The 72,089-nt window shown below is 26.6% G+C and overlaps 1 long non-coding RNA gene across 1 annotated transcript; it reads left to right on the top strand.

The window, feature by feature from the left end:
* Positions 1-16,987: 16,987 nt before the first annotated feature.
* LOC124419446 lies at positions 16,988-52,632 on the top strand. The gene is made up of 3 exons (XR_006940611.1): positions 16,988-17,017; positions 26,744-26,986; positions 52,092-52,632. It is a non-coding gene; the product is annotated as an uncharacterized LOC124419446 (long non-coding RNA).
* Positions 52,633-72,089: the final 19,457 nt, after the last annotated feature.

Genomic DNA, 72,089 nt, shown 5'->3' with positions numbered 1-72,089 from the left:
AGATAGATAGATAGATAGATAGATAGATAGATAGATAGATAGATAGATAGATAGATAGATAGATAGATAGATAGATAGATAGATAGATAGATAGATAGATAGATAGATAGATAGATAGATAGATAGATAGATAGATAGATAGATAGATAGATAGATAGATAGATAGATAGATAGATAGATAGATAGATAGATATAGATAGATAGAGATAGATAGATAGATAGATAGATAGATAGATAGATAGATAGATAGATAGATAGATAGATAGATAGATAGATAGATAGATAGATAGATAGATAGATAGATAGATAGATAGATAGATAGATAGATAGATAGATAGATAGATAGATAGATAGATAGATAGATAGATAGATAGATAGATAGATAGATAGATAGATAGATAGATAGATAGATAGATAGATAGATAGATAGATAGATAGATAGATAGATAGATAGATAGATAGATAGATAGATAGATAGATAGATAGATAGATAGATAGATAGATAGATAGATAGATAGATAGATAGATAGATAGATAGATAGATAGATAGATAGATAGATAGATAGATAGATAGATAGATAGATAGATAGATAGATAGATAGATAGATAGATAGATAGATAGATATAGATAGATAGATAGATAGATAGATAGATAGATAGATAGATAGATAGATAGATAGATAGATAGATAGATAGATAGATAGATAGATAGATAGATAGATAGATAGATAGATAGATAGATAGATAGATAGATAGATAGATAGATAGATAGATAGATAGATAGATAGATAGATAGATAGATAGATAGATAGATAGATAGATAGATAGATAGATAGATAGATAGATAGATAGATAGATAGATAGATAGATAGATAGATAGATAGATAGATAGATAGATAGATAGATAGATAGATAGATAGATAGATAGATAGATAGATAGATAGATAGATAGATAGATAGATAGATAGATAGATAGATAGATAGATAGATAGATAGATAGATAGATAGATAGATAGATAGATAGATAGATAGATAGATAGATAGATAGATAGATAGATAGATAGATAGATAGATAGATAGATAGATAGATAGATAGATAGATAGATAGATAGATAGATAGATAGATAGATAGATAGATAGATAGATAGATAGATAGATAGATAGATAGATAGATAGATAGATAGATAGATAGATAGATAGATAGATAGATAGATAGATAGATAGATAGATAGATAGATAGATATAGATAGATTATAGATAGATAGATAGATAGATAGATAGATAGATAGATAGATAGATAGATAGATAGATAGATAGATAGATAGATAGATAGATAGATAGATAGATAGATAGATAGATAGATAGATAGATAGATAGATAGATAGATAGATAGATAGATAGATAGATAGATAGATAGATAGATAGATAGATAGATAGATAGATAGATAGATAGATAGATAGATAGATAGATAGATAGATAGATAGATAGATAGATAGATAGATAGATAGATAGATAGATAGATAGATAGATAGATAGATAGATAGATAGATAGATAGATAGATAGATAGATAGATAGATAGATAGATAGATAGATAGATAGATAGATAGATAGATAGATAGATAGATAGATAGATAGATAGATAGATAGATAGATAGATAGATAGATAGATAGATAGATAGATAGATAGATAGATAGATAGATAGATAGATAGATAGATAGATAGATAGATAGATAGATAGATAGATAGATAGATAGATAGATAGATAGATAGATAGATAGATAGATAGATAGATAGATAGATAGATAGATAGATAGATAGATAGATAGATAGATAGATAGATAGATAGATAGATAGATAGAGATAGATAGATAGATAGATAGATAGATAGATAGATAGATAGATAGATAGATAGATAGATAGATAGATAGATAGATAGATAGATAGATAGATAGATAGATAGATAGATAGATAGATAGATAGATAGATAGATAGATAGATAGATAGATAGATAGATAGATAGATAGATAGATAGATAGATAGATAGATAGATAGATAGATAGATAGATAGATAGATAGATAGATAGATAGATAGATAGATAGATAGATAGATAGATAGATAGATAGATAGATAGATAGATAGATAGATAGATAGATAGATAGATAGATAGATAGATAGATAGATAGATAGATAGATATAGATAGATAGATAGATAGATAGATAGATAGATAGATAGATAGATAGATAGATAGATAGATAGATAGATAGATAGATAGATAGATAGATAGATAGATAGATAGATAGATAGATAGATAGATAGATAGATAGATAGATAGATAGATAGATAGATAGATAGATAGATAGATAGATAGATAGATAGATAGATAGATAGATAGATAGATAGATAGTTAGTTAGTTAGTTAGTTAGTTAGTTAGTTAGTTAGTTAGTTAGTTAGTTAGTTAGTTAGTTAGTTAGTTAGTTAGTTAGTTAGTTAGTTAGTTAGTTAGTTAGTTGTTAGTTAGTTAGTTTAGTTAGTTAGTTAGTTAGTTAGTTAGTAGTTAGTTAGTTAGTTAGTTAGTTAGTTAGTTAGTTAGTTAGTTAGTTAGTTAGTTAGTTAGTTAGTTAGTTAGTTAGTTAGTTAGTTAGTTAGTTAGTTAGTTAGTTAGTTAGTTAGTTAGTTAGTTAGTTAGTTAGTTAGTTAGTTAGTTAGTTAGTTAGTTAGTTAGTTAGTTAGTTAGTTGTTAGTTAGTTAGTTAGTTAGTTAGTTAGTTAGTTAGTTAGTTAGTTAGTTAGTTAGTTAGTTAGTTAGTTAGTTAGTTAGTTAGTTAGTTAGTTAGTTAGTTAGTTAGTTAGTTAGTTAGTTAGTTAGTTAGTTAGTTAGTTAGTTAGTTAGTTAGTTACTTAGTTAGTTAGTATGTTAGCTAATTAGTTAGTTAGTTGGTTAGTTAGTTAGTTAGTTAGTGTAGTTGGTTAGTTACTTAGTTAGTTAGTTAGTGTAGTTGGTTACTTAGTTAGTTAGTTAGGTGGTAGATAGATTTAAAAAAGTATGTGTTTATTAAATATATATATATAAATCAAAACCAATGAAGTACACCTAGGCCTTTATCGGTCCTGTTGTGCGATGCTTGCCAAGTACCTTAACTGGGAATCATGGTGTAGGCTATCATATAATCGTTGATGCTCGACTATAAATCCTTACTGGTTGTTTTTCAATTTAAGTGACAAATTTTATCTTTTACGGCTCTAATTAGTAGTTTTTTACTTTTGTTAAGTTTTACTGCGCTTACTTTCTTTTTGTTACTTTTATTTTTGTTTTTTTTATTTCTACGAAAAGGTGTATAATTTTTGCAATGACAATTAAAATGTCATTGGTATCTAATGGGAATTTATATGTATTTTATTTTCTGTATTTATTTTCAATTTAACAAAAGTTTGTTGTACAGAAAATAAAAAAATAATGACTTAGAGCGAGTGTAGTGCATTAAATTTTGGCATTTTTTGGGAAAACCTTTCACATTTTTGTTTTGAAAAGTTTCTTACCTGCTGCGAGGGTTGTGTTTGGTGTTGGTGAAATTAAGTAGGTGTTTGATAATGAAAGTTTTCTAGATCTTTTCGCCCCTGAAAATACTTTCTCAGTTATGATATCTCGAAAGAGGATGAAGGTATCACATCAGAATAAACCAATAATAATCTCCTCACTATAGTTGTAAAGAGATACAGACAGACGGACGGACGTCTGTCTGTGATTTGAATTCGATTGGTATATTTTAGGTTAAGTGCAGAACAAATATATTTAAGAGTTACAAACATCAGCACAAACGCATAATAACTTTCCCACTATAGTTGTATAGAAGACGAAACATTATTTTTGACCCAAATCAACTCGCGAAATTTAGAAAAAAATATTCTAACAGTTTAAATTTACAGAGATAAAAAATACTGTACATACAAGATCTTCAACATCGATTGATTGACGACAATTTTTTTATTTTCGAAATCTTAATCCTGTATCTCTTTTGCACATGTCACATTCATTCGTCACAATGATTAATTGGCATGAAGCCTTAAGAAAACAAAAGAAATTCCTCAAGACAAGGAGGGCTCCTTCGATAAATACACAAAAGAAAAAAATTAGAAATTCTAACAGAAAACATACCTACAGCAATATATTTGTCTGAACACTTATAAAGGTCGATTTTTTATTCTCTTAATATTCATTTGTTATTTGTTTTATACATTTCGGCAAAAGAAAAAAATGTAAATGATCGCTACCCACTCACACTCAAACCAACACCACACATCGATCATTCTTCCATATGAAGAGGATCATGTTAGTTTTTTTCGGAATTCTCTATAATGTTTTCTTTGTTTCATTGATACTTCTCCATACATTGTTTTAGTATATTTTTATTCATTCCATTCTCGTCTTTTGTTATACCCTACACCACTTTAGTGAGTTTGTGCTGAAGATTGTAATGCACAATAATATTGGTCCTATGGCATACTTAAAGTATACCAATCATCTGTCCGTCAGTCTGTCTGTCTGATTGTCTTTCCGTCTGTCCGTCCATAAACTTAAACTTTACAATCAAACTACAGGTCGCAATTTTTAAGATCTTTTATATTATCTTCTATTATCCCAGGAACGAAGCCTATGGAAAATGGTTAAGATCGGTTTATTCTTTCATCTAGCACATATACAACTGAACCCCCTTTTGAACCTTGTAATCGAACTACAGGTCGCAATTTTTAAGATAAATCAATGAATTTGACACATGATCCTCTATTGTCCCAGGGACGAAGCCTATCACTCTTGTTCAACCTTGTAATTACAGGTCGCAATTTTGGGAATAATTCAATGAAAGTTGGTACATGATCTTCTATTGTACCGGAGGCGTAACGCTTCAAATCACCTAGAGCCCATACAACTGAACACGTCGAATAGGACATTTAAGTTCATAATTATGTTTATTTTGACAAAAAGCTACAAAACCAAGTTCTATACAAGCCTTGAGGACCTTCATTAATTTTATAATTTAGGGCCTTATTTGACTCTAGCCCCTATAAAAAGACTCACTTAAAAATTTGACTTAAATGTCTACATTTTTTTTCAAAAATAAATGGTTCAAGTATACCTAAGGCAAAAAATTGCATTTAGTTAAAAGTCGACTTTTCGACTTTTTGCATTTAGTTAAAAGTCGACTCTTCGACTTTTTGCATTTTATGCAATGTCGACTTTTTTCAGTTAGTTAAAAGTCGACGTTTAGAATTTTCGACTTTTTTCGAATATTTTCGACTTATTTCGACATTCCGACTTTTTTCGACTATTTTTGACTTTTTCCGACTTTATAACTATTTTCGACTTTCTTCCGGCTTTTTGACTATTTTCTACTTTTTTCAACTTTTCGACTATTTCAGAATTGTCGACGATTTTCGACTATTTTCGACTGTTTGACTATTTTTGTCTTTTTTCGACTATTTTAGACTTTTCGACTTTTTCCTACTTTTTTCGACTATTTTCGTCTTTTTCCGACTTTTTAACTATTTTTGACTTTTTCCGACTTTTCGACTATTTTCGACTTTTTGCGAATTTTTGACTATTTATGACTATTTTCAACATTATGTGACTTTATCCGACTTTTTTCGACTATTTCCGACTTTTTTCGACTTTTCGACTATTTTCGGCTTTTATTTCCAAAGTAGATTTTGGATTTTTTCACAGACGATAGTCGAGTTATTTTAAACCTTATTCGACAAAAAGTCGATTATTCGAAAGTCGATTTATAGAACCCTAGTGTAGGGTATTATATGGTCGGCCTCGAACGATTATAATTTCTTACTTGTTTTTTTTTTTTGTAAATTATTTTGGGGGGATTTCTGCATTTATAACACCATGATCAACAAATACTCATATCGATTTCAAAGCAAGAATGTGCGCTATTTGATTGAAGAATGAAAACAAAAGGATGAATACCACTGATAATGTGCCACAGACAATATACACAATATTAATGCCAGAGGTTGTTTTTGGGTTTGTTTTCAGTTTCAAACACTGTTTTCTCAATCAAATTTGAAAGGTTGAATGAACAGTAATGAAAGGGAAAGAACAAGAAATAAATATATTTCCAAATTTGTATTTAAAGCGACTAGCTTTAGAAAAATAATTCTTTCTAAACTAAATGATTTTGGGTACCAGTTAGGTACTTTTTAACAAATATCAATTTTCCATATAAACAATCTGATCAATATTTTTCTCTATTATCTTCAGCAATTGAACAACAATGCTTAAGTAAATAAATGACTGTTTAAATATTTTAAAGGACATTGTGTTTTAAACAAAAAAGAAACGAAAAAACATTCTATAGTTAAATTATTTAAACAGATGACCTAAATGGAGGGCACGGATGATATTTCAAATATTTTCATTGTTTTGTTCTTAACAAAATCCAAAAAAAAATGTTAAGGTTGTTTATTGTTAGTGGAAATTTAATATGATATTTAATGATACTACACTACACTTTCATTACAGAACTATAACACAAAACTCACACACAAAATCTTGTTGTAATCTCAACTAAAAACCTTAAATGATAAAATCTTCAAATATTTTCTAATCTTTTTTTTTAGTTTTCGTAATATTAGTTCTAATTTATGTATATAGTTCATTTATCTTAAAATGTGTTTTTTTACATTATTTAGCCCTTAAATAAATTTATTTTGTTGTTTAGTGTTTGCATATTTCTGTAATCTACTTTTGAAGTTTTCATGTAAATATTCAGACAAACTGTGTCAATACAGAATAGAACTATTTAGTTTATTTCATTTTTTTGGGGGTTTTGGTTCATTTGCTATGTATTTTTTCTTTTCTATAGTTTAAAACAATACAGCATGTTAAAGAATTATAAAGAGCAAAGTTATAATACTATTAGTTTTAAGTGTTTATTGTATTGTTTTAAGCATCACTTGTTTTGGTGTTTTCTTATTACAAATATTCTTCAGATAAATATGTTTTTAACACTACATATTTAGTAGGGTAGTGTTTTGTTTTAGGGAAGGTATCCCTTGCCCTAAGCATACATTAGGAAATTTATAATACTAGTAATCTATCTTTAAGGGCAATATATATTTGCATTTAAACCCATCTATTTTGCATAACTAAATTCTATTACAAACATAAGTCCTCACTTTAAACTTTTTGAAGCTTAGTCCCTTTTAAAGCCATTTTCAGAGCATATTTTCCGATCCTATAAATTGTATACATATATTCTAAATACTTATAAATAGTGGAGCCGATTAAACCATGCCCGTAAGCTTTACGTAAACACTTGCTGTGTTGGTCTATTTCACGGTGATCTTTTTCAATCAGCTTCTTTACGACTCTACATCGTCTCATTATGTATCTTACTCGCAGGTGGCAATTTACCTATTTTCGATCCAGTATACGCGCACTTTTCTAAAGTACTCGAGCTATCCAATCTCTCGATATAGTATCCCTGTTGGAGAATTACAGTTGTCATGATTCAAGCCCAATCTAACCCCGACAAAGGAGAAGGCAATCAATGCTTAGATCCCATAGAAGGGGCGGGCCCAATATCAGGTGAAACAACCCGTTAATTCTATGAGGAATGCTTTAACCTAAAAACATTTTAGGTGTTAAGGTGTTGTTGGCAGTCCAATTCTATAAGATTTTACTGATGCTTTCTAGTTCTATTTCACGAATAGCCTGACACATTTCACAATTTTTAACGTACATGAAGATCAATCCTGATAAAACTTGAGTTCATATTGTTTTAGATCTCAGCCATTTGAATTGCGTTATTACAGCTCTGTAAGACTCGAGTTGTTTATATCAATCAGCGACCATTATTTACTTTATAGTTGGTATGCACCGTATAACAGTGGAGATCGTGTCTCTGGATGACTCATTTCAGTCAAAACTTTTTATAATCTACACCACTATAGAACGGAGATTATTATTCGTTTGTGCTGATGTTTGTAATGCACAAAAATAAAAAATAACGATCGACTCAGAAATATTTTCGGAATAATGTCCGTCCATCTGTTACCTTCCGATTTCCGAAATTGTCACAAATAAGTTTGTTATAAGTATAAATGACACCGCAGATTGCTTATATGATCGGCCCTTATTTGACCTTATGCAATGGGTTCCCTATAGTAGCTTAGTGTATTTCTTTGAATCCCCTTATACAAGTCCCCAACTGACTCTACTCCCCATATAAGATCCCTCTCACAAAATATCTAAGAGAAAAAAGTAAGTTTCTTAGGAGCAAAAATCTCTCTACCGAATTTTATAAGAATCGGTACAAGATAAGATTCAGCATATAACCGAATATAACACTTTTACTTGTTTATAAAAGGGTGTAGGTCTTCTCAAAGTCTATTCTTTCGGCTTAAAAATAAAGTCTTAATATCAGACATTTATATTTTTTTTAATTGGACCAACACTCAGAAGATGACCCCTACTTATGCGAAGCATTGTGTTGGAACTAGGAAAATAGGTAGTGGGAAGGAGGATAGAAGTAGTAGTGTTTGTGGACATTTGATTTAAATCCTCTCATATCCTCTGCAGGAAGTTTATTCAGTGCGGCTGAAGAATGAATTCTCCCTGTAATGTGCTGTGCGGTCCACTGGTCAATCTACTACAAATGGTTGTGTTCTTGAAGAAAGACGCAAGAATATATGGGTATCGGGAACAAATTCCCTAATTTCAAAGGAAAATATTCCACTGTAGTATCGATAGAACAGTGAAATGCAACCCACGTTGCGACGGTGCTCCATCAATAGACTTGGATGCCCTAATGCTACCGATAAGTACCTTTATTTATTTTCTTTTTTACTTTTTTGACTTTTTAAAATTTTGTCGGCCTGTGTTATAAACACTTTACTTTAGTAATTTGTTTCAATACTTATACCCTGTTACGGTGACATTCCCCGATGTTCTTAATAGCTTAATGTCAGTTATACACCTCATTGTTAAGATAATTTTTAAATTTTTTTTAGATAATTCTATTCCGCTTTATCTTAACTTATCATTTCTGATATAAACCTATCAAATACATACATACATCTCTAGTTATTATTCCTTATTTTGAGGCTTTCCGATTGTATTTGTGGGCTATGGTTAAGTATTTCTTTAAAAACGTACGTACTATATATTTTTTTAACATCTAAATATTCGTATGCTAAAGTTGGAAGTACATATTTAATTTACTTTTGTTCTTCATTTCTCTTAATAGTTTATTTATTTTAGTTGTTTGATTCTAATGTTAAACTACTAAATATTTGGATATAAGTACAGGTGAAAAAGAATATGAAAAGAAAGAAATAAAAATATATAAAACAAAAAACATACAAACTAAATAAATTCTTAGAATTTCACAAGATATGATAAGTTGTTAGAAATCATATTATGATCACAACTAAAATAACGTTGTTTGCTTTATTTTCGTTGTTGTTGCTTTTGTTCAGATTATAAAAGAATAAATTTATGATGCTGTAGATTGTTACGACGCCCCAAAACTGAAAATAAACAATTTTTAAACACTAAATTTTAATTGTTATTTTAATGACGAGGTTTTGACGACTCAACAAAATAAATATGTTACAATTTTCTTATTCCCTACACCAGTTTAGTAGGGGAAGTATATTGGGTTTGTGCTGATATTTGTGACATATAAAAAATATTCGTCCTATACCTAGCTTAAAGTATACCAGTCGGTGTAGAATCGTTGTCTAAGTCGATTAAGCTATGTCCGTCCTTCCGCCTGGCTGGCTGGCTGTCAGCCAGTCGATTAGTAAACCTTGTGCGCAAGATACAGACACTAATTTTCAAAAAATGGATAACAAGGACCTAGCCTACTGAGAATGGTTAAAATCGGTCCATTATTTTGACTAGCGACAAACGTACACCCCGAATAAGGCCTTTGGGCTTATGTTCTAAGTTAAATGTTCTATTATATCAACAAAAGTATGCAAAATCTAGTTTTATAAAACTTTAAATGACACTACTATACAAACTTCCCCTCATAAAGGTCAAAATTCACAAGTAGTCGTTACTTCCTACAACAAACATTTATAGGGATAGGTCCACTTCTAATCCCCTATGAGACCTCTTGTAAAAAATCTCCTTTTTGTCAAAAATAAGTGAAAACATTCTGGAATAAAGTTAAAAAACAAATCACTTTATTTTTTTTAATAATCTACATTTTTAACTTACTGACTGGTGTAATGTATCATATGGTCGTATATGACCTACTATATATTCATTATTCCGTGCGACGATAACAACAATTTATTTACGATTATCCAAGGAAAAAAGGTGACATTTCCCGGAATGAAAGTAGTTCACATTTTATGAATTTTAATTAAATTGAATTACATAAAAAAGTGCATCAAGAGAAAAACTATTAAAATTAGTAAAAAAAAAAAAAAATAAAACATTAAAACACTTTTATGAATACAGAGCAAAATCAAAGTTGGGATAGGGATGTATAAAACACGTAATCGGTTATTTTGATAATAGTAATAACTTACGTTTTTTATCTCTTGTTATATTTCCTTGAAAACTTTCACTCCTAATTTCAATTGTTCATTTTAGATTTTTAATCCTGATATATAAAATTCTGTATAATAAAGAAACATTCCAAAATATAACATTTTAAGCTAAACTATTAAACTATTATTAAACTCACCAAGTAATAAGTTTATTAATTAAAATTACATTTCTTTAAATAACTTTCAGATAATGTTATATTAAACATGTCAATGTCTACATTACGATTCTTTCATAAATTTCTTTTTTCTTTTTCTGTGATAATATTTTACAATTTCTCTACTTCTACTGCACGCAATATGAAATTGTCAAGAAATGATTAAAATAAATTGTATTAAATAAATATTTTAAAAGTTAAAGAAATGTAAATGTCTAAACTAAGAATAACGTTTTTACAAAGTTTAATTTCTGATAATAAACATCAATCTAGAAGAAAAAAATGCTTCCTGAATCTATAATTTATTAGCTTTTAAAGAAAGCGATTATCTGGAAAAATACTATTCTCATAAAGAACTTTCAGACAGTTAGACATACATACATACTTACAATGTTGTTTTTATATTAACCCTTTGTGAACAGACCTTGATTGTTAGATATTATCTGTTTAATTCATTACTTGTAGAATATAGAGACTGTTCTGGCCCACTCTGACAAGGGATAAGACTAGGACTCTCTTGTCTCTTAGTAAGAACACGATTAGACTTAAAATTGGTAAAATTATTGGACATTGTATGATTAGACTAGGCTAACCAGGTTATAGCTACTGTAGAAGCTCTATGGACGAAGAATAGGTGGAATCGTTACAACACCTTTAATGTGACAGCCCAGACTACTCCATCTTAGTAAAGAGCTTTGCAAACATCTGGACTCTTATAGAGATGCGTCATGATCGGTTTTATTAGAAACTCTGGCGGGTTTTTCCAGAGACCTTAAGGGAGGGAAAATATTCTCTCATGTGAATATAAGGAAGTGGCAATTCTAAGGGTATCACAATGGTCTAAAAGATCTCCGTGTAAACTTGTTAACAAGCGAGGAACCCACGTCATCTAATCAAACCATCACTCTGAGGTACTACTCTTAATGTTACCTTGATGAAAGACCTCATTTTGGTGTGATTGCAGTCCCAGAAAATATATATGCTACCAGTACCTCCAGTCTCGCGTAACAATAAATTGGTGATGAGTAAATGTACTCTCGGTCTTTCTTTGGAATGGTTTGACATAGGCTAGAACTAGATAACCACATAATCTGATACCACGGGAATCGGTTTCGGCCTTGGTCTTTGGAAAGGTCTCGAAAGGTACGAAGCTTACCCTGTGGATAAAAAAAACGTGAAATGAGGCCTACAACGCAGTTGTCGCTCTTCGATATCTCTGTCATCGAAAGGTCTCTGTCAAAATAAGATCCAAAAATCTTGGGTGATTACAGATATTTAATCCCTTAGGAACAGTAATTGAAAAACTAAAAAAAAACAAATTCGTGAAATCTGAGCTTTTGTGCTTTTTGCTGATATTTGTAACACTCAAAAATATTGGTCCTACACCCAACATAAAATATACCAATCGGCTCCGTCGACCGTCCGTCCGTCTATGTGTCCATGTACATTTGTGATAATTTGATGAAATGAGGCACATACTCTTATTTTGTTTCAATGACGAACGCTTTTGAAAATGGTTGAAATCGGTCTTCTAGCCCCCTAAATAGGGCTTTGGGCTCATTATTATGTTATGTGTGGTAATGAATGAGACCTCTACTCCTGAAAAGTTTTCATAAAAACTTTCCATGAACAAAACTATATAAACGATTTACTAATTATGTTGAGTAATCTATTCCTATACATTTTGGTTATCTCAGACCCATAACCATCTTATATGTGAACCTAGTTAGTTACTTTAAAAGGAGCATATATATATATACAATCCGAAGGAACACATCTAAGCCTTTATCGAGCCTGTTCTGAGCTCCTTAACTAGTGCTCAAGGTGGAAATCGAAGGCACCATTTCCGTTGTACCAGATTAGAACACTTCCCTACTTATGTGAACCTAACCTAGCACAAGTAATTTAAGAACATTGCAAACATAATGCGCCACTTTCAAACCTGCCTTAAATTAATTTTATTATATATACATTTTATTTAATTTCAGGTTTCTTTCACAAATTTACATTATTATTTTAATAATTATCTTAAAAAATTGTGAACTGATTTTCATAAATTACATCCGTTTAAGAAACATTAACTGAACAAAAAAATATATAAAATTTACATTAAATTTTAATATTAAGTAGTTAAAACAAGACCAGAAATTGTTTACTCTACTCTTGTTGTTGTTATTTCAGTCAATCAATGTTTTGTGGTTCATTATATTTAGTCTAGTTGTACTAATACACCATCCAACAAAGAAATTCATTCATAATATATTTTTACGTTTCAGTTATACGCTAAAAATGAACAACAACTACACTATGGCAAAGTATGCCTTGAACTAAGTAAAAATTGTACGAACCCTGCAGTGCTTATGGATTGGCACGAAGAGATAATTAAATAAAATATATAATGATGCTTAAAAACATGCTGTACCTTTTATGCTTTAACATTCAAGAAGTTAAAAATTGGTTAGTGATTTCTGAAATGTACACCTATATGTTCGTATTAAAAGAGTTTCATTAAAGCGTCTTTCCCTATCTACTAAGTCAATTAACTTAGGACGCTAAAGCTCCAACATCAAAGTAGTAACTATTTGACTAGGAGTATTAGGAATTACAAGCTGTTCTGAAAATTATTTGAAATAAGAAATAGAAGAGCTTCTTCTGGTCTTAAACCTGGTGCGTATCCACCGGGGGAAGGAAATTTTCGAAAAATTGTCATACAAAATATTAAAAACAATAGCTCCCCGCAAAATAGTCGAGCCGGATCCGCGGCTTTCTTAAACAATATCCTTATGTTTTAAGCGTTCTTAATGCAACGACAGCGGATGAGAACTAAGACAAGTTACTTTTATCTACCATACACTTAAACCCTTATGATCCATTATTACAATATAGACGGACAAAATACTTAGAGAAAATAATACGATGCCGCAAATCATCCCTTTGAGATAAAAATTTAAACAGATTTCGGATTTCCCATCGACATGTCCTCGGCAAATGGCATCGCAGACAATTTTCTGATCAAAGAGTGCACGATTTCAACTGAAATATGTTTAAGAAAGAATAAATCCTCGGCTAATTTGATGGATTCAAATTTCGGTTTACTAAATATGTCTCTAGGTCTCCCTCTGCGCAGTTGTAAATGAAAATTTTTGAATTTCGAATCTTAGGCAACAGGTCAGCAATGGTCAAAGATTAGATAGCTCGAGAACTTGAGCAAAATGCTTGTAGATGGACCGGCAGAACCATGTGAATGAAGAACATCACCGTGGAATAGGGTCGACCGGGTAGGTGTTCACGGAAATTACAATTTTCTCGGTTTGTTTGATAGACCCATGTTTTGGTCTACTAAAACAATGGTAAGAGATAGCATAGCTTGAGTGCTTGAGCAAAGTGCTTATACATTAACCGGCAGAAAAATTGCCACCAACACGTAAGATACATAAAGAACCGGTGTCAGTTCCTCAAAGAATATCAACCTGTGGAATAGGAATGAACGCCGGCAGTGTTCACTTAGAGCACTTCTACATCTTGTCTTGACTTATAATTTATCTGTTGGTAACAATTTTTCGTTGTCATGACATATCAGCCAGATCTTCCAACGTTGTAAGTTCGTATAACTGTGTATAGATAGTTAAAGTCCTTCTTGCAGAAAACTTTAGACAAAGCCCCAAGTTCTTAGAATGATTCTTAGATAATTATTCGGATAGCTAATACTTACAGTTCGAAGTCTTGACGTTGGTCCATACCAACCAATTACAATTCTAGTGACTTAATTTCGATTCTTGACACCAATATTAAGTCTCGAACATTCATCCAGCTGATGAAATAATTGTCAAAAATATAAGGATGGTATGATTCACAAAGCCCTCGGGGACAAGAAGTCGAAGGGCTTTGCGTGAGTACCTAGCGTGTGGTCCTATCTCACGGTGGTACTTTTTAACTGCTTGGTGAGTAAAAACTGAACAACTCACCACTGAATGTTCCGGTCCATGTACAAGCACTTAGCTCAAGTTATATAACCGCGAGCCATCTAACCACGTCCATCCTTTCCTTCTTGCTAGACTAACAGTCTCACACATCGTTACACCAACTCCATCCGTCAAATCCATCAGTTACTCCATTCTCTCTATAGAATGCAAGTAGTCATCAGAAAAACAAAGTCTTGCTCTGTAATTTGTAACGCTCCAGCTTCTAGGAACAATAACAGAAATGTATCTTGAAAATCATATTTACCATGTATCATTCTTTTAACACCCTTAGGCACCCTCCTAACGCGATTTGGTTTTCAACCACAGCCACTATGTGGATCCCCAAAGAACCTCAACCAACAGACCAGCCAGGACATAGTCCTGCGGGCAAATGGCCACCCGTAGTACATGATTATGTGGTGCTCTGGACAATTTATAGTCCCGGAAGACTACAGGTATTGATAGCACCTATCAAACTCCCCGGATTGCAACACACTATGATGTGACACTCATCAAGGAAATATGCCCGGGGCAGCCCTCGAGGACAGTAGTCCATAAACTGATATTGAGCTCAACACGTTACCTCTTCGTCAAGTAGTACTCGATTATCTCTAATACGTAGAGAAACCGGTTGACCTCATAATTCTGAAATAAAGTATAACTAGTTCGAATTGTAATGGATTAGGTAATCAAACACTAGTGAAAGTAATTAAGAACTAAAAACGATACATTGTTCCTATCAAAACTAAAAGGGAAAATACAGAGTTCGTAAATCGGCATGATTGTGTTGGGTTCTTCTTTTCCATCTCTACTAAAGAAGAAACTAAAGAAAACAACAGTAAAGTAATAAAAACAAACAACAACAAACATGCTGTAAGGTAAATTATTAAGAAAAATTAAACCAAGAAAACAACAAAAACAAAACCTACACATAAACACCTCACAAAATATTATCAACAATTTTGTTTTGATTACAATATTCGCAAACAAAAACATGAGAGCAAAGCAACAAGATAATAAAAACTAAAAACAACTAAGAAAAAAAATGTTGCAGCAACATGTTCGTTGTGGGAAAAACACTCAAACATGGTATGAACCAACTAAACGAATCGAAGGTTATTGAGTGGTTTTCTTTGAATTGTTGCTGGAAAAAACAGATGTTCGAAACAACTGATCGGTTTAGTAGGCAACCGTATGCCAATGAGTGAACTTCATAACGACGGGTGAAAAGAAATGTATTTAATGCGCGCGCGCACTCGTAATTGAAAAAAAAATAAAAAAACAACAACAATTAATAATGAGAAAAAACAAATAAGAAATTAAGCGTGTGTGTGTAGTTTTTATTTATGAATATTTTTATATGAAATTGTTGAAACACAACAACAAAATATTTTATTTTTTTAAAAAGAGAGCAAAATAAACGAAATAATCGAGCGACTTATTAAAAGAAAAAATAAAAATACAAAAATTGTATTGTAAATAATTTAAGAAAATATTATTTTTAAATAATAATTACAATATTTCGAATATATTTAAAAAAATAAATAATTCCAAAAATAAAAATATTTAAAAAAAGTTTAAAAAACGTGTGTTGCCAATACAAGTGTTTTTTATTATTATTTACGGTGTTGTTAAACAATAAAACAAAATCTAGAGTGTTTTTTTTTTTTGTTTTGAAGAGAATGAAAGAATTTGAAAATATAAAACGTAACTAATTAATAACAAAATATATAAATATTTTTCAAACAACAAATATTTTTTGATGTATTTTTTTTACAAGTGGCTTAAAAATCATAAGTTTGAAAATAACAACAACAACAAAACAACATAAATTTAGAACAAAAATTATATAGAAAATATAAAATTAAGAATATTCCCTTAAGTGTTGCTATTAGAAAAATACAAGTGGTTTTTGGATTACGAAAAAAAAGCCATAAATTTAAAGAAAATTTTTAAAAGAATTTATTAAACACAAAAATTACATAAAAATTTATTGAAACAAAAAAAATTATTAACGGAAATTTAAAACAAAAGTGTGCTAAAAATACAGGAAAACAAAATTTAAAAAAATTTAATTTATAAAAAATTTTACAACTAAAACTGCAATTTAAAAAAAAAAAATTAAACAACAAAAAATCTTTTACATTTATTTCTTTGCAAGAAAAAAATTATATATTTTTGCTTAAAAAAGCACGTTGTGGTTTTAAAACATTTAATAATTTTACCACAGTTTTCATTCATTCATTTAAAAATTTTAAATTAATTGTGTGTGTGTTGTGATTTAAATAAAAAATATATATATTTTTAAAAAAGAAAAAAAGCGGTGAGTGAAAAAAATTTTTTTTTGCGTTAATTTCTTGAAAATTTTTAATATTTATTTAAATCATTCATTAAGATTTTGCAATTTTTTATTTGTTTTTTTTTTTTCTTTTTTTTTGTGAGTGTGTTTTTCGACAGATAATGAATGAATTTCGGAACACAGAATTTTGTAGGTCATTTCGGTTTAATTGTTGTAAAATAAAAAAAGAAATTGATAACAATTTTTATAAATATTTTTTGGTACTAATTGAGTTTAATAATAAATATTTTATTACCAAAAATTTTGCCATTTGAGTTTTTATTTAAAAAATTTATTAATAATTAAAAAAAAAAAATTATAAATGGTTCCCATTAGCTTTTCAGAGTTTTGCTTTCTTAATAAAATAAGAAATTACAAAAAATTTTGCCCATAATACCTTGTACTCAAATAGACGGACACTACTTAGTTAAAGTGCTTCTTATTGAATTATATTTTCATCATTTTCAAAGTTTAATGAAAAAATAATTTTTAAATACAATTTTATCAAAATAACAACCTTTTTGAAAATTATTAAAATAAATATAACAAAATCTACTTAGCTGAAGTGCTTCTTATTGCATTACATTTTCAACACTTTCAAAGTTGTAGTTCCAGATCCACAATTATGAAAATAATAATTTTTAAATACAATTTTATCAAAATAACAACTTTTTGGAAAATTATCAAAAAAATATAACAAAATCTACTTAGCTGAGGTGCTTCTTATTGAATTACATTTTTCAGCACTTTCAAAGTTGTAGTTACAGAACTACAGTTAAGGAAGTAATAATTTTTAAATACAATTTTTGGAAAATTATTAAAAAAAAATTTAAAAAATCTTTGTTTTTGTTAATTGCTAAGGTCAAGAAATAAGATCAAGAAGAAATTTTTAATAACTTTCTGAATTTTTAACCAATTATTCGTGTTTTATATAAATATAATTGTATAATTGCGTACATATTTGTCCAATTCACAATCGATGTCGTATCGTTGTAGCGTTGTATATTATAAAATAATTTTCAAGTAAAATATTTTAAAACAAAAACAAATCAATTATAAAAAATACGATATACTATGATACAACAGTACAACACAGATTGTGAATTTGACAATTGTTATTACTATTTGATGTTAAAATCTAAAGACTCGTTTTCCACTAGAAGGCCGTAGTGTTTCTATAACTTATAGTATAACCCCCGTATTCATAATGATATTAATTGCTTATTTAATTACATTATTTACATTAAACCATCAATAACTTTATGAATAGGGGAGAAAGTCTTCAGTATGGGCTGCTATTTCCATAATATTTCAGAATTTGACACACAAGTATACAGTCAAAAGGACATGTGTTATGCTATGTTGGCAGTAAAATGTGCAGAAAATGTCCAACAACAGTGTAAACTTACAAAATTTTGTCTTCCAATAATGTCATTTTCTGACAACGTTGCAAAAGAAAAATTTTAAGTACAGACGATTGTTAGACATTTTCTAAACATTTTACTGACAACTTTGTTAGATCTGACAACTGTGTATGACGACTTTTAGACAATTATCCAAATTTTAAAATGTTTATATCTATTAGTTAAAAAAAGTGAAAAATTCAACATTTTTCTTCAACTATTGATCCAATCTTTATAAAATTTTGAGGATCTATAGAAAAAGAGTTTAACTTTAAAATGATGAATTATACTAAATAAGCTATAAGTTTAGTTAGATCAATTAGCTACAGAAATGTAGAAAGTAATTCTTAGCCGATTGGTATACTATGAGGTAGTTGTAGGACCAATATTTTAGGGTTTTAGAAACATCAGCACAAACGAAATTATAGTGCTGCAGGGTCTAAAAACACTGTAACGATAAATAGTACAGTAGGTAAAGCCCATACGAAATTTTCACAATTATCCTTAAAAGTTCCATTATAAAGTTCGTTTAACCATAAAAATCCCCTTATTGGGAATTTCTACGAAATCAATTTGCACTAACATATTAATGTAAAATAAATATAAAATTTTAATTTTTTATTAAAATATGTTTAAAAGATATTATTTGTTCAAAAAAACTCAACGTCAATATTTTTCATTTAAAAATATACAATATAAAAAAACCCAATAATAAGAAATCGATAAAAATAAACCAACAACAAATGCAGCTAGCTATATAAAAACAAAAATAAACACAAAAACAAAAATAAATAAAAGAAAATATTCTATTTTTATTAAATAATATATTCGACAAAAAAACCAAACCAATGTCTGTAAATAAAAGCAAAAATGATTTATGAATCAGAGACCCCAAAACAAAATTTTCAAAAAATAAATGCAAAGAAATTTGAAATCAAAACAAATGCATATCAATAATAAGAGAAAACATCATAAAGCTCTTTCCCTTTACTCCTCTACCATGCTTCCGTTAAAATTACTAAAACTAGAAGAAGCATATTAAAATATGTAAACAAAGTATTTCAAAGAGAAACAACAATAGCAAAAAATCCTTTTAATGAGTAAGAAACTGTATGTAAAATAGATGTGTAGGTAGGTACTCGTTTTTTTAATAACAGAGAAAAAAAACTGCAAGTAACTGTAATTAAAATAAATGAGAGTAAAATCATATAGAGTAATTTTAAAACAAATGATGACAATAATAATAATACATATTTATAGAAATAGATAATATTTAGTTTAGAATATTTTTTTACAGTTATCTACTCTTTTGTTGTTGTTGTTGTTCTTCTTCTTTATTTATTATGTTTGTTTTGTTGTTTTACTACTAAATATTGTGTGTGAGTGAGTGAGCTGCTCTCCAATAGAAAAGAAAAACGCAAAAGGTTTGAAATAGGTTATCGAGAGTTATCAATTTCAAAATTGTATTGAATGAAAGAAATACTGAAAAAAAGAAGAGCCAACAACATATTTGTGGTGACAATAACAGTAACAACAACAACAATGGGGAAAGAAATTACTAAAATATGTATTAAATAAAAGAAACTTGCAAGAGTATAAACATACACAAACAGGCAGGTCTATAACGATTTTAAAGAACTGTTTATTTCTTAAGAACAGGAACGACTCGGATCAACTTTCGGCTTGCGAGTTCGTTCTGCGGATCTACCCCTAGGTGGGTAAGGAAAACTTAACTAATCTTTCAAACATACATATCGCTATATATTACATTTTCTATGCGTTCATTTTTGAGAACTTTTCGGGCAATGTTCCGATCTCGTCCGATTTCAGTAGTTTATAATAGAGACTTGATAGGTTTAGTTTGTTAAGCCGCTATAGAAAAATTGTTGTTTATACTTTTATGTCTATGTTATTCTGTTACTTTTACATTAAAATGTCTATGTCTATTACCCTATGACATATTAAATAAGTTTTATATTACGAAATTTGAAAAGTAGTCCATACATATACGCAGCAAAAATAAAATGAAGTACTTCTAAAAGAATAGCATTTATCACCACTTCAAATGTAGCACTAAGTGAATTTGTTTACCTTCTGTGGAAGTGATGTTTATTGACTGCCAAAGAAGCGAAAATAATCCAATTTAGTTTAAAATTATTTCAAATTTCTTTTATGCTGAAATTTTTTGACTTAAACCCATTTTATTTTGGAGTTGATTGATAAATGCGTGTACTTTATTTATTAAATATTATTTAAGTAACATTAGATATATTATATTATACTACAATTTCACTTCCTAATAACTTCCAAAAAAAAAAACAACATAAAAATGACTTCTGAATGACTTGTGAATTTGGAATTAAATTAAAAAAACATCCCTCCTATGCCAAGCCTGTGTCCAATCATACTTTTTCAGGTCTGTTTTTAGTACTTCCATGGAGTAAAATCTACTTATTTGTTCGCTTCTTTTGAAGTTCTTTAGTTAATAGATAGGTTCTAACAGTTAGTCGACTAATAAATAAATAATAAATAAAATAAATAGACCAGTTCAAAGTATGGGTTATCTAGTCCATATTCAATAGAATAACTATTTGTTTAGTCCACAAATTCGTCAACAAAGTCATCGATAGACTAGTCATCATGCTAGCATATAAATTAGATCATAGACAAAAAGTATAATCATTAGACTAGATCACAGTATTAGCAGTCTATAGACTAACTAGTTCACAGAGACTTTTAAAAAGACTAGTCCTTATATAGAAATTAAGTGGCCAATAACATCGGCAGAGACTAGTCAACAGAGTCCATAAATAGGTAATTAGAATAGTATATCGACTAGTCCATAGTGCAGTTAATAGACAAGTCATTAGACCAGGGGCGGGTGAGGGTTTGTATTTTTATCTTTTTTACTTAATTTTATATTTTGTATCAAAAATTCTCAGTTATGAGGGGTTTTAATTTCCCTTTTCCCTTCGTAGGTCAACGACTTTTGACATTGAAAATATGTTGCCAACAAACTCGTTGATAAACTAGTACATAGACTAGTCAACAGATGGCATATTTTTCCTTAAGGAATCATATCCAATTTAAACCGAATTTGGACTACCCTAATGTTTATATTTTATTTTATTTCAGTTAAGTTTAAATTATTATTATTTAGTCGTAGAAAATTTTTCTCCATGTCTAAACATTTCTTATTTATTTTTGTGATATGAATGTGATATTCTATAGTTGTTGTTATTGTTTTTGCTGCTATTTAAGCCAAAGCCCGATAAAGATACTATTGTATGACGACAGACAAGATATGTACTTAAATACATTAGATATGCAGTAAAATTTTTCTTAACAAATCTGTAAATATTTAAAAAAAATTATCATAAATTTAGAGGGTGTTTAAGTTTTTTAACAAATTTTTATACTTGAATTACATTTTAAGGAAAATATGTAAAAAAATTTAAATTAGTCTTTGTCACACATGTGTCAAAAATATAAAGTGTCTAGACTATTAGATCGAAAATATGGAAAAATTTTGAAAGTAAAAGTTGTTGACAAAATAGAAATGCATAATTTCAAAGAGAGTAAGCGATAGAGAGTATAAAAAGATCATTGTTTTTTTTGGAGAGGTATCTAGAGAATTTACTAAAGCATTTCCAAGTAATGCGATCAGTTATCCTTGAAATCTATAATTTTCATTAAAAAACGATCATAAACTCAAATTTCTAATTCTAGAATAACATTTTAATGAAAATTAAAAAAAATAGTCTTGCCACACATGTGTCAAAAATATAGTCTAGGCACTTCATATTTTTGACACATGTGTGGCAGAAAAATTAGAAGATCAAAATTAAAAAGAAATTTTGAAAGTTAAAGTTTTAGACAAAAATTAAAAATTGAAAAAGACACAGATGAAATAAAATTATTATTAAATTTATTGAAATTTCATATATTGAATTACTAAATAACATCCCAGTAATGCAATTATAATTCCTCCCTATTTACAAACTATTAAATTTTCTAAAATTAATTACCCTACAAAAGCCACAAACAAAATGACTTTTATAACAAATTATAGAATAATTTTCAAATGAACTTTGTTCATCGGTTGTTAGAAGTTTAATTACAATTCATTTACGAAATGCATAAAAACACACACATACACCTATACATACTACAATAAACTTTAGATACTTAAAACTTGTACATATAAAAAAACACTACATTACAAATGATCACTAAAAAAAAGGAGGTTAAATAGTTGATATCAACACTTATTGAACTCTGAACTCTATTTATAGCAAACACGCAAAACATATTACAAAATACTAAAAACCAATTGAAGGTACTTGAAATTCCATAAAAAAACACATATTACAGAATCCACAATGTATATGTAATTCAAGAGATGCGTATGTAAAAATGTTTTGTTAAAAATATACAAGTGGACCTCCTAGTTCTAAATACATTGTTGTAGTTGTTGTTGCTAGAGTTAAAGCCATAATAATAAAGTAAAAAAAAAACAATAAAACTACTGCAACAACTGGATTTTTTTTTGTAAAAAATCTAAAGAGAAAAAAATATCTCTGTACATACAACAACATTTTTATGTGTCAAGAAATTACAAAAGAATTAATGATGAAGAAAGATTAGGAAAGAATAAACAGCAAAAAAAAACTACTCGTTGTACTACGAGCTGAATAATTGTAAAAGATAAAGAAAACAATCTGGAAAATACACTCCTCGCACGCCAAAGAAGAAAATTAACCACATCAACGTCAGCACTTGGAATTACAAAATATCTGTTGTTAGAAATTCGAAAAGAAAATGTATCTCAAAAGAAACAAATATTTTCTAATAATTTGTATTAAAAAAAACTTAAATGAAATGGATGAAATAAATAAATTATTTATTTTAAAATGCCAAGCATAGAATGTAATTACTAAGAAGTCAAAACGATGTAAAAGCTATTATATTAAGAAATTGCACTACAATTGAAGTAGAAGTGAACTAAAAATGAACTAGAACGGAACTAGAACTGAACTAGAACTGAACTAGAACTGAACTAGAACTGAACTAGAACTGAACTAGAACTGAACTAGAACTGAACTAGAACTGAACTAGAACTGAACTAGAACTGAACTAGAACTGAACTAGAACTGAACTAGAACTAAACTAGAACTGAACTAGAACTGAACTAGAACTGAACTAGAACTGAACTAGAACTGAACTGAACTAGAACTGAATGAGAACTGAACTAGTATAGTTCTAGTTCATTTCAGTTCTAGTTAATTTCATACACAGTTTTAGTTAAGTCTTTTTATATTAAATATGAGCTAACTATCTTAACAAGTCATAGAAATTTTCGTTCATTTTAATTTAAATGTTTAAATACATATAACCTTCAAAACAACTTCAAGATCTTCATTAAGTTTTATCTCTTAGAAAAAAGAAAAAGATTTTTTTTTGTAATTAGAACATGAACAAAAAACAAATCTAAAGAAAGTTGAAACTTGAAAAAAAACTACACATATAAATTAAAAGAAACTCTAACTAACTTTAATTACGACAAGCAATTGCCACAGCAGAATAAAACTTAAAATAAAACTAGTAGTACTACAATACTAACAACTAAATACATTTTATACATAAATCATTTTTATTTTCAAAAAAAAAATATATTTCTATCTATTTCTTCTAAAAACAAAATAAAGAAAGAAAGAAAAAAACCGAATAGAATAGTAAAACAATATTTTTTACAAATGATTACACAGATTGTTTGCAATTCTTGTAGTATAGTTTTTTTTAGTGGGGTATCAAATCATCATCATCAGCATCAACATACTTCATTCATTCACAAACCAACAATATCTGGAGTTTTATTTGCCACTGGTTATGTTATAATAACTCTACTCAACTTGGTCTTACTTTTTAACTTCTTATACTAACTTTACAACTTCTATAAATTTCCTTCTACAAATCATTCATAAAAAAATCTCAAAAATATATATAGAGAGAAAAAGGCAAGAAAACAGATCTTAGATGAAAAATTCTTTTAAGAAATGTAGACAGAGAAGTGTTGTAAAACATGACGATGAAAATATGCAGACATTCGTCTTATAAAAATCAGACACAAAACAACACAAACTACATGAATATAAGCAAAAAAAAATATTAGAAAAATAGTTAAAAAAAAACTAAGGCTTTAAGATATCAAATGTTTTATAAAGCAGAAAACTAAATTTATATGAAAATAAATTTCTTTTTTTTATGAAAAATTTTCTATGATAACAACCAGATTTTGTATTAAGAAATTGTTGCAGAAAAGAAATTCATTAAATGAAGTTTAAGATTACTTAATTATAGAAATCAAAATTTTTGTAAAATGTTTTTTTTTTTGAGTTTTTAAATTTAAATGGAAAAATTTAGGTTTTACGCAACTTTAAAATTTTATTTCAATATTTTTTTAATATTAAATTAAAGTTGTGCTAATTAAATAGTTTTTTTGTTATTTTAAAATTTTTTTAATAAATTTATTTGCAAAATATTTATGACAAAATTTCATTAACAACTTCGTTTAAATCTTTAAAAAGAGTCAAACATCAATTCTCACTTGATAATTGAAACCAAAAAGCCGGCTTTTGATTTTTTTAATACCTTAGATAAATAACAACTAAAATTATTTTCTTGCTCTTACTTATAACATTTTAGCTGATTAGCAATCTATTAACTTTAATTAACACCTCACATATTTTTAAAGTTTTTCACGTTTATTTTTTAACCTTTTTTCTGGTTTTCAAACAAAAAAAAAAAATAAAATAAATTTATTAAAACTACTTTTAAAAACCCTTCCCACGTTTTTGTGACACTTTTTTTTAATAAAAAAATGTGGTTGTGAACTACCGAGTTATTTTTTATTTTTTAAAATAAAAATTCCTATAGCTTTTAAAATAAAGCATGAGCTAAACACATTTATAAATATGTATTTAAAATGTTTTATAAATGCTCACATAGTTTTAACACTCAGATACTTTTGGTATATATGTATAGGTTAACCAACATTCATTTTTTCATACAGATATATTGTATATGTACATGTTTATCATTTATATATCTATGTTTAAAAATATATATACAAAAAAGTAAATAAAGGTTCTAAGCTTCATTGATTATCTGGTTAACGAAAATATTGTTTAAAATTCATGTATCTGAAAAAAAAAAACAAAATTGTTTAGAAATAAACCAACACACTCACCAATAAAAAAAAATGTTGTTGCCCCTGGGCTGACATTAAAGATAAATTTCATTAAAAATGCAAATTATATCTAATAAAAATAAAATACTAGAAAAACAAAACAAACCAACCGACTCATTTCAAATAAAATTTTATGAATAAAACATGGCACGGAAGTACAGATGTTAAGGTGTTTTAACAAAATACTAGAAACGTTTTTATATTTAATTAAAAGCTTTAAAAGTTTTTGTTATAGTAAAAAAATGACGAAAGGCTAATTGTAATAAAAATAAAAATAAATAAAAGAAATTACAAAATTTTCAGTTTAGTTTTAATTCAGTTCTTGTTCAATTCTAGTTCAATTCTAGTTCAGTTCTAGTTCAGTTCTAGTTCAGTTCTAGTTCAGTTCTAGTTCAGTTCTAGTTCAGTTCTAGTTCAGTTCTAGTTCAGTTCTAGTTCAGTTCTAGTTTAGTTCTAGTTCAGTTCTAGTTCAGTTCTAGTTCGGTTCTAGTTCAGTTCTAGTTCATTTCTATTTCAGTTCTCGTTCAGTTCTAGTTTAGTTCTAGTTCAGTTTTAGTTCAGTTCTAGTTTATTTCTAGTTCATATCTATTTCAGTTCTGGTTCATTTTTAGTTTATTTCTATTTCAATTTTAATTAAATTTGAATGCATGATAAACAAATATTTCTTTAAATTCCTTAAAATGCAATTCTGTTTCTAAAACATATTATCTTACTATATAATAGATACAACTTGAAACACTTTAGAATCTAAAAAATCTAAATCAGATATTTCAATCTAACCTTAAGCTATTAAAATTTTCATTAATGAAATCAAAAGCCTGTTATCACCTTTAAGTTACAAACGTTTTACATGTTCTTAATATACCGCCTCAATTTATACAAATTGAGCATATTTTTATAAAACACATGTTGATTTTTTTCATTGTATTTTTAATTTATTTATATTTATTTTTTATTATAATTTTTTTTTCATCTTATTTATTTTAACTTTTTGATGTTTTTTTAATTAAATTTTTTTACGTCAATTTTCGTGTTTTTCTCCACCTCTTCTCTTTACAGATTTTTTTGGTCGTGGCTTAATTTGAATAATATTTGTTGAAATAAAATAAAAAAACCTGTTAAAAATTTCAATTCTTTTAAGAAAAAAAGTTAATTTTTGTGGTAAATAAGTTGTAATAAAACAAAGTGTGGTGTTCTTTTTAACATTCCAGCTTTTCGATCGATATATTGGATTACTTTAAATAGTGTTGTTTGAAAACTTTTACAAGTTTTGGTGTAACTACTGTTTAATAAAATTATAAGGTAAGTTAGTTAATAATGTTTTATTTTTATAATTAAATAAATAATTTGTTTAAATGTTGTAAAGAATTATGGGTCAACATTTATAAATTGTTTAGGCATAAAAAATGTAAAAATATTTTTCTTTTGAACTTTAAGTTTTTCAACCATTAATTGCAAAATTGTTAAAAATTTTGTTTGTTTTTCTATTTTTTTAAGAAATTCACTTTTTTTTAAGATAAGATAAAAACAAATTCTCAAAATTCCTATTGAATACCCATCCCTTTTCCAATTCATAAAAAGAGACTATTATAACGTCATTTATTTAATAAACTTTTATACCAAAACAAAAATTAGCAAAAATCAACAAGAAATGAAACCTTTCTAATCTAATCTTACAAGGTCAATAAAAACTAATTTCAGACATTTTATCATTAGAAAAGTAGAAAAAGCAATAAACAAACAAACAAATGACTTCTATTTAATCATATTTATAACAAAATACAAAAATTTCTTAAAAATAAAAATACTTTCCAAAAATTTCTTTAAAATTTTTTGCTAACGGCTCAAACATAACAAAAGGTCAAACCGTTCAAATATTTAAATACTTTAAATAAATCATCACTAAAACTCATTCAAAATGTTATTGACAAAAGCATAAATTATTAATGAAAATTCTTTTTTTTCCAAATTATAAATAATTAGTCAATATGTAATTTACATAACTTTACACTCACAAAAATCTATTTCAAACAAATTTAAATAAAAGCAGAAAATTTGAATGCATTCATTTCTGAATAGTCTTAAGTGTGTGTAAAAAAGTAAAAGAAAAGACTTTGTTATTGATTAAATGATGTTTACAATATTTTAACACATTTCTAAATAAATATTGAATTAAACAAATAAACAATAAAAAGAAGAGAAAAAACAATAGAAATTTCTTAAGACAAAGAAGAAAAGAATGGAAGAATGTAAACCCCAAAGAAATGTACGGTTAAATGGACATTTGGAAATAGAATGAGAATAAAATTAAAAGAATACATTCATACTATAATTAGAGTTAACATATTGAAAGAAAAAACAGACAGAATTTGAAGAAGAATTACAAAGTAATGGAAAAATACGAAATTTATAAGCGCTATACTGTTAAAAAGAAAAATATACTCTTAATAGGGGGTACATGGACCACAGTAGTTTTTTTGTACAGAAATACAATTTTAGGAAAGGAAATTCCCTTAAAAAAAATTATGATAACATTCTAAAAATATCTCTAGCAAGTACCAGGAGATACATGAACCTCTCGAATTCTTTTGCTATTAATATTAACTTAAAAAATTTAAAATATTCCCAGAGGTTTTTTTTCCTTATGGAAACGCACGTAATCTCTATACATTGTTAAAACAACTTTAATATAAAGAATTTTGATCATTTGAATGTAGATTCTGTAGTCAAATAAATGTCCAGTGTTTTACGTTAGTACCTGGCCTAATGCCCTACCCCACGGTGGTCTTTTTCACCCACAGGGTAGATTTTACAACGGTCTACCATCGCCCCTGAATCCTTCAATGAAAAACTTAGGTGGCAATTTTGTACATGATTTCACCGATCCATGTACAAGCACTTTGCTGAAGTACTCGAGCTATTTAATCTCTGACCATTGCTGCCGCGTTGCTTAACTTTCGAGATGTAAAAACATCACTTCCGTTTACAACCACGCAGCTGGGATTTCCTCTGTTGATTCGGCAACAGCATCTAGAGACGTAACCGCTGGATCGAAGTACAGATCCATCAAATAATCCGAAGACTTTGTTCTTACTCACAGGGACACATTGTGATAATTCTGATATGATCATCCTTCATCCTACAACCAGCACACATCTTATTCATACTACACATTCATGAGAGAAAAACATACGACACATTTATTATAGGTAGACGGGTGGGTATGACCGGCCGTACCCCACATTCATCCCGAACCATATATAATTAATACTAACTAATTTCCAACACTTAGTCCCACAGTCACTTCTCTGTGGGGTATCTGTTGTTTCAGCAACAGCATCGCACTTATCCCAAAATATTGACTTTACCTTACATCAGTCTTTTAACCTCCACTTACTCTTCCCGCGAATTTGGGTTTCAACCACAGTCACTACGTGGATCCCGAAGGAACCTCAACCAATTGACTAGCCAAGGCATAGTACTGCGGCTTTCGGTGCTGAGCTTTTTTCAATCTTTGCAAGGACTAAACCAGACAGTAGACTGTAACCAATTTTTTAGTCCCGACCAAAATGTCCCCGGGATTGAAATAATACCAAGGTGGAGGCTTCAACAAGGTAACATGCCCCTGGGGGTTGTAGCATCTTCAGTAGCAAAAATTTTGATTACTAGATAAGGGGTTACAAATGTTTTCGCATTTGTTAACATAAACAGTAACAATTTAAGTCATTATCTTAACACGCTAATGACATTGGAGACAAGTACTTACCGCAAAAGCTTACAAGTTTTTGCTTGGTAGTAAGTTTGTCAGTCAGTTAGTTATTTAGTAAGTTAGTTAATTTGTTAGTTAGTTACTTTTGTATTAGTTGGCTAACCCGGTAATGTGTTAAAGAACTACATACCCCATTACTTCTAGGCAATACCTCTTACCTTTTCTTTATGAAGCTTTTAAAAGCTTTTAAAAGATTTTTTTCATAAACTTTTCATTGTACGTCTTATTTCTAAAACTAATACTTCCTTCATAGCTAACTCTACACTAAATTGTGTTATTGCTAACTATTTTTCATCTGTAGGTAAAGCACTACGTTACCTACATAACTTAGGTACCTTATTGCTTTCCTCTTGATAAAAGCAACAAAAATTTTCATTCGTTACCTCCTAATTTTTCTCTTAATAAAAGCACTAAAAATTTCTCCTTCCCAAAGCTTTTTTTGTAAATTTTGATGCCAACCATTCGAAGTCACATTTTAACAGCTTAACTAATACTACCTTCATAGGGCACTCTAGTTGCATTATGAAATGGAAAGTTGTATATACTATACATATGTACATGTATGTATGTAATGTTTTGTATACATTCTCTATTTGTTAAATGAATTTGAATTGATTATATTTGTTTTTTTTTTCTTTTATTGTTGTTGTTTTTGTTTAAGAAAACAAAAAAAAAATACTTATAATGCTCGTTGTAATATTCATATGAAAATTAAAAGTTTTTTCTATATTCAGTTTTTTTTTGTAGAATGTTGCTTAGTTTTCTTTCTAGTTAATTTATTTGTATAAGAAAATTCTCTCAGAACATGATTTATAGGGTAAACAAATATGAATATTATATTATTAACACTTTGAAGCGAGAAAAAAGTACCAAAAAATGCTACGTACTTTTGTACCACAAGGTGACATGAAATTATAAGACCTTAGAAAGTCTGTTTTTTGTATCAAAAATAGTTAGACTATTTAAAAATTGTAAAGCTTATAAGACTTTCTTAGCACTTCGATCATATTTGCAGATCACTTTTCTAAATCACATTTATGAAATTGAATGTGTAACTTTTTGTTTTATTAAAAAAATCTTCATTGCAAATGGCCTCATACACTCCCTGTTTTTTTGTACACAAAAGAAACGAAATATTTTATTTCACACTTTAGAATTTCATTAAAAAGTTTTTTTTTTTATAAGCAATGCCTTTTTTATTACGAATTCAATTTCTTTTATTTATTTACATTGCCATCGATCAATTTGTATTTTTGTTTATTTCATATTGTTGGTGGTGATATCGAATTAAATAAACATCAACTTTAAGGGGGCAAAATATCTTCTATATTGGAAATTAAAGGCATATAATGGTGGTAGTTGTACCCTTCTTTATATGCAATTTCGATATGAATGTTTCATATAAAAACATTATTTCTTTTGGAATTTCAATTGAGTTTTGTCATATAAATTTAAATACTGATATCTTTTCAGCCGCAAACGCTCGATTCTGGGCAGACTACATGAACATACACAAACCAGATGGTCATATAAGGGTACCATTAGAAATGATTAGATAATTAGTTACAAGCATCTTTAGATATGTTGTCTGTCACAGAGCAACTTTTTTTAAAGAAAAGTTTTCTTTAACCGAATGTTATCTGTGACAGATCAACTTTTTCTTTAGAAGTTTTGTTTCTGACAGAGCAACTTTTTTTTAACAAAAGTTGTCTGTGACATATCAACTTTTTCTTTAGAAAAGTTGCCTTCGAAGAGCTCCTTTTTTTAGAAAAGTTATCTGTGACAGACTATTTTTGTTGTTTAGAAAAGTTGTCTGTCTCTGAGCAACTTTTTCTAAAGAAAAGTTTTCTTTAAGCGAGCAACTTTTCCTATAGAAATGTTTTCTGTAACAGGTCAACTTTTTCTATAGAAAAGTTTTCTGTGATAGAGCAACTTTTTCTAAAGAAAAGCTTTATTTAACCGAGCAACTTTTCCTATAAAAAAGTTATCTGAGACAGAGCAACTTTTTCTTTAGAAGAGTGGTCTATGACTGAGCAACTTTTCTTAAGAAAAGTGGTCTCTGACAGCAAATTTTCTTTTCTTTAGAAGGTTAGTCTGTAACAGAGCAACTTTTTCCATAGAAAAGCTGCATGTAATAGAGCAATTTTTTACACAAAAGTTGCCTGCAACAGAGCAACTTTCTATATACAAAAGTTGTCTGTAATAGATTAACTTTTATTATAGAAAAGTTGTCTGTAACAGAGGGAGGTTTTCTATAGGAAAGTCGTCTGTAAGGGAGCAGCTTTTATTATAGAAAAGTTGTCTGTAACAAAACAAATTTTATATAGGAAAGTCGCCTGTCGCCAGACCAACATTTGACAGAGCAACTTTTTCTTTGGAAAAGTTGTGTGGAACAGAGCAAATTTTTCTTTAGAAAGTTGTCTGTAACAGAGCAACATTTTCTATAGAAAAGTTGTCTGTAAAAAAGCAATTTTTCTGTAAAAAAAACTTTGTCTGTAACATAGCAATTTTATCTATAGAAAACTTGTTCTTTTTCAATGGAAAAGTTGCCTATAACAAGTCAATTCTTTGTTACTAAAGTTGTCTGTAACAAAGCAATATTTTGTATAGAAAATTTGTCTGTAGAGAGATAAGTTGTCTGTAACTAAGCAACTTTTATTATTGCAAAAAGTTGTCTGTTACAGACACACTAAACTTTTTCTATAGAAAAGTTTGAGCAACTTAATAAAAAGTTGTCTATTACAGAGAAACTACTTCTATAGAAAAGTTAGTCAGTCTCTTACAAAGCAACTTTTACTACACAAAAGTGTAAAAAAAAACTTTTTGTATTACCTTTCTTGACACAAACAATTTCTTTGAAACTTCATTCATTAACAATTCCAATAGTTTATATATATAGACCAATAACTTATGACCAAATAATAAGACCAACCCATTTATAATCCTCCTCATCAGTTATTGTCAAAAGAGTGTAAACAAAAATGTGTCATCTGATTTGATTGCCCGAGTATTGTTACAAGTAAAAAAAAAAATATAGTCAGTCAGCGAGAGACAAACTGTGACTGTGATTTATGATCAATCGTATGGTATAACACAGATTTTATATTTATTCCATAAACAATAAACCAAGTACTTACTTACAAACAGCTATACATACATATGTATGTATTTATTGTTTTACTTTTTATTTATAATAAATTGTATGTGATCATGTCCATTTAAATGAGTACAAATAATATTGACCCAAAACACTTGAATATTTTGCACATATAGTGTGTTGTGCCAAAAAATAAAAAAATCTGAAATTCAACCAAGCCCTCTTTAATATATATATTTTTATAATTTGTTTTTATGTCATTTAATAAAATAAAAAATTGTACAATTATAATGATTAATAAAAATAATAAAAAAGTTTTATAGCTTTATATTTTTGGCATTTTTTTGAGTATCTGTTTAATAAACATGTCGCATTTAATTGATGAATTATTTAATTAAATCTTGAATAGTTTTATTATTACTTTTTTCGACACTTGTAGTTTTTTTTTTTTTTTTTGTAAAAAAAATTATAAAAACCTAATTATTTTTTTTATTAGGTGTTTATTATAATCACACTTTAAATTTTTTTTTGTGTAAAAAAGTGAAAGAAATAATAAATGTTTATTATAAAAGCAATTTTAATTCACATATTTTTCTATTTAGTTTTTTTGTTTTGTTTTTTTATTTAAATTTTTTCGTTGTTTAAAAACAAGTTTTTGTATTCATTTTTACGTGCTGTTAAAATATGATTTTGTAATTATTTCGATTCACTATAAATAATTACTGACATTATTGTAGTTGCCTCAAATTATGTCATTTTTTTTAAAACTATGATTTCAAACGCTTGATTTCTCAGGTTTTTGTGTGAACATTTTTTTTTTTTAATCTTTATATATTTTTGTTGATTTTGAATAAATAAATTTTGAATTGTAATAAGGGAAGTTTCACTTATGGCAGACCTGGTTTTGATACCCATATTATTCCAACATAAACTTGGCTATATTTCCATAATTTTTAATGACAATGAGGGAAAAAGAAAAATACACAACTGTTACCAAATTGACACGAAAATGTTTATAATTTTTCAATAACATCCGTTGTCAAAGTATATGCAAATCTCACTATTAACATTGGAGACTTGGTTTTCAACATAAACTTGACAATATTTCCATACATTTCAATGACAATGAGGGAAAAAGTAAAATACATACCTGGTACCAAAACGACACCAAAGTGTTTATAATTTTTCAATAAAATCCGTTGTCAAAGTACATGCAAAGCTCACTATTAACAACGGATAGTTTGTCAATAGTGAGCTTCAGACAAACAATCCGTTGGCCGTTGTCAACGTTTGTTAACATTTGTCGACACGAGTGTTGTCATACGTATGTATTTGACAACGGATGTTATTGAAGAATTAGAAAACACTTTGATGTCAAATTCGTAGCAGGCGTTTATATTTCTATTTCCCTCTGTAAACGATTTACCTTCTGTATTACTAGTAATCAAAGGGTTTCAAAATGTATAAGTAACCACTTAACAAAAACTCGGTAATGACTTGTAATTGTAACCATTTACCTATTTACATACTTTTCAATGACTACTGCATATAATACTGATTACAAAGAAGTAGTCTAATAACATATGATTAATAATGTGTTATTTAAATGCTTTCTAATTCATTTGTCAGCCAGCAAAATAAGAACTTCCAAAGAAGCGAAAAAGAAGTAGAATTTACTCCATGGAAGTACTGAAAAAGACCTAAGGAATTTATAACTTATGACAGACTTGTCATATGAGGGATGTCCTTTTTATTTGATTCCAAAATCACTACATCTGATGTCATTCTCAGGAAGTTTTCTTTTTTTTTTTTTGAAGTTATTGGGAAGTGAAATTGTAGATTTAAATAATACAACAAATTTGACTTAAATAATATTAACATAATAAAAATAAAATTGGTTTAATTAAAAAAATTTTAAAAAGTTGGATTGTTTTCGCTTCTTTGGAAGTCAATAAACATCACTTCCAAAGAAGGTAAAGAAATTCACTTAGTTCTACTTTTGAAGTGGTGATAAATTTTATTCTTTTGGAAGTACTTGGTTTTACTTTTACTTAAAAATAAAGAAGCGGTATAAGTTTCTTTGTATGATTTTTATTGACTGACACTTCTAATTACTTGTAAGCAATTGTGGTGTGTACTTACCTCTAACTTGACATCCACATGATGAATGAATAATGTCTTACTTGGTTATAAAATCGTTGAAGCTGAGTAACTATTAACAAGGCTAATGAAATTCTCTTTTAGTTAAGAAAACTTTACTGACTTTGAAAACATATCTGATCTGCAAAAAAAGATATTTAAATCTTTATTAAAATATTAAACAATTATCTTCAGCTGTTGCCAACCAACCTTCCCAAATTACTTTATTATTTTTTATCTAAAAGTTTTTTTCACAAACAATTTTTTTTACTACTATTAATTGCTATTTACTTTTGTAAATTCCAAAAAAACCAACTGTATACTATTAAAAGCAATTAAATGAGTTACAGGAAATGAAAAATTATTGTGGTTACACTTTTTTAGTTTTATTTTTTTATGCCATTTATTGTATTTGATTACACATTTTTTTGTTAAAACAAAACAAAAAACTTATTACAAACATACCACCAATAACTATAGTTTATGTATTTTCTCAAACAATTTGTTAAACAAATAATAAAACAATAATTATAGAAACAAATAATATACAGCTGCAGGTATAAAATATTATTTTACATATTGAGAAAAAATGGCAAATTTTTACAATAGACATTTTGGCATTTTTGAATAATTAATAAACTTAAGGCTAATTTTTTTTATAAAAATATGTACTGCACTGGAAAAAATGCTTAAGAGCAGTGAGGGGCATTTTGTATTGGAGTTCTTAAGCAACAACATGCTGCTGCTTAGACGTGTTTGCTACAAATACCAGAGAGAATCATTTCAAAACCCTGAAGAGATTGTAAAAGCAATAGTACTCTAATCTCTTGACAATAGGTCGGTGAAAAGTTTAGACAATAAAACAGTTAATACAGACTAAATGATGAATATCGAATAATCCATTAACTATAGCATAAACTGTTACAGAGACTAGTCAACGGACCAGTCTATAAAGTAGTTAATTAGCTAATTTAAGGTCTAGTCAAATAAGACAGTCTATTAATTAATTGGAAACACCAACCCATAGACTGAATAATTCACTATTCCATAGATTAGTTAATAAACTAATCACAAAACCAGTTTATCGACTACTGAGCCAGATACTATAGATCAGCCGCGGATCTAGCTCGGGTGTTTTCCCTGAATCCACGCCTGCCATAGGCTAATTCAATACTCCAAGGACTAGTACAGTCTGATAAATGAAGATGCTTAAGGACTAGTTAGTATAGTAGTCCATAGACTAATCAATCAGTATTTTATTCGTAACCTTTATTGTTGATACGTATGCAAGCAAGAGAATTAAAAAGTAAATCTTTGCCCCTCTCTTTTTTTTTTGCTTTATTTTAAGCAATTTATCAAAAGAGTTCTCTCATGGGCTCATTTTTCACTATCTGACGATGCCTGCTTTAGTGCATTGAAAATCTTACAGTTTGTTTTTGCTTGTTTTTTAAGAGGCATAAATATAACTCTCCTGCTCTCACATCAGCTCATTTTTCAGTATCTGACGATGCCTGTTTTAGTACTCTAAAAAATTATCTTTTTAGTTTTGCCTTATTTTTTAGTGCTTTAAGGAGTTCTCTGTTTTGTTTGGACTGCTTTTTAAGAGGTAGCAAAAAAGCTTTAATGCTCTCAAAAGATAAATGTCTATCTCTCCTAGGACTAGGCCTAGTTAGTATAGTAGTCCATAGACTAATCAATCAGTATCTTATTCGTAACCTTTATTGTTGATACGTATGCAAGCAAGAGAATTAAAAAGTAAATATTTGCCCCTCTCTCTTTTTTTGCTTTCTTTTAAGCAATTTATCAAAAGTGCTCTCTCATCAGCTCATTTTACACTATCTGACGATGCTTGCTATAGTGCATTGAAAAGCTCCCTATTTGCTTTTGGTTGTTTTTTAAGAGGTTTAAAAATAACTCTCCTGCTTTCTCATCAGCTTACTCTTCAGTATCTTACTCTCTCATGCTCTCTCTCTCTCTCATCAGCTTCTTTTTTACTATCTGACGAAGCTTAGTTTAGTTCTCTGAAAAGTTTTCTGTTTGGTTTAGCTTAATGTTTTTTTAAGAAGTACAAAAAGAGCTCTCATGCTCTCTCATTAACTTATTTGTTATTATCTCACAATTCAAAACAGACAGCTTATCTGACAAGAGCTATCTTTTGAAATCATTTGTCACCCTCTGCCGATGCCTGTTTTAGAGCAATGAAAAAAAAACTCAAGAAGATCTAACAAAACCCAAAGTCTAATGTTTTTTTTAGACAATAGTAAAAACTTTTTTATGCTCTCTCAAGAGTTTATTCATGCTGACATATTAATCTCTCTGTCGATGACTGTTTTAGAGCAATTCAGTATAATCCAAAGAATAGTGTTGGCGTTTGCTTACAAAAAATCTCAAACTTTTTGTTATCAAAACCTCAATAGATAATCAGCTATTTTAAACAAATTTAAATTTCACTCAGCTTTAAATAAAAATTAATTCAATATAAGTAAACAAAAAAAAACAAATTTGTTTATAAACATTTTTATAGGTTTTGCATATTAAAACCATCATAAATTGAATGTAGACATAGCGAAGAAACAAAACCTACTATAACTCTAAAAATTTTACAAAAAGAAAATTCTCTTTCTCTATTATTTTTATAACAAACATGTAAATTGATTGTGTAAAAGAAATACATATATTCAATACAAGTAGGAAAAGAAATGTATACAAATTGAAACATTATTTTAAACAAAAAAAAAAAACTACAACAACTATAATAATAATAGCAACAAAAACTATTAAAACCAAACCTAAACCACAAAAGTGCATTAAACTCATTTCACCTTTTTTTCGCTTCTTCCCCACACGTCTTTCTTTTCTAACTCTCTATTGGGGAAAAAATTACAACAAAAAGTCACTGTATGAAACAAACAAATCAATGAAGAAAATGTAATGTAACTTTATTTGCAAAAACAACAACAATTTAAATTTTATATTCATACAGACATACGTGTGTAAAAGAGTGTGTGCAAAATAGTATTTAAAGCCTTAAAAAAGGGGATTTTTTAAGGGTCTTCTAATGCGGAAAAGGGCCCTTTCGGTTTTTAAATTTAAAAGCTATTTCAACTACAAATTATTAGGTTTTGAACTTTTTGGGAATATTTAGAAAACGTACAATCATAATAGGGTATATATTTTGAACTAAGGACCTATTTAATAACAAATTGTTGGCTAAAGTTTTAGAGCTCTCTTAGAAGAAAGTGGGTACTTTTAAATAGTACTTTTTTAGTACTTCCAATAGAAATTCTGCTGCTCCTTTAGAGTACATTATCCTATTTATAACTATTTATTTAATAAAAGGCCCTTTTTATACTATTTTTCTCTAAACAATTTTTGCCTCTTTTTTAAAATTTTAGGGCCTGGCTTGACGAAACATGTCTTGCATATAAATGTTCCCTTTTTGTTTTTGTTGAACTCTACTCATTCATGCACACAAACACACATATTACCATGGCCTAAGATTATGGCTATTAAAATCTATAATAACGTTTTTCAACAAAAATAACACAAAAAAAAATCATAGTAGAAAAACTGAAGAAAAAACTACCATATTTGAAGACCTTGTACGTGAGCTGCCTACACATATGGTAATATTTAGTTTTTAAATTTTGTTATGTTGTATTTTGTTTTTTTCAAAAACTTGGTATGAATTTTAAATAATTAATAAACATACAAAAAAATATTTATAAAATAATTATTCAATCAAAATAAATTAAAACAAATAACAGGCAAAGAAGAAACCATATTTAAGACTATAAAATTAGTAATAAAAACAAGACATAAGACACAATTTTCAAAACGGAAGTTTATAGGTATATAAAAGAACATGAAATAATTAGAGCAAAACATAATGTTTAATGTACAGGAAATACAAATAGGGGCGATTTAGAATGTATACTTTAGTGGTTGGGAGAGAATTCCGTATTACTTTCTCTATCGCTAAAGCAACAGACACGAAAAGTTTTTTCTGATTTGGAACAAGTTTTTCTATAGAAAAGTTGTCTGTAACAGAACAACTTTTTCTATAGAAAAGTTGTCTCTAACAGAGCGACTTTTTCTTTAGAAAAGATGTCTCTAACAGAGCAACTTTTTCTGTAGAGAAGTTGTCTCTAACAGAGCAACTTTTTCTGTAGAAAAGTTGTCTCTAACAGAGCAACTTTTTCTGTAGTAAAGTTGTCTCTAACAGAGCAACTTTTTCTGTAGAAAAGTTGTCTCTAACAGAGCAACTTTTTCTGTAGAAAAGTTGTCTCTAACAGAGCAACTTTTTCTGTAGAAAAGTTGTCTCTAACAGAGCAACTTTTTCTGTAGAAAAGTTGTCTCTAACTTTTTCTATAGAAAAGTTGTCTCTAACAGGGCAACTTTTTCTATAGAAAAGTTGTCTCTAACAGGGCAACTTTTTCTATAGAAAAGTTGTCTGTAAGAGAGCAACTTTTTCTGTAGAAAAATTGTCTGTTATAGAGCAACTTTTTCTGCAGAAAAGTTGTCCGTAACCGAGCAACTTTTTCTGTAGGAATGTTGTCTCTAACAGAGCTACTTTTTCTGTAGAAAAGTTGTCCCTAACAGAGCAACTTTTACTATAGAAAAGTTGTCTGTAACAGAGCAACTTTTTCTGTAGGAAAGTTGTCTCTAACAGAGCTACTTTTTCTGTAGAAAAGTTGTCTCTAACAGAGCAACTTTTACTATAGAAAAGTTGTCTGTAACAGAGCTACTTTTTCTGTAGGAAAGTTGCCTTTAACAGAGCTACTTTTTCTGTAGAAAAGTTATCTGTAACAGAGTTGTGCAGAAATAGTTGCTCTGTTACAGCTTATTCTCTAAAGAAGTTGTTTGCTTTAGATCAGCTTATTTTATGGCAATGGTGTCGGGACTTAAGAAACGTTATTTAAGAGAATAGTTTTGTTGGCTAGATCAATTTTTTCAATAGAAAAGTTTTTTAAGTCTAGAGCAACTCTTTCCATGAACTGTTATCTAGTCAAGTAGTCTGTTATTATTTGGGACAAATAGTCTGATCCGCAATAATTTTGTTTATAAACAAAATTTCTATTAATTTTTCTTTAATATATATTTATACAAACCAAATATAATTTAAAAATATACACAGTTCGACCTTGATATTTACCTTAGAAATTAAAAACAAAAAATTTATTTTTTTCACCAATTAATTGCTGATATTTTGTTAAAATCTACCACAAAAATTCTATTAAATATTTTAAAAATAAAATTTCACTTTTATTCTCTCACATCACTCATTTAGTGACGGGAGACATCTATTATGCTTGAATAAAAGAAAAAGAAATATATAGAAATTATTATGACACATTCTTATTCTAGAAATGTGTACAGAATCTATTAGATATAGTGGGGAAACTGTTTAAGAACAATTCGTTAAAAACATTTTATAAAAAAAAATAACTTAATTTGTTAGAGATCATATAACTACTGATCACGTGTTGGAATAGATAAATGTTTAAAGATCAATTTATGGGAAAATATTAAAGAAATTGTTTTCTTTTAGAAAAAATTCATTGGAAATTGTTTTCTTTAGAAAAAAAATTATTGAAAATTATTTTTTTAAAAAAAAATTTATTATAAATTATTAAAAACTCATAGAAAAATTATCAATAAAAATATTTTAATATTTTTATTGATAATTAAAAAATGGTTTCAAATTTCTTTGAATTAAAAAATTAATTAAGAGGTATTGACATCAACAAGTTCGCCTACAGTTTTTTTAGATAATTTTTTTTCTAAACAAAAACCATCACAACTTTTCGTTTACCTGTTATAAGTATTAATTAAGTCATATACATATCAAGAGTTTTTTAGTCTCGTGTTTTTTTAACAAATTATTAAGAAAATAAGTTGATAGTGGAAATCGGTAAAAAAAGGTTTACACCAGATTTCTTTAACTAAAATTTTTTCTTAAGTTTTATCTTAATAGATAAAAACCAAAACAACAAAAACTATAAAAACAAACTTTTAATCATTTTGATAATTATTACAAAATAAACTTGAAATTGAAAAATACATACAAGTCTTTTAGATAAATCTAAAAAAAACAACTAAAAAATGTGTTTAAATAAAATAAATTATTTTAGTTAAAGTTGAGAGATCACATAGATTTTTCTTAATTTGGTTTTTCATTTTATTTGTTTTTTTAGGATTTTTCTTATTTTCTTATTAAGATGTAGTAATAAAGATATGTACATGTCGATTATGTGTAAAGAATAAAATTTATACATATACCTGCGTATAAGCAACTAGTATTTGAGAAATACTTCAACACTTAAAGAAATATTGTACAGATTTATATTTACAATTTCATTTTGGAATTTAAATTTATCTTGAAATTTATTTTGTTTACATAATTTTTTTATTATTCGTAAAATGTAAATTTTAAAAACAAATCATTTCCGTTCTAAAGTTTTTGTTATTGTTTTCTGTTCATTGTTGTCGTTGTTAATTTATCCAATTATGCGTTTTTTTTGCAAATATAACAAATTGCATATTGTTAGCTTTAAACTGATATGAAGAAGAAAACATTAAAATATTTCTATATGAGGAAAAAAATTCCATTCAAATGCATACCAATGAATTATTTACAAAAGGCGCTAAGTAACATTTTTAACAAATGCTTAACTCTTTAATAACTCTACTTACTTTATAATAACTTTAGAACTAAAAAGAAAAATTTTAAAAATATTGCAAACACAACAAATAAAGCTTTCAAATATAATCTTAATAAAAAAGAAACTTAAATCTTTTTGCATCTAAAGCCAGAATATTTATATATATTTTTCATAAAAACTAAAGATTCTATTATTTACAGTTCAGATGGATTTTAGCATTTTTTATAAAACAAATAAATAAATATGTTAAAATGAAGATAAGAATTCTAGAAATAGTAATCAATGCAAATTTATTTGTATTTTATTATAAAAATATGGAAATTTCAAAAAAAAAAATTATCAAAAATGAAAACAAGAATATTGACACCCGTCTTATTTTTCATTAAAAAAAATATAAATAATTCTTTGTTTATTTTTCTTTATAATGAATTGTAAGCTAAAGAACAAAGTTTTAATTTAGAAAAGAAAAAAAAAAACACAAAGAATGCATTGAAAGAAATTTTGTGATAAAATTATTTAAAAAACAGTTTCTACTGAAGAAAAGCATTATAAAGTATTTTTTATATATATAAAAAAATATAAATAATTTTCTTTAGAAAAATATTCTTTAAAAATTATTTTCTATGAAAAAAAAATTCATTAAAAATCATTTTCTATAAAAAAACATTGAAAAAAATATATTCTATAGAAAAAAATTCTTTAGACATATAAAAATGAATGTGTATTTGTATGAATATGTGTATATGTTTGCTATGTGTATATGTTGTCGGCTAAACGGCTGAACCTATTTTCTTGAAATTTTCACAGTGTCTTCCGGTATGTCTGGAAGGAACTATAGGCTACTGTTTGTTATGGAAATTCAAGTAGGCGAGGTGCCACGCCCAAATACAGAAACTACAATAGCTAGAGTTCCCAAATGTACGAACAGCTTTGGCATCCATATAAACATATGTTGACAAAATAAGCAGCCTAGATAAAATAGGCGTGGTACCTCCCATATAAACAAAACTTAAATTAGTATATCGGAAAAAGTATAACAACTAGAGTCCTCAATTCTTTTTCGGAGCCACTTTAATATCGGCACGAATATTTACGCAAAAAAAAACTTGGCTGACTAGAAATAGGGGGCGTGGCACTTCCCATAGGAATTTCATACTCAAATTAGTTTATCTGGAAAACTGTTGGAGTTAGAATCTTAAAATTTTGCACGATGACTTTTAACAACCATCTAAATATTTGAGAGTGAAATTGGCGGACTTTAACAAGGGGGGCTTGGCACCTCCCATATTTAAATACAAAAATAATTAAATACAAAAATTTAAATTTTGCACGAACAACATTGACATCCATGTCAACAAAAAATAATTTTCCTTAGAGAAAATTTTTTAAAATTATTTTCTATTCAAAAAAAAAAAAAAAAAAGAAAAATTCATCGACAAAAATTCTTTAGACATTTTTGTAGAAAAAAATGAATTTGAAAATATTTTCTGTAGAAGAAAATAAATTAAAAATAATTTTCTACAGAAAATTATTTGCTGTAGAAAGAAATTCATAAAAAATTATATTCTATACAACAAAATTCATTAAAAATTATTTTCTATAGACATTTTTTTTAATGTTTTATTTAGAAACAAATTAATTCAAAATTATTTTCTTTAGAAGAAATTAATTAATTATTTTCTTTAAAAAAAAAATTCACTGAAATTTTTTTTGTATAGAAAATAATTCTTAAAAATTATTTTGTATAGAAAAAAAAGTTCAGTAAAAAATATTTGCTATAGAAAAAACTTTTTTGCAAACAATTTTCTATAGAAAAAATTCATAAAAATGATTTTCTTTAGAAAAAAATTTTAAAAATTATTTTCTTTAGAAAAAATCTTAAAAAAAATATTTTCTATAGAAAAAAATCCTTTACAAATCATTTTATACGGAAAAAAATCATTAGAAATTACTTTCCAAAAAAAAAAAAAAAAAAAAATAAATTCTTTACAAATAAATTTCTACATAAAAAAATCATAAAAAGTTTATGATTTAATAAAAAGTTTATTTATTTTATTTTTCATCAAAAACCTCAAATTGAAAACAATTAATTACATTTTTTTTGTGTTTCTAATAAATTTTTTCGTTGTTAATTATATTTGTATTTGTGTAATTGTAATACAATCTGTTAGGAAATTTCTTAAAGAAAAAATCATGTTTTTTTTTCTAAGTGTATTTATTACACAGTTGCATTCAAAATGATATTTCATACAATCTTTGTTTTTTCTTCTTTCGGACAAAAAGAACCCAGTTGATTACGATGAGTTACTATATTTATTTTTTAATAGTTTTTTATTTCTATAAGAGTTCATTGTTGTTTTTGTAGTTTTAATAAAGTTTTCAGTTTCAGTCTTAAGATTTGAAATCATATTTTTTTTTATTTATTCATAGCATTTTCCAACGGATACGCTCTGTTTGTAATAAACAATGAAAGCAAATGTTATTTATTTTTATTTTTTTTTTATTTTAATAGTTTAGAGTTGATGGAATTTTTTTGCTGCTGCTGCTGTTAAAGTATTCTTTTTGGATTTTTATTATAGATTTCAATTTGTTTTCTTCATTATTGTTAATGTTTTTTTTTTTTGTTATGGTTGTGTTGTAGAGCTTTTTGCAAAACAAAATGGTTTGATCTTTTGTTGTAGTATAATGGAGTGACCATTACAAAAAAAGAAAATTTACACACACACACACTTTGTATGTTTGAATTACATTACATTAGTTGATTGCAACTATAACACAACAACCAATTGATAGTAAAGTGGACAACAACATCACTTTTCAACCGTATTTACTTGTATGTCTTATTTTCTTTTTTTTTTTTTTTTGCTGATTTTTTCTTTGCCATTTCATCTTCTTTTTCTCCCTATTTTACAGTAAATAATGTTGAAAAAACGTTTGATATTCTTACAAGGCCTTTGGCTTTTAAGTTGTTAAACAGAGTTGTAGTTCTAAGATTTTCTAAAAAGGAGCATTTTAAGTTGTTGCGCTAAAAATGTTTTCAATAGAACAGAATGTGTCAAAAAATGTTTTCTGTAGATAAAAAATTTCTTTCAAAATGTTTTCTATAGAAAAAAAAATGTTTCCCAAAATGTTTTGTATAGAAAAAAATGTGTCCCAAAAAGTTTTCTATAGAAAAAAATTGTTCCAAAAAGTTTCAAATGCATTTCAAAATATTTTCTTAATAGAAAGAAATTGTCCCAAAATGTTTTCTATAGAAAATAATTTGCCCCAAAATATTTTCTATAGAAAAAAATGTGTCCCAAAAAGTTTTTTATAGAAAAAATTTGTCTAAAAATGTTTGAAATGCGTTTCAAGATGTTTTCCTTAAAGAAACAATTTATCCAAAAATGTTCTATAGAAAATAATTTCTTGAAAAATTATTTCGATAGAAAAAAGTTTGTCCCAAAATGTTTTTTATAGAAAAAAAAACATGTCACAAAATGATTCAAATTTGTTTCAAAATGTTATATTAAAAAAACAATAAATTGTTCCAAAAAGTTTTCTTTAGAAAATAATATGTTCAAATATGTTCTCGATTGAATAAAAATTGTCCCAAAAAATTTTCTATAGAAAAAAATGTGTCCCAAAATGTTTCAAATTCATTTCAAAATGTTTTCTATAAAAAATAATATGTTCAAAAATATTTTCAATAGAAAACAGTTTGTCCAAAAATGTTTTTTTATAGAAAAAAAGACTTGTCCCAAAATGTTTAAAATATGATTCAAAATGTTTTCTTAAAAGAAACTAATTGTCTCAAAAAGTTTTCTACAGCAAATAATATGTTCAAAAATGTTCTCGATTGAATAAAAATTGTCCCAAAATGTTAAAAAAAAACATTTCCCAAAACGTTTTCTATAGAAAAAAACATTTTGTCCCAAAACGTTTTCTATAGAAAAAAACATTTTGTCCCAAAATGTTTCAAATTCTTGTAAAATTGTTTTCTGTAGAAAAAAAATCGTTCCAAAATGAATTCTATAGAAAAAGAATTGTCCCAAGATGTTGTCAAATGTCCTAAAATGTTTTGTTACAGAAACAAATTGTTCCAAAATGTTTTTCAAAAAAATATTGTCAATAAATGTTTTTTTTAAAATGTTCTAAAATATTTTCTGTAGAAAAAAAATTGTCCTAAAATATTTTCTGTAGAAAAAAAAATTTTCCCAAAATGTTTTCTTTAGAAAAAAATTTGTTTTAAAATGTTTTTTATGGAAAAAATTGTCCCAAAATATTTTTTACGGAAAAAAATTGTCCCAAAATATTTTATATGGAAAAAATTGTACCAAAATGTTTTTTATGGAAAAAAATTGTCTCAAAATATTTTCCATAGAAAAAAAAATTGTTTGAAAATGTTTTCTAATAAAAAAAATATTCCAAAATGTTTTCTATAGAAACCTTGCATTCAAATTGTTTCCTTTAGAAACATTTATTTTTCAAAATGTGTTCTTTAGAAAAAAATGTCACAAAATCATTTCTTAAGAAAAAATTGTCCTAAAATGTTTTCTATTGAAAACAATGTTTCCCAAAATGTTTTCTATTGAAAAAAATATGAACCCTTTCTATTCCAAACAGAATAACTCCTGGCACGTCTCTGTTTTACCAAATAGTTTTTGAGTAACATTTGTCGGCTTTTTTAGATTTAGTTTAAAGCTGGAAAAAAAAAACTAAGTAGTGTGATGGTGTCGCTGTTGATTATTTTTACAAAACTTGCTAATGGCTACTGATAGTCATTGTTGTTGTCTTCGTCTTGGTCGCCACCACCACCATCATGAGCAACTAACTAAACTCCTTAACAAACACATCCTCCTCATACAGTTGGTCAACATTACTATTATGCTGAGGACGATGATGATGATGGTGACGATCGTCATAGTCGTCATCGTCAATAAGAGAGTGAATGTTTTACTTATTTACGATCAAATACTTTAATTTGTCTCTATATATATATATTTTTATATTTTCTTTAGCTTTCTATAACATTAAACGCCGTCTTTAGCAGCAACTGCTGCAGCTGTTTTGTGAAGAATTAAAAAAAAAGAAAAACTTAAAAGCCTGTGCAACACTTTAATACTAAAACCAAAGCATAAAACCATGTAAGACAAAAAGGTTCTTTCTGGCTAATTTTAATCTTTCACTTTGAAAGTAAACATTTCTCTTACATACCTACTAGTTGCAAACATACATACATACATATAATGTCCGTCCTTCTGTCTATACATCTGTATGTCTCTCCATCCATCTATACGTCTGTGTTTTCTTTCAACATTTTTGCTGCAGCCATTTAAACAGCCTGTGGTTTTAGCCGCCTTAACATATGTTGGGTGTTATTATCTTTTCTATTAAGGAAATATATTAAACCAAAACTCCCAACAACAACAAAAATGTGCAAATATTAAGATTAGAATTTTAATAGAAAAAAATCTACATATTTTAAAATCGTTTCTAAAAGATTAAGATTTAATAGCAGACTTTCAGAAAGATCGTAAACAAATGGCTTTTTTCAATTAAACCCGGATGAGAGTAATGTTTTTAATAAGAAAATTAAAACATTTTTTTGTTGTTGTTGTTGTTCAAATAATTAGTAAATTAGTTAAAATTTATTAAGAATTTCCATTAATAAACAGTTTTTTTTTATAAATTTATTTGACATTCCTTAACACGACATAGCATAGTGTTAGAAATGACAAACTAAACTTAAAAATAGTTTTCTATGGATTTGAACTACTAGCAGCACATGTTCACACATATGTATGTAGTTGATTACGAATTAAAAACCCCTACAACATTTTTTGTGTTTTTTTTATTCTCTAAATCTTATAAGTCTATTATTTACAATTTTATTTGAAACTACTTAAAATAGTTGTTGTTGCTGCTGCTGCTGTTGCTGTGGACACATGTTGTACTCGTATTGGATTTTGATACATAATACTTGATCATACTTGTTCCATAAACACTTGTCTATGACTGACATTTTGAACGATTGTCTTGTTTTGCAAATATTTACACTGAGAGAAAATTTTACAAATATTTACACTGAGAGAAAACTTTTTTTTGCATTTTTTTATATAGAAAAAATTCTTTGCAAAATATTTTCTATAGAAAAAATTAAACATTTTTTTCTTTAGAAAAAATTCATTTCAAATATTATTTTATAAGAAAAAAATCATAGCAAAATGCTTTTCTATAAGAAAAAATTCAGAGCAAATATTTTTCTATAAAAAAAATCATAGAAAATTGTTTTCTATAGAAAAAAATTGTTAAAAAAATATTTTTTATAGAAAAAAATTCATAAAAAATTATTTTCTATAGAAAAAATTCATAAAAAATTATTTTCTATAAAAAAAATCAGAAAAAATTGTTTTCCATAGAAAAAAAAATGTTTTCTATGGGAAAATTATTTGTGCAAATTATTTTCTATAGAAAAAATTCGTAGAAAATTAATTTGAAATTTTGTTTTCTACAAATTGTTTCCTTTAGAAAACAATTCAAAGAAAATTATTTTCTATAGAAAAAAATCATAGAAAATTATTATCTATACAAAAAATTCATAAAAAAAATATTTTCCATAGAAAAAATCATAAAAAAAATATTTTCTATAGAAAAAAAATCATAAAAAATTATCTTCTATAGAAAAAAAATCACAGAAAATTATTTTCTATAAAAAAAATTACAAAAAATTATTTTCTTTAAAAAAAAATCACAAAAAATTATTTTCTTTAAAAAAAATCACAGAAAATTATTTTCATAGAAAAAAATGCAGAGAAAATAATTTTTTATTTAAAAAAACTTATAAAAAATTATTTTCTATAAAAACAATTCATAAAAATTTTTTCCTATAGAAAAAAACTCATAAAAATTATTATCCATAAAGAAAAATTCTTTACAAATTATTTTCTATATAAAAAAAACATTTCAAATTATTTTCTCTGGAATAAAATTCATTGCAAATTATTTTCTATAAAAAATTTCAGAAAAAATAGTTTTCTGTAGAAATTTTTTTTTGCAAATTTCTTTAGAAAAAATCGTAGAAAATTAATTTCTATAAAAAATTCCTTACAAATTGTTTTCTATAGAAAAAAATCTTTAAAAATAGGTTTTTGTAAAAAAATTAATAACAAATTGTTTTCTATATAAAAAATTCTTTGCTAATTATTTGCTGTTAAAGATTTTAATGTCTTTAGTAGAATAAATTTCATGAAATATTTTTCTTAGTGTACAACACTGCGTCTGTCGACCCCTAAAATAGCTTATTACTCTTTTACTTTGTTTCGAGAATTCTAAAATATTTTTTATTGCTTTTTCTTAAGGTTGCCTTCTCTGACAGTCAGATAAGTAACTCTCTTATAAACTATTTATGTATTTATTAAAGACAAGTGTTTATTGTCTATGAATAAATAACTAACGTGTGCTTTTTTTTTTTTTTTTGTTTTGCACTTTTGTTATTTGCTGTTCTTTTATTTATTAAATCTTATTTACGCTTTTTGGCTAGAAGAAAAAATCCAACAAAAAAAATCTCCATAGAATAACTACACATAACTTTCATAACAACGAGGTAAAGCGCAAAAAAAATATTCACTTGAATAAAATCCGCAGCAAAAATTAATATACAAGTTGTAGAACAAGTTTACTTTATTTATTTATATTGTTTTATTTCTATTTTTTTCTATTATGGTTTTGGGTTTCTAATGAATTCATTTAAATTAACTTAAAATATTTATTGCACAATCTACATGTACCCCACCAAAACAAACCAAAAAAAGAAATAAAAATCTCCTCCAAAAATTTGTATACAAACTTAGATAAAAAACTGCAAAAAAGTATCTTTTGTGGAAATAAAAAAAATAATTGAAAACAAGTCTTAATTACCTTGTTTTTTATGACTTTACATTCTTGGTTGGGATTTTTTTTGTATTTTTTTTTTTCATTTTCGTTTTATTATTAATGAGCATGACGCATGTGTGTAGAAAAATTTAACAATTTGAAAAAAATAAAAATAAAATAAAAATACTTGTCGTAAAAAAAGCAGTTTATGATGTAGAAACACCAAATCAAAATAAATAAATCTTAAACCAAAAGTTGTCTTGTTAAAAAAAAGCTAATTTTTATATGTACATATGTTTTTATAAAAAAATTTAGTGTGTTTTTTAATTATGTAATTTTAAGTTTTAAAAGCTCAAAAAAAAAAAAACAAGTGGGGGGTAGCAGGTGAAAGATGTTCATTAAGTTTGTTATTAAAAAGCGAATGAACACTTTAGCAACACTTCCGGTGTGTTCTTGTTAAAAAAAGTTATTCATAGAAAAAAACATCATTAAAATTATTTTCTATAGAAAAAATTTCATTGAAAATTATTTTCTTTAAGAAAAAAATGCATTGCAAATTCATTATAATAATTTTCTATAGAAAAAATTCATTATAAATTATATTCTAGAGAAAAAAATTAATTAAATTATTTTTTACAGAAAAAATTATTTTCTATAGAAAAAAATTAATAATAAATTATTTTCTATAGAAAAAAATTCATTAAAATTATTTTCTATAGAAAAACATTCATTAAAAATTATTTTCTGTAAAAAATTCATTAAAAATGTATGTCTATAGAAAAAAATCATTAAAAATGTATGTCTATAGAAAAAAATCATTAAAATTTATTTTCTATAGAAAAAAATCATTAAAATTTATTTTCTATAGAAAAAATTTATTAAAATTTATTTTCTATAAAAAAATGCATTAAAAATAATTTTCTATAGAAAAAATTTATTAAAAATTATTTTCTATAGAAAAAATTCTTATAAATTATTATCTAAAATTTATTAAAATTTATTTTCTATGGAAGAAATGCATTAAAATTTATTTTCTATAAAAGAAATGCATTAAAATTTATTTTATATAGAAAAAATTCATTAAAATTTATTTTCTATAGAAAAAAATTCAATAAAATTTATTTTCTATAGAAAAAAATCCATTAAAATTTATTTCCTTTAGAAACAAAAATCATTAAAAATTATTTTCTATACAAAAAATTCATTATAAATTATCTTCTATAGAAAAAAACTCATTAAAAATAATTTTCTAAAGAAAAAAAATCATTGAAAACTGTTTTCTATAGAAAAAATAATTAAAAAATAGTTTCTAGAAAAAAAATCGTTAATTATTTTCTATAGAAACAAAAATCATTAAAAATTATTTTCTATAGAAACAAAAATCACTAAAAATTATTTTCTATAGAATAAAATTCATTAAAAATTATTTTCTATAGAAAAAAATTCATTAAAAATTATTTTCTATAAAAAAATAAATTAAAAATTATTTTCTATAGAAAAAAACTAATTAAAAATAATTTTCTAAAGAAAAAATGATTTATTTATTATATATTTATTTATTATTTATTTATTTTCTATAGAAAAATAAATTCATTAAAAATGTATATCTATAGAAACAATTTCATTAAAATTTATTTTCTATAGAAAAAAAAATTAATTGAAAAATATTTTCTATATTAATTATAAATTATTTTCTATAGAAAAAATGCATTAAAAATTATTTTCTATAAAAAAATGCATTAAAAATAATTTTCTATAGAAAAAATTTATTAAAAATTATTTTCTATAGAAAAAATTCTTATAAATTATTATCTATTAGAAAATATTTATTAAAATTTGTTTTAAAAAAAAAAAAAATCCTTTAAAATTGTTTTCTATAGACAAAAATTATTTAAAATTCGTTTTCAATAGAAAAAAATTATTAAAAATACTTTTTATAGAAAAAAATTCACTGCAATTAGATTTTTATGGAAAAAAAATTCTTTACATATTATTTTCTATACAAAAAATTTTCTGCATATTATTTTCTATAGAAAATAATTCGTAGAAAATAATTTTCTATAAAACAATTTTTACAAACTATTTTCTAAAGAAAAAATTCCTTACAAATAGTTTTCTATAGAAAAAAATTCTTAACAAATAGTTTCCTATAAGAAAAATCTTAACAAATTGTTTTCTGTAGAAAAAATTCTGCGGTAATCTATAGGAAAAAATTATTATCAATTATTTTCTATTAGAAAATATTCATTAAAAATTGTTTTTTTTATAAAAAAAAATTCATTTAAAATTATTTTCTATAGAAAAAATTATTAAAAATTTGTTTACAATAGAAATAAAATATTAAAAATACTTTTTGTAAAAAAAAATCAAATAGTTTTTTGTAGAAAAAAATTCTTTACAAATAGCTCTATACAAAAAAATTCTTAAAAAATTGTTATCTATAGAAAAAATTTATTGAAAATACTTTTCTATAGAAAAAAATGATTACAAATTGTTTTTTTTTTTTTGTAGAAAAATGCTTTACAAATTGTTTCTAAACGAAAAATTCTTTATTAATTATTTTCTATAATAGAAATATTCTTTACAATATGTTTACTAAAGAAAAAAATCTTTACAGATTGTTTTTTATATGGAAAAATTCATTCAAAATTGTTTACTAAACTAAACAATTCTTTACATATAGTTTTATACAGAAAAAATTGAGAGCAAATTATTTTCTATACAAACAATTCATTACCAACTATATTCTATAGGAAAACATTTTTTCAAATTGTTTTTTTTTTCTACAAAAATTTTGATATCTTACAATTTTTTAAATTATTAAATTAAAATTTATTTTAAAATTATTTATTAATGTTTTTTATTTTTTTATTTTCTTTTCAGGTAAATAAATAAATTTATATATAAATATCTATACTTTTTGGGTAAGTTATTTATAACATTAAGATTGGTCAGTTTGTTTGTTAATATTTTTACCTAAAACTATTGAAATATTACAATAATCAATCACTATAAATGTAAAATTTCTGGTTTTGAAATTTCAAAATTCATTAACATCAATCAAAGGTTGATTGTAACCGCTTGCGTGGGAATACTTATAAAATAATATATCTAAACTTAATGAGAATTACAGTAAATTAATTAACTTGAATTTTAAAATATAAACTTATAACTTCTTTATTATGAAGGTTAAAAAAAGATGTCATTTGATTTAAATAGAATTTTACAAAAAAGGGTTTAAATAAAATGTTAAAAAAATAAATAATTTTATTATAAAATTAATTGTATTATAATGTTTTAGTTGCTAGATGACTAATTTATTAACATGACCTACTCAAAGCTCAAGTATATTTTTACATTAAAATTACTTTATTTTTCTTTCAGTTGTCTATAGCAAAAATCTATTTATATTTCCTAAAAAAAAATAATAAATTTTAACAAAGGCGCCTTTGTAATGTTTTATTTGTGTTTTTTACATTTTTTTTTGATTATTTTTCAAAGAGACTTTAATAATTACAAAACTTTGTTCTTTACTTAAAAAGCACGTTTAATAATCATTATTTATTCGTTTAAATTTTGTTGTTTTTTTTTATTAAATTTTATAACCATAAAATTTAATTATTATTATTTTTCATTTTTATTAATTGAGTGTGTTTTTTTTTTTTGCTTTACAATTTATTATCGCAAAATAAAAACTGGTTTTGCTTGTAATTATTAATTAATTTTTTTTCTTATTTACATTATATATTTATAATATATTTTTTTAAATATTTGTTTAACCACTTTTTATTCATATGAAAAGGTATTAATTAAAAATATTTGTTTGCTTTTAATTTAAACAATTTAAACATAAAATTGGGCTTGGTTTTATAAGTACAAGATCCAAGTTAGCCTGTTACGCCTACATGTCAATATTATTTGAACGTTTTAGATATTTTTTGTTAAATTTTATTTAATTTTTTAATAAAACAGTTTAAAAAATTAAAAAAACTTTTAAAGTGAATAAAACAAACTGCCTTATTCATAAGCATTTATTAAAGGTAATAAATTTTATATAAAAATTTTATTTATAAACCTTTGATACAAATTTGTAAATAAGATTCAAAATATTAAAAAAACTAATACTTTTAGTTTAATTGAAAGTGAAAATGATTTTTTAAAAAAATCAATCAAAATATGTTTTTATGAAAAAGCTTTTCTTTTCATGAGCAAGATTAAAATATTTCTAAGTAAAAGCTATCTATATCAAAAAGATTTCTATGAAAAAATATTCATTTAATAAAGCTTTTTATATGAAAAATATAACAAAGAACTTTAAGACTAATTATTAAATACTTATTGCTTTTTTCATAAACATTTATCAAAGATTTATTAAACAAATTTGTATAAAATTTATAAACCTTTAAAAAAAGATTATCAGCAAGACCCTTATTAAATAAAAATATTGTTTAAAGCTTCTTTCTGTAAGCTTCCACTTTAAAGCTTTAAAAGCAATTGCATAGCGTTGTTGTTAAAATATATTTTTTTAAGAAATTGAAAAATAATACATATTAAAGAAAACCTTTACTATTTGAGAGCTTTAGCTTGAAACTTTTAATGAGAATGCGTTTATTATTAAAGCAAAATTCTTCGTTTAGCTTTTTTTTATAAAAAAGTTTATAAGAGAAAAGCTTTTTATAAAGGATTTTTACAGCGTCTTATTAAAACAGATTTTAAGACAGGTAAAGAAATTTAAAAATAATACTTGAGAAAAAGCTTACTATTTTAAAGCTTTTGCTTAAAACTTTTTTATTAAAAAATAAACATTCGTTAAGCTTTTTTATAAAAAAATTTATAATAGAAAAACTTTTTATAAAAGATTTGTACAGCGTATTATTAAAACAGATTTTTATTATAAACAAATACTAAAGAAAAAGCTTACTATATAGAAGCATTTGCTTAAAACTTTTTATGAGAAAACTTTTATTGTTAAAAACTTACCATTTAGGAGCTTTTACTTAAACATTTTTATGAGAAATTTTTTTTTATTAAAAAAAAATGTGCGTTAAGCTTTTATGTAAAAATTTTTATAATAGAAAAGCTTTTTATAAAGGATTTGTACAGCGTTTTATTAAAACAGTTTTGATTATAAATTCAAGTATTATACTGAAGAAAAAGCTTACTATATAGGAGCTTTTGCCTTAAAATTTTTATGAGAAAGCTTTTATTGTTAAAGAACGAAAGTTCTTTAAAATTTTTTTTTAAATAAATGTTTGTAGTAGGAAAGTTTTATATAAATAAAAATATTAAAAAAACACATTTTATTAGCTTTCACTTTAAAGCTTTGAAAAATTGCATCGAATTTTATTTAAAGAGATTTAAATTATACATTAAAGTATAATACTAAAGAAAAAGCTTACAAGATGAAAGCTTTTGCTTTAAACTATATGAGAAAGCTTTAATTGTTGAAGAACAAAAGCTTGTGAAGCTCTTATAGAAATTTTTGAAAACTTAATAAAAAACGTTCGTTAGTTTTTTTCTTAAAAGCTTTAAATACTTGCATAGAGTTCTATTACAATAGATTTTATTGAAGTATAATACTGAAGGAAAAGCATACTATATAGGAGCTTTTGTCAAAAGCTTTTTATAAAAAAGCTTTTATTATTAATGGAAAAAATTCTTTAAGTTTCTTACACAAAATTTTTTTGGTATAAAAGCATATTTAGTAAAAAGCTATTGTAATCTTTTACTTTAAAGCTTTACAAATAATAGCGCTGTTTTAAAAATATATATTCTATTAAGAAATTGAAGTATAATATTGTGGAAAAAGCTTACTATATGGGAGCTTTTGCATAAAGAAGAAGAACAGCAAAAGTTTTTTTATTTGTAGTAATTAAAAAAGTCATAAAAAGTTTTTTATAAAAAAGCTATTTTTAGCTTTCACTTTATAGTTTTTAATGATTTCTGAAGCGTGTTTATTAAGAAATTAAAGTAAAATTAAAAAAAAAAACTACTATATAAAAGCTTTTGCTAAAAAGCTATAAGTGAATGCTTTTGAAACTGATTTTTATTTAAACTACTATATTTCACTTTAATAAAGACTTTTATAGAAGAAAAAAGTTTTCTGTGAAAGCTTTGTTAACGTCAGTTAAAAAAGTTCTCTTTTATGACAAATTCCTTTCTTTGCAACAAAAATATTGACTCACTTAAAATTTCAAAAATTAATATTTTAACATTTTTCTTTTCACACTAATGATTTTGAACTTTTGTTATTGTTTCCGCCAATTTACCCGGTTTGACAAGCTTTTATTTTCGTCTTTACATCATAAATTAATATTTTTGTTAGCTTTAAACAAATTTTTCATATTAAATATGTAATTTGACTTTAACAAACCAGCAAACTTGCATAATTTACTGCTAAAGAAAAAAAGGAAGAAGAGTTGTGGAAGAAGTATATAAAGTTATAAATGAACTTTGTTGAACTTTTCAAATTTTTTACTTTTACTCCTTCCTCTCAGCCAGTTGATAAAACTAAAAAGCACAACAAATTGAAGGTGTAATTTTTTTTTTTTTTTTTTTTTGCAAAAATGCGTATTTTACCTTTTAAAAATATGCGTCATATATCATTGACGTTTATTTTTGTTACCTCACCTCAAAATTTTTAAAAGAAAAAACATAAATATATATTCAAATTATCTTTAACGTTTAGCAGACATGTTTACTTTTTGGGCCTTTTTTTAAAAAATAAAGTTTGTCATTTATAAATATACAAAGTGTCTAAAAGTGTGTAAGGAAAAATAAAACTGAGAAATAGTAAATCTTGTTTTACATTTGTAACATTTGGTAAGCGATTGTTGTTTTAACAATTTTCTTATCATTTGAAGGCTTAGTCATTTTTTTAACAACCTAATTGTTGTCATTTATGTATTTGCAGGAGTGTTTGTGTTTATTTCTTTTTACATTTTTGATAAGAACTTATTTTTTTCATATTTACATATGTATTTATATTTGATATTATTTTGACATTTTTGCACATAAATCAATCATTTTTTACAATTTTGATTATAACAACAGCAGATAATTTTAATGAGCATTTTTAAAATGTAATTAAAAGTTGTGTTTGTGTGTTATATTACAATCATGTTAAAATTAATGTCAGGGGTTACACTGGAAAACTAAATTTTGTCTATAGTCCGTGTCTAGAATTAGAAACATCTATAATCTAGTCTATAGGGTAACCTAGACTATAGGCTACACTCTGGCCTGTATATAGCTTACAATTTAGTATATATTCTAGTATAAATTAGCATATAGTTTAGTATAAATTTTAGTCTTAAGTCTAGTCTATAGTTAAGTCGAAAGTCTAGACTATAGGCTTGGCTATAGGCTAGCAAGTCTAGTCTAGTCTATAGTCTAGTCTATAGTCTAGTCTATAGTCTAGTCTATAGCCTAGTCTATAGTCTAGTCTATAGTCTAGTCTAAAGTCTAGTCTAAAGTCTAGTCTATAGTCTAGTCTAAAGTCTAGTCTATAGTCTAGTGTATAGTCTAGTCTATAGTCTAGTCTCTAGTCTAGTCTATAGTCTAGTCTATAGTCTAGTCTATAGTCTAGTCTATAGTCTAGTCTATAGTCTAGTCTATAGTCTAGTCTATAGTCTAGTCTATAGTCTAGTCTATAGTTTAGCCTATAGTTTAGTCTATAGTAGAGGTTATAATCTAGTTTATAGTTTAGGTCTAGTCGACAGCCTTGTGTGTAATCTTGTATATAGTCTGGTATATAGTCTATATTCTAGTCTATAGTCTATCCTATGGTGTAGGCTAAAGTCTAGCATATCTTCTTGTCTATAGTCTAGTCTATAGTATTGACTATAGTCTCTAGTCTAGTCTGTAGTCTAGTCCGTAGTCTAGTCTTTAGCATTTTACATCATGTAGAATTGACAGCTTTATTGTGTAAGTCTGAGTAACAAATTTCATTGTTTTCATCTTTCAATAAAATTTTTTTAATTTTTTTTATTAATGCATTCACCGGAAATTGATTTTTTTTAGACATTTTATTAATGATGACTAATTTATTTTTGTTCATTAATTTGCTTAGCAAGTAGATCTAATTGTTTACATTAACATTGCAAGTTATTATTTACCTGATTGGTCAGCTTGATAAATCAGAATTTAGTATGAAAATGAATTATTTGCTTTAAAAATTAATATGCAGATGAGATCTGGGAAAAATATGATTTAATTAGAATAATATAAGCTTTATAAATGGTTTGAATGAATTAAGTTGATGAATGAATTTTCAAACATATGTACAAATAAGGTTAAGTAAGTTTTGATAGAAAGAATACTTTGTTTGCAATCATATTTTTTAAGCAGAATTTCGTATTCTCTATAAACAATTATTAGAGGAGTGTAGGGGGCATTCAGAAGTAAATTTTTTGTCGCTATGCTAAGCGAATTTAAAATTTCCATGTCAATCTAAGTAAACCTTAAGAGTAATTTAGTTAAAACTTCGGTACACTCACTCCGAACTGCAGGAAACTAAACCGACACTATTGCAATAATATAGCCCATAAAAATTATGCAGCGTATTCCAAAATTCACATAAACATAGAACGTAAAGAAAAGTTTGTTGTACATGTTTATAGTCAGTCAACCATTCATTCATCCACTTGAAAATTGTACCAGTAAAATGAGAAAAAAATCGAAAAAATAACAAAAATTCCTTTATTGGCATAAAGTAAAAGAATGAACAAACAAAACAAAAAAAAAGAAACACTGACGGTGGCGGTGGCGGCGACAGTCACAATTGTTGTACATAGTGAATGTGACGACCATCCTACATGTACACTATTTAAGAACATAATACACGTAGTTGCAACAAACAACATTTATACGTTTATACATATTTGTACATTCTGAATTGTATGGAAAAAACACTCCTAATAAAGTAATTCATTGAACCATGTACTCTAGCTATAGCTAAAAACACACACACCCACAAATACTGGTACTAACACCAGAGAAGAAAGAGAATTAATTCATCTTTTAGCCAATTTTTTTGGTAACACACAACTCTGTGTTGGATATTGTTAAATGTTTAAAAAGTTTGCTCATAAAACTCATTATCAAATTTATACCAAACTGTTTATAATTTTTCAATAACATCCGTTGTCAAAGCACACTATTAACACGTTTGTTAACATTTAGACAACGGATGTGTATAAAATTTGGATGTCGACAACGAGTATTGTCTTACGTATGTATTTAATTTGATAACAGATGTTATTGCAAAAAATTATAAACACTTTGGTATCAATTTGGTACAAGGCGTGGACATTTCTTTTTTTCCTTTGTGTAATACCTAAAGCTCTAATACACGCTTGACTTGAGACGTTTCTAGAACTCAGAATATTTAAGCCATAACTTTAATTACAATAAACTATTTAAATTTTCATAGATTATTTGTTCTATAAACCTCTGATAAACTTTTGTGTGAAGACTTAAAGCCGTGATATACGGTTGTCAAATCTTACAACGTTGTCAGTAAAATGTTCATGTTTAACAATCGTTCAAAATTTTTAAAACGACACTGTTGCATTTTATTGCCAAAGTTGTAAGATCTAACAACCGTGTATACATAGCATTACTCTGACATTTATTTCCTTTACAATCCTGCTATTTTTTTTTTTTTTGTGAAACTAGAAAAAAATTGCTAATACATTATAAAAAATAACCACTACACCATACATATTTTAGTGTTGTTGTAGTTTTATTTCTGACAACAACAAAAACCAACAACAATATTGTAAACAATTCATTTCAAAACCCCAGAAAAAGAAAAAAAATCCACATAAATTTTTGTTAAAAATATATTATAGCTGTGACTCGGTAAGGTGGTGTTGGATGGATGTGATCTTGATTATTAGCAAAAAAGGAGAAAAATGTTTATGAAGTAAATGAAAATTACAGGAATTAATTTAAGTGAATGGCTTTTTTTCATATATATAAAAAGAACATTTTAAAATTCTAACGAATATATAAATTTTAAATTTAACTACACCATGGATATTTTAATTTGAATAAATTTGTGAGCACAAAGGAATATGTGATCCATTAAAAGGATTTATAGCAAAATAAACAGGTAGAATAATTAAACATGTAGAAAATTTGCATAAAAATTAACAAGAACGAAAATTACAGCCTCTAATTAATCCTGTAACGGAAACTTATATAGAACTACCACAGATAAGCAAGAACCAACACAAAATATTGATTTAGTTCACTATTTTGAAATAGAGAGACGGCTCTTAGCTAAAAGACAGTTGACGAAAGCTAGTACCCAGCAGATCGATTGGGCAGTCGCGAACTAGCCACCCAGTGACCAGGAGACTCGTTACTTTAATAATGCTTGTCCTACAAGGAAGTCAATCGTCACCCCATAGATTACGAAGAGACAGCAAAAAGCTTTTGTTTACTTTCAAGTATCCACTCTCTTGCATACAAAGGGGACACTAAAGGGACGATTGTCTTTATCCTCGTTTACAAATAGTGCATCCATGTCAATAGACAAAATAGATACAATCTGATATTTTCCGGATACATTGACTCTTTGTCAAACTCCGTAACCGATCGCAGGCGATATTGGTCAAGCGTAACTCTACATCAAAATCTTAACAGAATTTGTTATTACATGGAAAGCTCTAAATTGACAAACAAGGCTTGGAAACCTTATTTAGAACCCTGGGACATCAAAATATACTACCACCTTCCTAATCGCAAAAAAACAAGACGAAAGGACATAGAAAATGCATAAGATTGTATGAAAGCAATTACGGCAAAAGGATATTGAACTTACGTGTATTTCAGTGATAAGAACTTTATCTCTCTTGGTCCAAGAAGAAATCTTTTAGACATGTTTAGTATGATCAGAATCATGTCACATCGTACAAGCCTCTAGGCAAAAGGATATACAAAATTTATAAAATTTCATACAGCCATGAAAGCAATTAAGGTAACATCAGGGGATAAGGTTGAATCAAGAATCCTACTAAACTGTAAACCAGTCCTAACCATATACTGCTCCAGTGGTACGGCAAGGGCAAAACCAAACAAGAGTGAAAAGGGAAATTCCAGCCCCTCAAACAGAAAATTTTTAATACAAAATGTAAATATTAGGAGTATTCGAGGAAGTTATCCTGAGGAAAGCTAAATCGTCCAAAGTCCCATACGTCTACCTAGAGGTTTATGTATTCAAATTTGATTAAAAGTAAAAAGTTTAAAGTGTCTTCTCTTCAAGAAAATTAAATCCTTTGCATCTGATCAATTTCAAAACCAATATGTTGGTAGCATTCGAAATTTTTTTTCGAGAATAATTCAAAAACTCGCCTCCCAAAGACTAAATGATAAATGTTCATAAAAGGAGTCTTTGGTCAAAAATATTTGTCATTTTTCAAGAGATTTAAATCCCTTACATCTAATCTATTACAAAACCCATATAAAGGTAACATTCATAATTATATATTTCGATACTTTTTTCGAGAATAGTTTAAGAACTCAACGCTTAAAACATTAAATGATAAATGTTCATTAATGATAAATGTTCAAAAATGATAAATGTTCATAAATGATATTGTCCATAAATGATAAATGTTCATAAACGAAAAATGTTCATAAATAATAAATGTTCGTTAAAGGAGTAATTCCTCAAAAACATTTGTCATTTTTTCAAGAAATTTAAATCCTTTACATCTGATCTATTACCAAACCGATATGTCGGTAACATTCATAATAATATATTTCGATTATTTTTTCGAGAATAGTCCACGAACTCGCCACTCATAATGATAAATGTTCATAACAGGAATCTTTCCTTAAATATTTCTAGAAAATTTGAGTTATCACTTGGCCTTAGTGTAATGATCCCTAATAATACCACATTTTAAATTTAGTCAATCACTCATTTAGACACTTAAGTAAGGGAGTAAAAGAGTAAACGGAGGAAACTAAAACATATTTAAAGCAAAGAAAAAAAAACTGTTCATTTAGACGCCCGCCAGTCCGTCCCGGCATCTGTTTTGTTTGTAAGTAAAATGTGTGTTAAACGCGTTTTATATTAGTTCAACATCTGCTTCCTGGTTTAAAGCAAAAAATATACATTTACTTAAGTTTCTTCTAATATATGTTTTTTTCTACTGCTGCTCTTCTTTTACTTAGCAAATGCCTAAGTATATTAAACATGTATAAAATATCTTTTAAATTCTGTTTTTTTTACCACAAACTACTTAAAAACAAACAGTGACGGGAGAAGGCAAAGAACAAGAACTAAATAAATGATCACTTTTAAATGGATGTGTTTAAAGTCAGGAACATAGTATATATGTATATGGAATAGATGGATGGGATAGATGATGTGTAATGGTTTATTTTGGCATGTGCTTACAATGCCAAACAGCAAGCCAACTATTCAGCCAACCAACCAAGAAGAACTATACTATCTGGCAATGATCATGGCCCATGCTTTTTACACAATTATTTATTTAAAACGGTCATAGAATAAAATAAAGCAAAAAAAAACAAATAAATTGTATAAAAACATTGATGGAATCTCATGCTGTTAATTGTCTGTATAGTTTTACCACAGCCACCTAACACACACACACATACACACACAAATACAAGCCAGCCTAATCAAAGTAAAATATTTCAAAATTAAATCAAGATTTTGATTTTGTATAATGAAAAAAATAAACAAATTTTGAAATCAATTAATTGCTAAAATTTCCCTTAAAACACACACACATACACAAACTAACGGCAGGAGTTGAAATGTGAGTCGTCTTGATGGCAAGGAAACAAAAAGTAGTCAAAATTAAAATAATAAAATGTCAAAAATTCTAAAGTCTCACCATAGGAAGTCCTGTCAGCTCTCTTAGAATTTAGAAAAATCAACAAAAATTATATAAATGCTAAAAATCTTTAAATGTTTATTTTTTAAACATTGATGTAGGTAACCTTTTATACTCGGATAAGAGTATGAGAATTTATTTAAATTTTGTAGGAGTGGCTTTTAGGGTTTTATTGTTTATTTAGGATTTATGAAATATTGAAAAAAAATAAATAAACTCATCAATATTTGTAAGCAATTTCAAGGGTATGTGAAAATTATTTAAAACAAATAAAAAAAAGAGATCAATTCTTTGTTTTGTCAGCAAACTGTTTTGAAGGTTTTTTTAATTTTAAAAGTATTTGAAATGAAATTTAAAAAAAATCTCAAAGCTAAACAACTCCCTTATTTAAAAACGTTTATCAAAGCTTTATGAATCAAATTTTCATAAAAAAATTGTTCTATAAACCTTTTGATAAATGTTTATGAATAAGGAAACAACTGCCTTATTTAAAAACGTTTATCAAAGCTTTATAAATCAAATTTTCATAAAAAATTTGTTCTATAAACCTTTTGATAAATATTTATGAATAAGTAAAATTTTTATTCTAACATTATTTTTATAAAATAAATATAAACATTTTAATTTGTAATATATTTGCGAATATTCCCAGAGCTTATTTTGTGAGTGTATAATAAAAACAACCTTTAATACAAGTGGTTTTTCATCATTAATTTGTACAAATAAATTTAAAATTATAATTTTTACAAAAAAAGTACATTTTTCATTTCGAACTAATTTTTCGAGAATATTCTTAGAATTTGCATTTTTAAATTTAAATTAAAAATTTGCTTATGTATTTAAAATTAAAATAAAATTTAAACAAATATTTATTAAGTAATAAGTTTTTATTAAAAAAAAATAAAAATATACAATTTTAATAGTTTTTCGTGAAGAATTTCAAGAACTAGTTATCAAAAATTTTTCATAATTGAGATACGTTTCAAAGCGATGTGGAATTCTTTAAGAACAATTTTTAAAGATTTATATGTTTTAAAGATCTCTTGATTGCCATTACGATATATTGTATTTATCTGACCCAAATTTAAAAAAAAAAAACACTCTATCGTATTAATTTGGATTCGAGAACAAAAGAGAATTCGTTAAAGAAAGCGAAAATAAGGAATGGGAAACGTTTTTGCAAAATTATATTGAACTCATGTGTATTTAATGGAAAAGAACTTAATATCTCTTGGCTCATGGTAGTATTCATATCAGATCGTAGAATGTAAAAGTAAGAATTAAGGAAGTCGTTGTTGAGATGTGGAAAGAAAAATCGGTTTAACACCTAAACTATTACAACCTACAAATGAAAAGATTGAGTTATCGGGGTCTCGTTGATGACCTATACTATATCTAGGCCGGGTCACTGAAATATTTATTCAAATTTGTAAGATGTAACATATGGTAAGCTCCGTTTCCAGTAAAATAAAAAGACCGAACAAATTATTGGGAGCAAAGGTGCTCCGAGTACTCTTGCTATAACGCGAGCTGCTTCTATAACAGAACATATAACCTAATTCTAAGTCAACGGCACAGATTCTGTTTAGCCAAAGAAAACTTTCGAATTATCAAAGTCCAGGGTCCAAAGAACTAAAAATATCTCTCAAATTATTGGAAGCAAATGTCCTCCCAGTATTCTCGTTAAAACGGGAGATGCATACGACAGAACATAACCTAACTTATCTATTCTAATAATAGGTAAGAGATTGTTTGTTTGTTTCTAAACCCTTCTCTTTCTTTCGATTCAGTTCAAACAAAAGATCAGCTGTTAGTTTATTTAACATACTAAAACTTTAACAAAACTTAAAAAAAAACACTCTCGTTTATATTTAAACAAAACGTCATTAAATAAATAATAAACTATTGCTTTTTATACAAAATTTCAACTTAAATTTTTAATAAATAAATGAGTTTTTAAAAGTGTTTTTATTTTCGAAAGTGCATGTGTGATAATATGTCATATCGGTGTATTGGTCTGACAGACTGGTTGGTTGCTTGTTTACTGGTGGTGGTGGTGGTGATGATGACTCTAGAATGGCATAAAAAATATGTGTCTAAAAAGTCGTTAACCTTATTTTGTATTTTTTGTTATTGTAAGTAATACATCATCAGTATTAACAGAAAAAAACGCAGCAAATTGACAAACACTGACTATCTGTCAGTGTATAAATAAAATTGAAATTTACTCAAGTCAAGTTGTAACGTTGTGTATGAATGTATGTACATATTGAAATGAACGAAACACATACATACATACGTTTACAAGTCGCAACGAGTTGAATTAAGTTGACTTGTGTCTTCCATCTAGATTCTAGAATTATTATCAAACAGTTTTTCCCTGCACCCAACACACACACTCATACACTTATCATGCAACGTCATTATCTTTAAATACCATGTGGTAGAATAATAATAACAAACTAAAAACTGAGTGAAAAAATTGGAAATAAACTAAATTCAACGTCAAAGATATTTTCAAGGGTTTGAAAATATAATCGAGGCGACAAAGTGAAAACTGCTGCGAGACCCTCCTTCGTCATGAGTAGCGATAGTAGAAGTGACAGCAAGTTGATTAATTAAGGGTAATTTTTCTTGATTTGGATTTAAAATAAAAAAAGGCTTTTTTAGGATCTTTGTCCAAGTGTCTATCGATTGGAAGATTTATAACATGATAAAAGTTATGAGTCCCCTATTGTAGCAAAAATTTCAAAAAGAATGTATGGCAAAGATGCTCTAGAAGGTCGAATTTAACACATTCTGCTTCACACCTCTAAACACCTTCTTTAAAAAAAGATTTTCCCAAATTAACGCTTTGTCGTTTTAATTGTAATTCTACATATTCAAACGTCTCGACATACAATGTATATAAACAAATAATATTGAATATATGCCACCAACAAAAAAGAATAATAATCAGAAAAAAAACCAACTACCAAATAGATCTTCTAGATAGTTTACTCTAAGTATGAGATCATACTGCCATCCAGCCAGTCAGTCAGATGTATTGGTTATTGTTTGATTAAAAAAGAAAATTTATAGATTTAGTAAATGTTGTTGTTACTTTATATTACAACAATCAATCCACCAACGCATCTTCTATGAAAAAATAAATTGCATTTTTTTGTTTTGTTCATCTCTATAAGAAAAACATGAGTCAATGATGTTGTTGTTGTTTTATAATAGAATTTTAGCAAAAAAAAAAAAAAAGTTGAATGTAAAATTAATTGAATTTCGGAGGGGTGTTGGAAATACAAGAGAATTGTAAATATTTTTAGAAAAATCATGAGAACTAAAAAAATTGTGCAATAAATTGAAAAATTGTATTACTTTTTATTAAAAAAACGTGAAATAATGAAAAATTCGCCAATGTTCGTAAGTGTACTTTAAGGAATTGAAAAAGTTTATTGTTTGCTGCATATTTTTGGGCGCCGAAAATTAGAACATTTTATTATTTGTGCTTTAAATGTTATGTACTTCTAGAAAGATCTTCGCTTTAAATTTTTTTCTTTGAAATTAAAGGCCTCTATATATCTTGCCACTTTTTAGAGACTTTTTCGTTAATTTATATGCTTGTGTCCCTTTGCAGTCTGGAAATGCATTTCTTACCTTAAAAATAGCGATAAGTTTGATCTCTACGTCAAAACCATTAACTTCACAGAATGTTTTCTGTAGATTGCATAACCTTATGCAGTCTCAGTAGTCTCCTTTAACATCGGAAAGAGATTGAGTTCTAAAGGCAAAGCGATGAGTTCATATTACTACGAAATTTTTAAAAGTCTCAATTTAAGAACTTAAAGTTTGTGTAATTTATGTCGAAAGTAATCGATCGGTTTTTTTATTAGCCTTTAATTTTAGAATATAATCAATCGTCACATTGATAATTTTTGAAATATTCGATTTGAGAATGATACTGATGATTCAGTCGATCAGTCTTTCTTTCTTGCAGTCCTTTCAGTTGATAGTAGTACTATTAACTGAAAGGATGATTTTTGTAAGAGATTCAATTTGGAAATGACTCCTGTAACACCAATTCATTCAATTTACTCTACTTTGGAACCAATCGATAGATACTTCTTTCCCTCAGTTCTTTCATTTGAAAATGTAATCGATCAGTTTACTTTTCTCACATTTCGATTAACGTTCTCTTCCGCTCTCTCACATTCATATTCGTTAATGCAAATGATCAGTTTTATATTTTGCACAAAAAGAATCGATTGTAACGATACGTAACTGAGTTCGTAAAATTTAAATCGAAATCGATTGTTGATAGGAGAACGTGATCCATTGAAATTCTCCTTCGTTTCCCCATATTGATGATTTTTGCAAATCTTGTGAATTGAGATTGACACCACCAAGCACCATTGGATTTCGTAAACATCTTTTTGAAAAATTTGTTACAGAAGTCCTGGAAATGATCTCTGATATCTCTGATCGTAGAAGAAAGTGATCAATATGTTCCCTTTTTGTTCTCTCACAAAGTTTTAGACAAAACAAAAAATCGATCAAGCATAGTGATATCGGTTTGATCTTAGGGTTCTTAGTCCCGTTAACTCCACCTTCGGTTATCGTTCAACCGAAAGTTATTCTGCCGATTAAAATATTTTTTGTATGAAAACTGTCAATTTAACTTTAAGATAAAAAATAACCAGATATTATGATAATGGGTGCTAAAGTTTTCAAATGATCCCAATTCTCTTCTATAACTAAAGATATCCCTAATAACTTACAAAAGATTACAATTCTTTTAATATCTCAAATCATTGACAAACAATTTTTCATTTTATATGATTAAAATTTTGATTTATTCTTTTTTCTTGTCTTCAATTAAAATTATTTAAATTCTTAGACTTCCTAATAACAAATCACTTTCTCACTACCATAAAACATTCTTTTCTTATAATTCTTTTTTTTAAATAATTGACAGATAATCATTTGTAAGACTTTATGTCAAGATAATTATACATTCTCGCTACCTTCGCTCTCTTCTTCTACTCAATATAAGACTGCTATTATAAAGAAGAAATTGAAATCCTCTAACAAACTATAATTCCGATTAATATAAAATTTCAAGGATCGTTAGCTCAACTTTACAAACTATCATCTAAACATCCGTTCTTTTGTTAAGAAAAATAATTCTTTATAACAATGTCTATGAATGTTAACTACAAAACTATTGTTACATACTTATTGGTAAAAAAAATCTAAAAAAAAGTTACATCAGATTTTATTTAGCAGATAATGCCGGGAAAAAAATTTTATGCAAACCCAGACTATAGACGACAAGATCAATGTATTTACAACATATTTTTTTCCTTTTTTTTACAATTTGTTGCACAACTATTCAAAACTATTGTTTGTTGCTGCAACAAGCTGTACAACACCCGCGTCAAACCATTAACGTATCAAACAATTTCTAGAATATGAATCTTAAGAATATATATAAAAAAAATTCCCAAAGAGCAGGGGCAGCTAGAAAAACGTGTTAACTAATCTAGTGGGTGAAAAAAATGATTCGTATTAAAAATGTTTGTTTAGTTTTTTTAGGAAAACAATTGTCTATGTGTGATTTCTGTTTCGTTTCTTGTTATTTTGTCTGTTTGCTATTGTTTGCCTTATGTATAGATTATCCTCTGTTCCAGGGTTAAAATCTTTTTGCTTATTTTCACAGAATTATAAAACATTTCAATGTCTATGAAGGTTCTAAAGAATAAAAAAAAATACAATAATCACAAGCGTGACTTTAAACGTTTTTTTTTTTCGTCAGACGTTTGTACTTTGAATATAAAATATTATTTTTTTATAATTTAATACAATAGAAGTGTTTTCTTAAATCGAATTTAAACGTTTTAAATAATTTTTTTTTTTATAAAATTTTGTTTAGGGTTCTTTAAAGGACTTGAGAAATTATATAGCTTTTTTACACTATTTCCAAAATTTTTCGTAAAAGAAACTTTTTTATACAAAAGTTTTATAAAATTTTGTTTATAAAATAAAGAGAATTTTTTATAGGGAAAAATCATTAAATATATTTAAAAAATTTTCCCTGAAATTCACTGAAGATCACTTGATCTGTCTTTTCAACAATGTTACACACCAAATACAAAAACTTTTCGATAACTTTTCAAATACTAGAAGGAATCAGATGGGTCTGAACTAGCAGACCTGAGGATCTACCACAACTCTTCATAGAACAACATGACATGCCAATTACTGAAATTGTCGGCAACTTTGAGACACCGATAACTGATATAATAAGTTTCATGATCAAGATCTTCAATTCATTGAAGATCACTTGATCTGTCCATCCAACGATGCGATAAACCGAATACAAAAATTGTCGAGAACTTTGAGACACCGATAACATATATAATCAGTATCAAGATCAAGCGGAACTTAGCAAACACCAGAAGGAATTGGATGGGTCTGAACTAGTAGAGCTGAGGTCTGATGATCTACCATAACTCTTCATTCAACAACGTGACATATCGAATATATAAATTGTCGGTAACTTTGAGACACGGATAACAGATATCAAGCAGAACTTAGCAAATACCAGAAGAAATCCATTTCTACAGGAATGGTTCTAAACTAGATGAAAAAGGGGCCTCAAAATCTATCACAACTCTAGCTTATAGGAAAAAGTGCGTGCAATAGGGCAATAAGTAAACTCAGTTGGAGGAAATATCAGGACGTTATCAGGTGGTAAAGTAAATTAAAGATCGTATGTGACTGTAATATAGCTTTACTACTCCCGAGGTTAACTTTGCATGGCATGAATATCAAACTTACCACAACTCTTTATCCAACAACATGACATGACATTGTAGAGAACTTTGATATTCCGATAACATATGAGACACCGTTAGGTATGAAAGTCAAGAGGAACTTAGCAAATACCAGAAGAAATCCATTTATAAAAACTTTTAGCTAACCCTTACTTAACCACTTCAAAGTAATGAGTTTTTTATGTAAGCTGTTCATTTGGTTTTTAACCAGTTTAAGCTGAGTTATATTTTCTTTTAAATTATGTTTAGATAATATTTCTTTTATTTATTAGAGAAAACCATTTATGAATTTTATTTAAAAAAAATTCCCATAATTTAAGTGATTTAGCAATAACACTAACAACACCAACAACAAGCACAAAAACATTGATTACTTAAAAATAAATTACAATGTTGTCCATAGAGTATTAAATTGCCATAAATATAGAAATTGAAATTAAATACAGACCGGCTTATAAAACACAATAATCTACTTTTTTGTAAATTAAAAAAAAAACTAATATTCAAACAGCATAAAACCATTAACAGCAGCAAAAACAAAAAAACAAAAGTCCTCTAACAAAAGCAAACAACATCAACAACACCAACAACAAATGCAGCAGCAAAAGCAACACGATTGTTGTTGTCACATAAAATTGTTGAGTTTATGAGACAATTTTAACGATTAAAATATGCATTAATGTTATTATTGTTGTTGTTGTTGTTATTGTAGTTTGCTGTAATATATTTGATTATTGTATTTTAGGAAACCAAAATACCCGGTCAACAGACCAGTCATCGAGCAAACCAACCAAACCCCCAAACACCATTACAACCACTGTGTTAACAAATATTTAAACATTTTTTTTTCGTGCTGCTTGAATTGTTAACAATAAATAAAGCAACAAAATCTTATAATAAACATTTTTATGAATTAATAGTTTTTTATTTGTGAGACTATTATAAAAATTAAGAAATCTTATAAAATATTTAAATCAGCTAAACAGATGCAACTGCAGCATCAGCAGCAACAGCCAACCGCAACTAAGAAATTGCTTTACTAGCAAACGAAAGCAAAAATTTAAAAGCTTTTTTTTTTAAGACGACAAACTTGTAAAGAAAAACGTTATAAATTTGAAAATCTATATAAATTAATTTTATTATTTAAATAAATAATCAAACAATAATCATACCAACCAACTCTTTGGAGTATTTTAAAGAAATTTAGATTTTAATTTACAAACGGACAAACGGCTGCAGTGAAAGTGTTTGTGGTTGTTGTTGGTGGTGTTTTTTGTTTAATTGTGTGCTTAAACATTTAGATGATTTTATTTTATTTTTTTTTTTTTTGTTGGAGAGGGAATCATAAATTGATTTTGGTTTTTATTGTGATTTACAATTGACATAAATTGTTATTAAGATCATAATTTAAGTTTATAAATATTTAAATAAATACCTCTACCCACAATCAAAATCAAATGACGTTAACTAACTAAACTAAATGTGTATAATCAATGAATTTTTTTGATTGGATTTTTTTTCTCATTTAGTAGGGAACTTAGTTTTGAAAGCAGGTGTTAAAATTATACAAATTTGTTTTAGGGTAAGAAATCCATGTGTGTGTCGTTTATTATTCGGGGGAAACTAAGAAAATTTAAAGAATGTTGCTTTGAAAAAAAAGGTCAACTAAATTATGTTAGTACGACACTGATCATAAATATTGTGATTAAAAAGTGAATTATATAAAATCAATAAACAACACGCCCGAAACACGTTTTTCTTATTGTAACTGAATTACAGTTTTGTTATGAATTGAAAACTTAGTTGAGGCAACGAAAGTTGAAGGTTTTTAAACTAAACTTTAGAATACAGTTTAAAACAGCATTAAAATATGTACTTTTTGGAATCCGATTGATTCCAGCAAAAACTTTCGTTATCATGTAAGGAGTTAAAATGTTAAAATATACTAACACAATAGCATTTCAAGTCTAAGTGATGTCATTGCAAGCAAGTACCTACCACAAATGCTTACAAATAATTAGAAAAAGTAGTCGTTGTAAGTCGTGTTAAATAAGACGCATACATAGCTATAGATTAACAGCAAGTGAACTAATTAATTAGAAAGTATTTATATAACACAATATAAGTAAGACCTTATTAGACTACTTCTAGACAGGACTAGACAGGATACAACTTTAGAGAGTTTTTTATTATTCCAAAGACTAATTCATAAAATAGTCCCTAGAAAAACTAGTTAAAAAAACTAGTTAATAGACCGGTTCTTAGACTCGTCCATAGATAGTCTTTTGTTTCTCTATGGTCCAGAGAATAGAGAAATCTATACTTCAGAGAGATACTTTGTTACCGAGAGGGAATTCTTTTTGCTATTTCTGTTTAATTTTCACTTTTTAATGGAAAGTTGAAAGAAAATTGCTTTGGCGTTTGATTATCTCACAACTGGCTAATGATATTTACTTATTAAGAGGAGCTTGTAGGAGAAAGGGTTTCGAACAAAGTAATCTGTAAATCATGTAGAAACAAATTTAAAAAAAAATCATCGAAAATACCACAAAATTTTAAAGCCTTTCGGTCAAAAAGATAAGCTTTTTACATATTTTTCACATAAAAGCTTTTTCGAAGAAAAGCTTTTCCATTTTTTTCAAAAAGACTTAAAAAAATTTACGAAAAAGTTTTTTTTTATAAAAAAAAACTTTATATATAACTTATAACTTTATTATAGGTTTAAAGCTTTTTCGATAAAAATATCCTCATAATAAAAATAAAAATTCATAAAAAAGCTTTTTTCCATATTTTTTAACAAAAGGCTTTTTTACATATTTTTTACTAAAAAGCTTTTTCACAAAAATTTTTTACGGAAAAGCTTTCTTTATACAATAAATAAATTATATTTAGAAATTACTATAGTTTTTTAGCTTTTTCTTGAAAACAACATTTTCTCTAAGAAAAGCTTTCTTATAAATAAAACTCTATTCACGAAAAAAGCCTTTTTCTTTCAAAATATTATTTTACTAAAAAAACGTATTCACCAATATAGATTTTTGCAGTTAAAAAACTTTTTATTTCAAATAAACATTTTCATGCTTTTAGACTAAAATTGTCTTTTTCAGCCAAAAGAAATTTCCATATAAAAATTTTTGCAAAAAAAAGCTTTTTGTGCAAAAATGTTCTTTTCA

Source organism: Lucilia cuprina, chromosome 4 (assembly GCF_022045245.1).
Source record: "Lucilia cuprina isolate Lc7/37 chromosome 4, ASM2204524v1, whole genome shotgun sequence".
Lineage (NCBI taxonomy): Eukaryota > Metazoa > Arthropoda > Insecta > Diptera > Calliphoridae > Lucilia > Lucilia cuprina.
This window is presented reverse-complemented; position numbering and strand designations above follow the sequence as displayed.